This window comes from Cucumis sativus, chromosome 6 (assembly GCF_000004075.3).
Source record: "Cucumis sativus cultivar 9930 chromosome 6, Cucumber_9930_V3, whole genome shotgun sequence".
In the NCBI taxonomy this organism is placed as follows: domain Eukaryota; kingdom Viridiplantae; phylum Streptophyta; class Magnoliopsida; order Cucurbitales; family Cucurbitaceae; genus Cucumis; species Cucumis sativus.
The window spans coordinates 21,614,868-21,681,818 of NC_026660.2; the positions used below are offsets into that span (position 1 = coordinate 21,614,868).

General features: G+C 31.7%; 7 protein-coding genes, 1 long non-coding RNA gene and 1 other non-coding gene across 10 annotated transcripts; 4 read left to right on the top strand and 5 right to left on the bottom strand.

Moving 5' to 3' along the window:
* Positions 1 to 6,049: 6,049 nt before the first annotated feature.
* On the top strand, positions 6,050 to 13,023 carry LOC101221532 (protein MEI2-like 5). 2 transcript variants are annotated; one of them, XM_031886632.1, is made up of 14 exons: positions 6,050 to 6,368; positions 7,319 to 7,432; positions 7,521 to 7,561; positions 7,699 to 7,842; positions 7,930 to 8,390; positions 9,198 to 9,356; positions 9,481 to 9,597; positions 9,787 to 9,938; positions 10,160 to 10,251; positions 10,405 to 11,341; positions 11,442 to 11,526; positions 11,611 to 11,679; positions 11,879 to 12,058; positions 12,264 to 13,023. In XM_031886632.1, the coding sequence occupies exons 3-14, from the start codon at positions 7,531 to 7,533 to the stop codon at positions 12,375 to 12,377; spliced, it is 2,541 nt and encodes an 846-aa protein (XP_031742492.1). In that variant the 5' UTR covers positions 6,050 to 6,368; positions 7,319 to 7,432; positions 7,521 to 7,530; the 3' UTR covers positions 12,378 to 13,023. The 2 variants fall into 2 exon arrangements, with proteins under 2 accessions (XP_031742492.1, XP_004140254.1); XM_004140206.3 differs by lacking the exon at positions 7,319 to 7,432.
* Positions 13,024 to 13,185: 162 nt separating this feature from the next.
* Positions 13,186 to 16,621, bottom strand: LOC101214311 (ribose-phosphate pyrophosphokinase 4). The gene is made up of 7 exons (XM_004140095.3): positions 16,397 to 16,621; positions 14,991 to 15,306; positions 14,572 to 14,667; positions 14,412 to 14,480; positions 14,191 to 14,319; positions 13,738 to 13,834; positions 13,186 to 13,474 (listed from the first exon to the last, which is right to left on the bottom strand). Exons 1-7 carry the CDS (start codon positions 16,510 to 16,512, stop codon positions 13,344 to 13,346), a joined length of 954 nt encoding a protein of 317 aa, XP_004140143.1. The 5' UTR covers positions 16,513 to 16,621; the 3' UTR covers positions 13,186 to 13,343.
* A 7,654-nt stretch (positions 16,622 to 24,275) lies between these two features.
* On the top strand, positions 24,276 to 26,819 carry LOC101214551 (glycerol-3-phosphate acyltransferase 1). The gene is made up of 2 exons (XM_011659266.2): positions 24,276 to 25,119; positions 25,748 to 26,819. The coding sequence occupies exons 1-2, from the start codon at positions 24,352 to 24,354 to the stop codon at positions 26,657 to 26,659; spliced, it is 1,680 nt and encodes a 559-aa protein (XP_011657568.1). The 5' UTR covers positions 24,276 to 24,351; the 3' UTR covers positions 26,660 to 26,819.
* Positions 26,820 to 34,238: 7,419 nt separating this feature from the next.
* Positions 34,239 to 35,411, bottom strand: LOC101221763. The gene has a single exon (XM_004140207.3). The coding sequence runs from the start codon at positions 35,284 to 35,286 to the stop codon at positions 34,459 to 34,461; it is 828 nt and encodes a 275-aa protein (XP_004140255.2). The 5' UTR covers positions 35,287 to 35,411; the 3' UTR covers positions 34,239 to 34,458.
* Positions 35,412 to 36,891: 1,480 nt separating this feature from the next.
* Positions 36,892 to 39,486, bottom strand: LOC116404434. Its single transcript, XR_004217281.1, has 2 exons — positions 38,455 to 39,486; positions 36,892 to 37,195 (listed from the first exon to the last, which is right to left on the bottom strand). It is a non-coding gene; the product is annotated as an uncharacterized LOC116404434 (long non-coding RNA).
* A 2,502-nt stretch (positions 39,487 to 41,988) lies between these two features.
* LOC101221992 (primary amine oxidase) lies at positions 41,989 to 46,361 on the top strand. The gene is made up of 5 exons (XM_004140208.3): positions 41,989 to 42,786; positions 44,331 to 44,721; positions 44,902 to 45,015; positions 45,160 to 45,698; positions 46,006 to 46,361. Exons 1-5 carry the CDS (start codon positions 42,020 to 42,022, stop codon positions 46,199 to 46,201), a joined length of 2,007 nt encoding a protein of 668 aa, XP_004140256.1. The 5' UTR covers positions 41,989 to 42,019; the 3' UTR covers positions 46,202 to 46,361.
* Positions 46,362 to 46,583: 222 nt separating this feature from the next.
* LOC101222232 (primary amine oxidase 1) lies at positions 46,584 to 49,927 on the top strand. Its single transcript, XM_004140209.3, has 4 exons — positions 46,584 to 48,123; positions 48,215 to 48,328; positions 48,963 to 49,510; positions 49,589 to 49,927. The coding sequence occupies exons 1-4, from the start codon at positions 46,984 to 46,986 to the stop codon at positions 49,743 to 49,745; spliced, it is 1,959 nt and encodes a 652-aa protein (XP_004140257.1). The 5' UTR covers positions 46,584 to 46,983; the 3' UTR covers positions 49,746 to 49,927.
* Positions 49,928 to 50,657: 730 nt separating this feature from the next.
* Positions 50,658 to 50,729, bottom strand: TRNAH-GUG. The gene has a single exon. It is a non-coding gene; the product is annotated as a tRNA-His (tRNA).
* Positions 50,730 to 52,118: 1,389 nt separating this feature from the next.
* LOC101222468 (primary amine oxidase) lies at positions 52,119 to 55,279 on the bottom strand. Its single transcript, XM_011659267.2, has 6 exons — positions 54,456 to 55,279; positions 53,785 to 54,169; positions 53,590 to 53,703; positions 53,148 to 53,494; positions 52,773 to 52,958; positions 52,119 to 52,672 (listed from the first exon to the last, which is right to left on the bottom strand). Exons 1-6 carry the CDS (start codon positions 55,235 to 55,237, stop codon positions 52,504 to 52,506), a joined length of 1,983 nt encoding a protein of 660 aa, XP_011657569.1. The 5' UTR covers positions 55,238 to 55,279; the 3' UTR covers positions 52,119 to 52,503.
* Between the last annotated feature and the right edge of the window lie 11,672 nt (positions 55,280 to 66,951).

Here is a 66,951-nt window from a genome sequence, read left to right on the forward strand (position 1 = left end):
TTTTTTAAGTAATTACTTTTTCTTTTCACTATTGAGATTATAAGTGAAGGGTGTCACAGTAAAAATTAAACTACTCCTTTTTAAACCCGAGAGCTTACACACTTTGCTGCTGCGAACTTCCACCACGGCCTCAGCCTCTGTCATGTCACCTCATAATCACATTCAATTTAGGCTCAATTGCCATCTGATCCACTGCCGATCGATGCTACAGAAGTAGCAGCTATTGGGTGGAATCGCTGCAATTAGGGACGGTCGTCGTGGATCAACAATGTCACCTTCAAAAGGTAGTAGAGATTTGAGATTATATTCCATCATTATTGTTGTCGAAGTTTGAGATTGGAAGCAAAGGCTTCAATGGGAGTGGAAATGGTTGAGAAGATGTTGCCTGATGGTTGATCGAGAGTGGAGGCATCGTCCATGGAGATTGAGGAGAAGAATGTAAAAAAGACAAACAACTAAAATTTTATGGTAGTTAATTGCTATGGAGTAGTATTTCTAATATATTTGGAAAACGATTGTTTAGATTTGACTATTATTCCTACATTTAGATTAGATCCCACTATTTTTTTCAATATATTTTTTTTATACGTGGTCATTTAGATTTGGTACACATCGTCTATTTTTGTATATGATCGTTTACCTTTGGCAATCCAAAATTTAAAGATTTTTTTTCACGATCTTTTATATTTATATTTAGAAAAGAAAGAAACGGTATGAAGAAAAAGAAAAATCGTAGAAGAAAGAATATGCAAAAAAATTGCAGAAGGAAGAATATGAAAAGAAATGACAAATATAGATATTTAAAAAAAATTGCAGAATAAAAAAAACGATCGCATAGGAGAAAGAGAAAGAAAGACAATGATAAAGATGAGCAAACCTAAAAAAATCGATAAATTACGTTGATTTTTTTCAAATTGTGACAGGAACCATAAATATTTTATCGATTTATTGTATTTATGAAAATTAACCTTAAACACATTAGTTCTCAACAATAAAAACTTAGGTTGAAAAAGTAATTTCCCATATTCAACCTTCACTCTCACCCTCTCTCTCTAAACTAAATATTAAAAATGTACAATTTTAAAAATAATAAAAGTGAAAAAGGTACCGTATTGCAAATATATGAATGATTAAAAGTATTAACCTATAACTATATTCATAATATGGGTTATGCATATTATTATCCTAACCTTGCGACACATTCTAATTAGTTTTTAAAACGTGAGGTTCTAATTTGGTGAAATTGGACTCTATGGATGATTTTGGCAGGCCTTCTTTCAAAGTTATGATAACTTTGGAAGCCCAATTAAAGCACTTTTGTTCTTCTTTTCATCCCAAAAAGATTTTGTGTTTTTCACATCTTCATTATTTTCATGAACAAAATATGCTATTTATCGTTAAAATGTTGGTACTGAATATCGATCTTTGTTGTGTCAAGTAAAAATTCACTGTTTTGAAAACAAAATTTCATATAACTTTGGTGCTAAATTGTATATGTAGATTGCTTTTCAAGGTTAAAACAACTTCTCAACTCAATCGTGCACCAACGGAAATGAGGAATGAAATCAAATAAAGCTTGCTTAGAGAAAAACAAAAACTTGAAATCATCGAGAAAAATAACTTTTTTTCAAAAAAATTTGTTCTTCAACTTTTGAAGGAAAACATTTTTAGTTCTAAAATTAATTTTAGATTTATAACCGTTGGCATAATAAAAGATTTAGAATTGTATCCATAAATTAAACTGTTGTAGTATTTGTAATCATCAAAATACTAAATACCTTAATACACTTTACGAGCTAAGAAGACGACTTAATGGACTTACACGTCAAAAACTACAATCATCTGAAAAGACTATAGCAATGGACTTTATAATGCTTTTGTGTCGATCAAATACAAAGACTGACCCATTAATCATACCAACACTAGCTTGCAACCTCCTCACGAATCATGTCCACAAATCATCATTCTCTCTTTTTCCCAACCTGAAAGCAAACGAGTATATTTGTTTATTAGCATCAATAGACACCATTACGAGCATAATATCCTTATACTTTCCTATTATGTGTGCAACCTCAACAATAATGATTGGCCTGATGCATTTTAGAAAAACTCTAACTGCAGCCCCAGGTGCCATATACACGTACTTAAAATGTTCATTAAGATCGGTTTAGGACTCATATTGAATATTAGGATTGGAAATCTTCAACGTTTTCCTATACCGTGCTAACAAATGAAATGATTCTCCAAGAGACCCTCTCGTTAAGAACAACCCTTTCAATTGACCTCCAAAATATTATTTCTCGTTCTCCTTCCATTAACTATCAAAACAAACAAATAAGAGACATTGTGAAAAAATGAGTACACATGTACAAAAGATTAATATAATCATTCAAAATCTCAAAGATAAAAAGTCATCTTGATACAAAGATATTCATATTCAGCCTAAGATTTAAAACCCTAAACTAAATCTTGTACAAATATAAATAAACACGGTTGAGAATAATGCATTCATTGAGATTACGTAAACAATGAAGATCATGTAAAGTATTGGGCTCAATAGTCAACAACATGCAAATAAAAACTAAATTATATTCAAAAGACAATATCAATTTATTACCTTGTTTTCCTTGACTTTTTTTTTTTCTGCAAAATAGATAAGAGGGCTACCAAACACTCCTAAACTTCTTTAGCAAACCAATCGGGTTTATAAAAAAGTACGACATAATAATAATATTGTTGAACAATAAATTTTGTCACGTCATTAACGCAAAATTGTGATGATTATAATTTGATTGGATTATTGGTAGTCAAGTTTTCTCATATCCAACCCAATGCAAGCCCTTGATGAAAAATCAGGCCAAATAAGGAGGCTTGTTTAGCCCGTCAAAAAATGGGCCCAAGTCTAAGCTCAAGTTCAACAAGCAACTAGGCATAAGCTCAAACCCAACTAGCAAATGGACCCAAGCCCAAGCCTAATTGACAAATGGGTCAAAGGCTATCTAAAGCTCATAAAGTTTCTATATAAATAGAGACATTTGTCACTCATTTAAGAGGGTATTTGGTTGAAGGAAGAATTGAAGCTCTGAAGTACTTTAAACTTCTACAAGCTCCTAAGATGTGCAAGTTCGTATCAACCTCGAGATCAATAACTTATTAAAGATTGAAGACTCGAAATATTAAACTTTCCTTGAATTTTAGAAGATCGAAGTTCAAATCAAGTTGCAACTACAACATTCTAAAGACCGAAGATCAAGAAGTTCCAAGTTTTTTAACTTGTATTTGAAATAAAGCATCAAAAGAGTAAATATTAGAGATTGTATTCACAATATTCATCAATATGCAAAGTTCAATTCTACGAAATACATTTTTTCGAAATCTCGTGTGAACAAATATAATAATTATTTTCAATACAAACAGCATATTAGTAAAATTCTTTTTTGATTAACTGTTACCTACATATGAATGAATTGTTTACCATCAAAATATTAACTCAATTTGAGAAAAAGCATTCAAACAACTTTTTCAAAAGTACACTATTTTCTAAATGTGAACCAAATAAAAGGCCTTTTTGAACAATTTTTCCAAACCGTTGGTAGGTTAACTTTTGTTTCAATGCTCATGCAATAACACAACAAAGTAAATCCCAACAATATTTTCACCTTACAAACAATCATATAAATTATTGCCAACATTCTCTAAATTTCAAATAAATGATTGAGAAAAAGAAGAAATCCAATATTTAACTAAATTTGGCAGTCCAAAAGACCACTTCAAGTCTCCCAACGCCCATCCCAATAACTATATATATCTAATTGAATGAATGTATCTATGAAATAATTTCATTCTAAGGTTTTGTCTCTATTTGGATATTTATCTTGCGTGGGCCCTAAACTTTTCTTAACGGGCCCCACATCACTCGTTATTCAAACCATAGACAAAGTTTGTTGCCGACGTGGCCATCTATGAACTAAGGAGTGCCACTGACACTCCGGAATCTCGGTGAATGTGGGCCAACTTTAAAGAACCATGTGGGCCTTCCCTTTTGTTACTGGACACCTTTACCTTCTTTTTTTTTACTTTCCAGCCCACAAAAAGGCCCAACTCATATGGTTGGTCAAAATTTATGATTTCACCCAGTGGGCCCAGCCCGTTAGGCTCATTAAAGCCATTACACGTGCTCTTGTTCATGTTTATCTATATACGACCATACACAAGTAATTACAACAAAAACATATTGTAAAGAGATTGATGATTTCCTTTTTCTTTTTCTTTTTCTAGGGAAGAGATTGATGAATTGTTAATAGGATAAAGAAAAGGTAATTTATTGCCTCACTTTTATTTTACTTTCAAATTCATTTTCTTATTCTACTCGAGTGGCCTCTATCCAATGAGGAATAAAGGTTAATACTCTTTAAACTACAATGTTTGGAGATGTTAATTGAGTGTGACAGTGTTTAAGTAACAATTTTCGTTATAAGTCAGTCTAATACTGTTTTGGATCTCAATTTCTGTCGAACATTTGAATATATTTGACTTAATTGAAAATTTGAAATATATGGCAAAAAAAACCATAATACAAAATTTATAATTTATGATTAAATTATACCCTTGATTGCTTGATTAAATATTTATAAACAGTGGTTGGTAATTATTACATGACTCTATTTCTAATCCATTTGTAAAGATTGTGAACTAAAATTCAAGTTTTAAAGCTATATGAATTGAACTATAAGTTGATGAGATTATAAAGCAAATTCATCAAATTAAGTATATATATATATATATATATATATTGTTTTTTCAATCAATTAAGTAACGAGCACGATAGATTGAAATACCGAGTCAAGCGATCAAATCGAAATTGATCGGTCAAAAAACAAGTGAGATCGATCGAGGTTAGTTTCAAATAATTTCAATTCGATAATTAATTTTTTTTTTTTATAAGTGTTAAATCGACTTCATTGATTTGATAATCGATTGATTATGTTAAATATTGAGGTTCTTTTGACACTTTACTAAAACGACTATGGTAAATTAATGGTTGTTGTAGGGAGATATGATGTAAGTATTAAGGCAAAAAAAAAAAAAAGAAAGGACGGGGGTGATTGATTCATAAGAGATTTTTGGAGTGGAATGGGGTCCATGCACGATGAGATATTTGTAATGTTTTATGGAGGAAAGGGGAGGGCCCACCACAAAAGCTTTTGATGAAGATTGGATGAAACATAAAAGAATCCAGAAGAGTTGATCAAAGCCACGTGGGAGCAGATAAGTGGTTGATTGGAAATGTAAAATCCTAGAAACAGAAGCAGGTGATTTCCTGAAACCCCACGTTTCCACCGACGCAAGATGACGTCACTGTTTAAAAAACACCATGGCAAATACAAATCACCTATATCCAGCACCACGTGAGCTCGTGCATAACTAAAAGAGAAGTCCACTCATCCTGTACACCCAATCATATCCCGCCACGCATCCCATAATGGTTCCAAAGGCATGGCATGGCACCCCCGAAATTCAATCCATAATCAAGGTCAGAGAAAACTGCGGGAATTTATCCATCAAATAAATATTAATTAATTTCTTTTCTTTTCTTTTCCCGATTAAAAAATTCCAAAATTTAGAATCATAGAACAATGCAAGCAGTGAATTTGAAATTCCTTCGTGTCAACGGACTCCAAATCCGATTCAAATTCAGCTGATTTTACTCTTTCTTAACAAAAAATAGATGAAACGAAATGAAACGACTTAACTTTCAACCACAGTCAATTTGCTTTGAGTTATTATGTCATTTTAAGCCATGAAATGGAGAGAATATGGTAACATTTTTTTCATTATTTATTAGCAATGCATTTGATATATATTAAGAGGAATGATTAAATTTAAGATTTGCTTCAATTAAATTGAAGACTAAAATTGAGAAAAAAAGGTATTTTAATTATAATTTTAATTTTGTTGGCACTGTGCTTTGTCATCCATTCTTCCAATCATTTTCCTTGGATTTATTTTTTTTTTAATTTGTATAAGTTTATTATTTGGCCCCCCATTTGGGTTTCTCTTTCTAAAATTTGCCCAGCTTCCTTCTCTCGCTGTCCTTCTCTTCTATCTGGGTTTCCGGCGAGACTACAGGAAGTAGAAGAGTAGAAGAAAGATTTTTCTCTGCTTCTACGGAAACTCTTCTCCTTTCTTTATTTCTTTTTTCAATTTCTTATTTCTTTTTTCTCTAATTTTTTGTTTTCTTTAATCTAATTTCTTGATCGACACCGAACCTTGTCTCGATTCTCCAAATATTCATCTCTCTCTCTCTCGCAAAACAATTACTAATCATCATCCTTCGATGTTCTCTCTTTAGCCTACTTTGTTTCAAGGTACTTCTCGCTTTACTTTTTCTGTTTCTTTCAAAAGCTATGCCATATTTTATTTGGGTTTTCTTTTTATGAATCTGGGTGTTTACTGTGTATCATTTCAATTTTGTTTTCCCTTTGCATTTGATCGGCTACTCTAGCTGCTGCTATTTGGGAAATTGGTTACAATTACCCTTTTTGTACTGCATGATATTGATGAAAAACGTTATTGGAGTTATTTGGGTGTTTTTGGCTATGCTCAAATTTGCTCCTTTTGATGGTTGCGTATGTTGTTTTTTCAGTTTGCTACTTGTTTGACTGGAAAACAGTGAAATTTACGAGCTCACAAGCTTTTCTGTTTGATTTTACTTCCAACTACGTCTCCAATTAAAATACGTCCCCAATTTTTATCTAATCGTGTCTCAATCTTCCCATGGAACATTTTGGGGCAACTTTGTACGGACCCATTGATTGTTACCAAGACTATGTGATATTGTCGATTTCTTTATGCCTCTGACAGAACATGCATAATGTTTTGTTACTGATGTGGATATGTTATTGGTAGTTTGCGGAGAATTTTAACTTGCATCATTATGAGCCTTTTCTCTAGTTACGCTTTTCACCATACTAGTTTTGTGATGTAAACCTATTGAATAAAGAGAGATATAATAGAGTGATTTTTCTATTATTGAGTAGGTCCATGTCAACCGCTTGATTTCTTCTCTGGTTTATTAGGTGAGAGCAAGACGTTTCATTTTCATTTCCCAGACAAGGGTTGGTCTAGATTTGTTTCAAGGGTTACTATAAAAAGAAAAATAACAGTATCTTGATGTTGTGCATCTATGATGCTGTGAGTTTGCATACATGTTGACCATGAAAATTGGTATAGGTTTTTAATTTTTAATATGTAATACGTTGACAGTATTTAATGTGATTTAGTAATTGTGCTCTTCCAAAATTGGATTCTGTCTCAGTGCCCTGCCATTAGAGAAATTGTTGCGCACTTGGATGAATGATTATTGAAATCTGACTGTTAGCTCTTCAAGGGTTTTGCAATATGCATACTGTATCTATCTCTGCAAATAAATGTTGGTGTACTTGGCTCTCAAACACTTACATGTTTCGAAGTATTTGATTTATAAACTTATGCATGGTTTACTTTTTCTTCTTTGGCAGAAAGTGCATAATGGAGCCACAATCTGAAGATTCTATGTCGGGTAATTTTGTTTATTCAACCAAGAGAATTTGGTTAAGAGCATTCAAGTGCCTACTAATTTCCTGCATTAACATCATTACACGCTGGTTTAATTATACAACAGACTTTTTGAATACTTAACAATCATTGCTTTTGCAGGCCAAGCCAAAAATTTATTAGTCAACGTTCCCCGAAAAGCGGGAAGTAGTGCATGGGGAATTCCTTGCGCATCTGACTCTTTTCACGCCTCATCTGATGTTAGCTTGTTTTCCAGTTCATTGCCAGTCCTACCACATGAGAAATGTATGTAGAAGTGTTTGTTGTCACATACTTATCAATGATCTGTTTAGTTTTTATGTGTTAAATAAGTCTTGCCATGCTAATGTGCAGTGGATTTTGATTCTGAGCTTTGTCAATCTGATGGTGCTGACTTATCCAATGAACTTGACCCCAAAACTGACATCAAGGACCCTCTTGAAGAGGTAGAGGTAGAAGTAGATGCAATCGGCAATCTGCTTCCCGATGATGATGAGCTTTTCAGCGGTTTAATGGATGATTTTGACTTAAGTGGATTGCCCAGTCAACTAGAGGATTTGGAAGAGTATGACCTATTTGGCAGTGGAGGGGGAATGGAACTAGATTTTGAACCTCAAGAAAACCTGAGTATGGGTATGTCAAAATTGAATCTGTCTGACAGTGTTACTGGAAGCATGGTTAGTCATTATGCTCTGCCAAATGGTGTGGGAACGGTGGCCGGAGAGCATCCATATGGGGAACATCCATCAAGGACATTGTTTGTAAGGAATATCAATAGTAATGTCGAGGATGCTGAGTTAAGGGCCCTCTTTGAGGTAATATTATTTAACGAGTTGCTTCCATAAATTTTCTGAGGAAATTTTCTTTGGCGAGTTACTTCCTTATCTTTGCAAGGTAACATGAGCTGACTTTCTTAGATTTGTCTTTATGCTGATCTTCTCCTTACGTCTGTTCTTTTATTTGATTTTCTGGAAAATTATGTGCAAGTCTCCATTAATTTTATGGTACCATGAAACTTTCCGCCTACTAAGGTTTCTTTTTCAAATCTTAAATGATCATTTTAGATATAAAATCAGCCTTCTAGATCTTTTTGTTTGTGACGAGTACTTAGTCTTGATTCCAATTCTCATGCGTAAGAGGTTCCTGAAGAGCCTGCTTACATCTTTTCCTTGAAGTTCACTGTATGTGATGAGGTTGGATATTAGCATCCTCTGCTCATATTCATTCTGATGTTGCTTTCTGTGCTTGTGCTGGTGGTCTATGCCCCTGGACTTGGTGCATGTTGTGTGTGTCGCTTTAAGCATGCACTGGCAGGCTTTGAGATTGGTGATGTGCATGTTACTGACTGGAGCCTCAATACATTTTAGTTCATATATCTTTAGATTTCTCAATAGTTATTGAATCCTTGATAGCTCAGATAAGTGGCATTAAAACTGATACTTCCTGATGGAGAACTAGTTTACTGTTGTTATTGGTACCTTGAAGCCCCTTTCAGTAAATTTTTGTGTAGATGAGACTACTTTCTGTACTATTTACTGGATTGCTTCATTTCTATAAGGTTCAGAAACAGTTCTGTTTATTCACTTCAAATTCTAGTTCGTTAACTGCTCCTATCTCTACAGCAATATGGAGATATAAGAACTTTATACACTGCTTGCAAGCATAGGGGTTTTGTGATGATATCTTACTATGACATTCGAGCGGCTCGCACAGCAATGCGTGCATTGCAAAACAAACCTTTGAGGCGACGAAAACTTGACATTCATTTTTCAATACCAAAGGTTTGAGCTGAGATGGCCATTCTTATTATACAGTTTTCCTCTCTTGGTTCTAACTTCTGTGTACATTGTTACCAACATCGTTAACTCGTTAACTCTTTAAATCTGTTGCTTGGCCATTTTCCAGGATAATCCTTCAGAAAAGGATATTAACCAGGGAACTCTTGTTGTATTCAATCTGGATGCCTCAGTTTCAAATGATGACCTTCGTCGAATATTTGGGGCTTATGGAGAAGTAAAGGAGGTACTTTTCAACTTTCCGTTATAGCACACCTGACAATCACACGCTTACATAGAATTGCCTGCACAATCAGTCCTTTGATTTCTGCATGTTTGTGCAAGGATGCATGTCACATGTGATTTGTATGGAATCCTAATACGGACATCTGCAATTAAGTTTCTAAAAGGACAACTTCCCTTCCTCAAACTGCAGATTAGGGAAACACCACACAAGCGTCATCATAAGTTCATAGAGTTTTATGACGTTAGAGCAGCAGAGGCTGCTCTAAGGGCATTAAATAGGAGTGATATAGCAGGCAAGCGAATAAAGCTTGAACCTAGCCGTCCTGGAGGGGCACGTAGGAAGTAAGTTCCTTATGCCTGTCACTTTTGTTCACACTTATCTGAGCTAGATTTTTTTTATATATGCTTTACCCTAGATAATAATTATGTAATGATTTACTTTCATCATTTCCATTGATTATCTTTTAGACTTTTAGTAGACATTATATCTTTTGGCATTTGTATGTGTTTTATGCAATATCATGTTTTGCTTACAAACTGACATGCTTTTATCATTCATATAGTTTAATGCAGCAATTAAGTCAAGAGTTGGAACAAGATGACGCTCGGACTTTTCGTCATCAGGTTGGTTCGCCAGCAACCAATTCACCTCCAGGTGAGCATCTTATACAGTTTTTCTTGAATCCTGGATTCCTGATTATATTTATGGATCTATGATTACCTACAACATCTCAACCGTTGGATGGAAGTTCTTCTATGCATCATTTATTTTGGATACTCATTAACATTAGAACCACTTCAATGGTAGGTAACTGGTCACATATTGGTAGTCCGGTGGAACATAATTCATTTAGCAAGTCCCCTGGTTTGGGAAGCCTGAGCCCCATAAACAGCAGTCATTTGTCTGGCTTGGCTTCTATTCTTCCTCCTAATCTGTCAAACTCTCCAAGAATAGCACCAATTGGAAAGGACCAAGGAAGGGCTAATCATGCCAGCCAAGTGCTCACCAATTCTGCATTGATGCAAGGAACAACCTACCACCATCATCAATCCTTTCCTGACAACAAATTTAGCTCAAATGGTGGATCTACATCTTCTGTTGCTGACTTGAATTCCAATTCATCCAGTATTGGGACATTATCTGGTCCTCAGTTCCTATGGGGAAGCCCAACCCCCTATGCTGAACGTCCAAATTCTTCAGCTTGGCCGACACCATCTGCAGGACAGCCATTTACTTCTAATGGGCAAGGACAAGGTTTTCCATATGTTAGACACCATGGTTCTTTGCTTGGTTCTCATCACCATCACGTAGGATCTGCTCCATCGGGTGTTCCTCTTGATAGGCCTTTTGGTTATTTCCCAGAGTCACCAGAAACATCCTTCATGAGTCCAGGTACACTAGGGAGCACAAGTTTAAGTCGACACAATGGTAATTTTATGAACTTGAGTACACGAGCAGCTATGACTGGTGGTCTTGGTCTTCCAACAAATATGGCTGAAAATGGCTCTCCCAACTTTAGACTGATGTCTTTGCCCAGGCAAGGCTCTATTTACTATGGCAATGGCTCTTTTCCCGGGTCTGGTGTTGTGAGCGCTGATGGATTGCTGGAACGTGGTCGTAGTAGGCGAGTTGAGAATGTTGGGAACCAAATTGAGAGCAAGAAGCAGTATCAGCTTGATTTGGAAAAAATTGTCAGTGGGGAAGATACTAGGACCACACTAATGATAAAAAACATCCCCAACAAGTAAGAACCTATTTGGTTTATTATTTAAGAGTAGAGTTTAAATTCACCTTGATTATACCCTATGTTTCTTTTCGTAAACGTATATTTATTTTTGCTATAGGTACACATCAAAGATGCTTTTGGCTGCTATTGATGAAAATCACCGTGGTGCTTATGATTTTCTATACTTGCCTATTGATTTCAAGGTAGCCTTTATTTTCTAGAATATATTACGTCATTGAAGACCCTATGATACTGACTTCCAATTATGGTTTAATTTCTTGTTTCAGAATAAGTGCAATGTCGGTTATGCCTTCATCAATATGGTGTCACCCACACAAATCATTCCCTTCTATGAGGTATGTCTTGGTTCATCGCTGTATTTCTTTTTTTGGGTGAACAATGCATTTATCTGGTATGTTTTCATTTCTGATCATCTGAATTTGGCTGTACTACTATATATATATGTATATCAAAATTTGATTCTTAAATTGTAAGAACCATAAGAATTTTTGTCTCTAAAGTTCTTGCTTATAATGGAAATATAATGTTTACCAGGCATTCAATGGTAAGAAGTGGGAAAAGTTCAATAGTGAAAAGGTTGCTTCACTAGCTTATGCTCGAATTCAGGGCAAGACTGCTCTAGTAACACACTTTCAGAACTCGAGCCTAATGAATGAGGACAAGCGATGTCGGCCGATTCTCTTTCGATCTGAAGGCCAAGAGATTGGTGACCAGGTGACATGTTTTGATTAATCCTAGTTATTCTTGTTCAATGTGTGCTGTATTTTTATACTTTTCTTTACTCGACTTGTTCTTGTTGCACTTATGATTGAAAGTGGAGATACACTCAACTGAATCAAGTTAACTGGTAGTTTGTATCCAGAGAAGATCCCTATCATTTCCGCTGACCGATTCAATTTGTTGTCTATCACAAATCCAGGATATTCTCCTCTCCAGCAACCTGAACATATGCATTCGTCAGCCAGATGGATCATACTCAGGGGATTCATTGGACAGCCCAAAGGGCCACCCAGATGAAAAGCCAGAAAATTAACTTATTCTGGTTCATTTTCTAAGCCTTGAGATTAAAAAAGGCTGGGAAAACTAACTGTTGGATAGGTATTAATATGGTAAACCTAAGTGAGAACTGATGGAGTAATTGTCATTGATGGTACTTTACTTGATCATTATTTTTCATGAAGGGTATTGCAGACAAGGAGGCAGAGAGCAATTTTTTTTTTTTTTGGTTGTAGGTAGAGGAACATATTGTAATTTAACCAATGGTAAATAAGGCGAATCACGTGGCCACTGGCCTAAGTCTCTCTGCGGCATCGAGCGTTGCTTCCAGCTTGTTTGTGACCATCTCTTCTGTGGAGTCTATATTAGAGGAGTTTGCATTTTGTCTTTGTTCATAGGGGCTCTCAAGTCCAATTGCAAATATGAGTTGTTCCTGTTGATATTGGTAAATTTCTGTGGGTCATATAGGGTTTAGGTTCTCTGTTGAAGAAGTGTACAGATGGGGAGGCCACTAGGATGTTTCTTCCCTATGTTAAGTTGTTGATATCATGTAGACAACAGAATTGGTGTTTGCATCAAATTAAACTTGTAAATTCATATTCTTGCCTTTTCTTTTGGATCCTTGAATAATCAGAATTGTACTTAAACTTGCACATTTGAAAGAAGCTTTCTCTTGCTCTCTCTTTGTGTGGATTGTAACCTCTATCTTAAAGCTGCAATGCTTAAAACATTATTTATTCACCGAGCGTGTTATGCAATGCTCGCTTTGTATGTTTGTGTGTTTTTTTTTAATTAAATTTATTTATTTATAAAAAAAAGTGAAAGAAGTATTTGAAAAAGAAAGATGACAAAAACAGTATTGTTAAACCATCAATTTCATAAGAAAGGATGTCATCCATCATTCACTCATATGTCAGAATCTGAACTGTGTCCCCCCTATGCATTATTGTTAACAATATGTGTCACATTTGCATAATTTAAGTCTCATCAATAACCTATCGATTCAAATCACCAAAGCATCAGCAATGGAACCTGCAAGACTCAAAACTTCAAAAGGAGCTTTATCCGCTATGGCTTTGACTGTATGAGGGCAGGAATCAGTGATCCAGAAGTAGGAAAATGCCATCTCCAAACCTTCAGAAAGAATATCAAGATATAGATTACCATACTTTGAATGATTATTGATATTTTTGGTAGTGATTGTTAAATTGTTTTTGTTAAGTTCAAAATTAGTTTGAAACATGTTTTTTAAATTTTTTAATCAATTTTGTTTGTATGGAAGTGCAAAGTATGAAATTAAACATTAATTTAATTTTGAAAGACTAAAGATATACTAAAGTGATTTTGAGTTAGATACAAGTAATTTTAAGCTCACTCCTAAAACTTCAACCACTCACCATTTTTGTGAAGGAACCGCTTCCATGATTGCTTTGGGAAAACACCATGAGTAACATATGCACTAACCTTGGCCGCTCCGTGGGCTGCTAAAACTTTCTGATAGTAAAATGAGCAGAAAAATTAGAATGCAGCAGACAAGCAAGAGCCAAGAATATGATTGGAGGTTGTCAGCATACATCTTGATCACAAACTTTTGAAAAAGAATCAATCTGGAAAATGGGCACGCTTCTTAGAAATTTAGAATTGTGTTCAGAAATTATATTGTGGCATAAAAAGTATGATGTTCAAGTGAAAGGAATTTTTTGCAGCTCACAGCCGATTAAAAACACAATTAGTATGCAGCAGTTCCGGTACCAAACCAAATAAGTGATGGAGCATTGACTTCAAATGATATCTGAGACAGTGGTTCACAAGTGTATCTAGCAGGGTTAGGTGCCAGAGGAGAGGAATACCTGACACTCAATCAAGGTTCCTCCAGATTGTACCAAATCATCAACAATAACCACATGCCGACCAGCAGGATTTCCTTCCTTGATTCGCACTATCCTTTTGTCTTCTTCACGAACTTTCGTACAGATGACCTGCCATTAGTCAGCATCATATTTTAGAATGCTGAGAAAAATGTACTCATAAACGAGACTGTACTTTGAAGATATGATAAACTCCAACTAACCACAGGATAACGATCAAGTAGCTTGTGGAATCGCTTCCAAGCTCCATCATCAGGAAATGCTATTACTACCTGCACAATAGCATGGTTAAATCATGAACAATGTAAAAGGGGGGAAAATGGTTTGAAAGAAAGTGTTTTGGGCATTGTACAGCATACTCACATCGTCAGCATCAGGAAGTTGGTGTAGACGTTGCTTCAGGAGTGGAATTCCCGTTTCAAACAAAGGCAAAACATTATCCCCAAAGTAAAATCTTTCCTGTAGTGAAAGGGAGATCAATATAAAAGATGATATCGTTCCAATATAACCACATTGGCAACAAGGGGAAGATAAATTCTAAGAGAGTGAAGATGTCAAAGGATTCTCCCAGGTTACAAAGCAACTGGTAAAAGTTAATTCATGCGAAGATGATCAATATAAGAACAGCTGTAGCTAGCTACGGTAGCGCAAAATCAACAACAGACATGACACTAACTAGCAAGAGGCCATGTCCAGTGCTGCTTCCTACGCTATCCAGTGACTTAATCATCAGCAATGGAAGGCTTAGTTTTAGAACATAAATTCAATCAATAACAACAAACCTGCAAGGCATGTATATCATAGATTACTACGCTTGTTGGGCCACCTCTTGAAATAGGAATATTTGATAGGATTCTTGCCATCGTAAATGCTGTTGCTACATCCCCTTCTTCTTCCATTCGCTCAAAGGAGCCAGTAGGAAAGAAAGGCAATACCAACGTGAATGAAGCAGCGAAAAGCCTTGGGAGATTGTATATGACTGATATCTGTTCAAATATAGCTCCTTGGTGGCTGAAAGATGCAAGGAATGCTACATGATTCCCACGCAGTTCTTGAGCATTGTTTATGTATATATTTGGAAAACCATCATCAAATGTCCTGTATATAGTGTGAACTTATTATAGTACTTACCAAATGAAAGACTACCTCAAGCAGTTTACAAGCAGCAGTCTAGTTGACACTTGACATACTAACAAAAACCAAAATGAACTACAAAGCAAATTCTTAGCAGCAGCAAAGGCATGCAAAGAGAACCCAAGAAGAAAGGATACAATTAAAGGGCACAGATATGGCAGCAGAGAATTGGAAAATCCCAGCTTCAACAGAATCAGGACATGGCTAATACATTAATATGTTCATTTTGATTCCCAAGTCGTGAAACCGTACTTCTTCACTCTACTTTTCTTTTCGAGTGAGGAAGCCTCATCTACCACTCTCTGGCATATAGGTAATTAGATGATGAAGGACTAAAATGCAGTCGATTGCCAGTGCTATTTGCTCCTCAAGATTAGAAAAACATATATAAACATAGATACGAGGTCTACAGACAGATTATAGTAGATAGCCGATAGGTAGACAAAAAGATAACCAATTTACAGTCTCGTGAACTTTTAGTTATCTTCTTGGCTCAGATAGGTACATGGGTAGGTAAAGAAATTTCACTCCCTTGCAACTCTTGGATTCGTTTTGAGTTTTAGAGTTGTTCATAGCTTCATCACTTTTTTCCCATTTTCTTTACTAAATGTGTCTCATATAGATCTATAACATATAAAATGTCTAAATACCTTTTTCTTTTGTAACAACTATACAGTAATGTCTGTCAAACAAACCAGCAGAGAAACTTACATTTTAGAAGTAGAACAGGGGCAAAACAATTTCACAGGAAAGGACAACAAGCTCAACTTTAAAAACTAAGAACCCAAAGGATCACCACCAGCTATTTGTTCTGGAAAAGTTTTGTTCATAACAAAAACTAATTGAACCAAATGGGTTCTTAAACTTTTTATCTCAGTCTACTTAAAGTTTGTAGATTTTCAAGCACAAGATGATCATTACATTAACAAGCTAATAAAAAACTACAGTTAAGAACTGAAAACCAAAAGAAAAGCCAGAAAACTTAGAAATACAAACAGTTATCTAAGGGGAAACAAAGAAATTTGCATTTAAGGGGAGAGGAAAAGGAATGGACCTCCATTTGATGGTTTGTAAAGTGATGGAATCGGATTGAGCTGCAACTTTTTGAGCAAGTTCTTCGCATTCCTCGCAGTAAAAGAGAAAGATGTGCTTCTTCGGCGGCTTTGCCATTGATTCCCACAACTTCAACTTCCACCACAAAGCTGCTTTCACTCAAAGCAGAAAGAGAGAGAGAAAGAGGAAACCAAAGAGAGTGTTAGTGGAGAAATAGATTTTGGGGACAATTATATATATAATATATATTAAGAATTTGTCCTAAAACCATTTTTTAAATAAATTTTTTAGTGATCCATAATTAAAGTATTAATATTTATTTTTGTGCTTTTATTGTTGTTTTTTTTAAAATATAAAAAACAAACTTTTTACACTTTGAGAGAAAAAAATCACCATTTAAAATTCAAATTTTTTTAGCAATTTTCCTTTTTTTTTTTTTAATGAGTTATGTTTGTAATAATAATAAAAAAAATGATTCTTTAAAAAATATTAAAAAAAGGTTCCTGAGTTTATTTCATAAGATTAATGATCATATATTTTTAAAATTTCGTTTTAATCTTCATAATTAAAATTAAAATGAAATAAAATCAATTAAAAATATAATAAGAAAAAAACAAACAATAAAAGAGTAATATTTGGGGGAAAAGAAAGGTGTGAAAATGTATGTATATATAGGAAGTAGTAATGTGGATATTGAATTCAAAGTCAAGAGTAGCTTGTACAAGTTACCAAACAAGACGTAGGGAAATTAGGGATTTTATATTAGAAATTTGAATGGTGGGACCCATCTCCTTCTCTAATGGAAAATTGGAATTGGAAATTTGGAATAGTAATGAATTGCATTCCTCGCGGAGAGATAACATAAAAAGGCATTTTTCTTGCTCCACTTCGCCTCAACCCTATCATCTCTCATTCTTTCATTATCTTCTTTTCCTTTTCCAAAATATTCATCACAAGCACCAATCATATTTATCTTTATTTTCTTTAATAAATATTACATTTTTTATGTATTTATCTATCATCGTATAAAAATAATAATTGAAATATTTTGAAACAGAAATAAGATCTTATTCTTAGAGTGAAACAAGAGAACGAGAACTTGAAAAAATGATGGAAAGGAGAGCAACACGTGGGTGAAGTAGATGAAGTGAGAGAGTGATAGAGCAAAGAGTTGGAAAGTGATTCCTGCTACCCACACACATGTTTCATTTTGTATATTTTCACCCAAAATTGCCTATCCTCCAATCCCTCTCTCTATTTATGACAAAATTAAATAGACTAATTCGCTAACTAATTACACTTGTTGCCCCCCTGCTACTAATACCACACCAATATTATTCTCTAAGACCATTACAACATCTAACTTGATGTGATATCTAATGGTAAAAAGAGTAAAAGGGGTTCTTTAATTAGACTTTTTTCGTCAAAGAGAAAATTTCACCCAACCATGAGCAAGGGCCTAATTCATGTTGATGGGGGTAAGTCTTTCACTCTCAGTCAATAAATGAGTGAAGTAAAAGGACTTATCTACCAATAGCCACCAAAAAGATATAGTTCCTTTTAGAATAAGCATGTAATTGAAGAAAATCAGAAGCATATCATGTGCATCTTAAGGCACAATGTCATATATATTTGATTGAAAGTTTAGACTGATGTACAGATAACTAAGAGCCTACTTGGCTTCACTTTCTAAATACTTAAAAATTTGTTTTTGAGTTGATCAAACAGGCTCTTTAAGGCAGGCCACATTTGAATCTAAAAATAATCTAAAGGTTATTCTCCCCGACAACATCGGATCACTTACATATAGTCCTTCGTGGATCTGTGTTGGTGAGAAAAGAAACACTCTCATACTACAATAGGCAAAAGATAACACGACGACATAGAATTAGCTGTGGTGACCTTAGCAAATTTGTTGTAGCATTCTTCCACTAATAGTGATGGAAACGGTTTTCTTGTTTGGCTAAGAAGAAAAAACAAGTACTTTCTAGATTACTTTTAATTTGGGTTCCTACTTTATTGATCTCATTGATCCTGATAACACAAAGAACAAGGAAGTAAATGCCAGTGTATTTTCCTATACCTTACAATTGCTATTGTACTTGTCAATGTTTGAACCCAGAACCCAGTGAGTATTACTATAAAAAAGAAACTATCACACATCAACAAGAAAAATGAAGAGAGTTTGGGGTCCTAGGAATTAAGCCAGAAAAAAGGTTGCTTGTGAAGACAAAGTTTGAGTGCCTCTGATGTTCCACTCGCTGAAGTTGTGATGAAAGTTGTAGCAAGTCAATGGAGTGCGTTCATAGGAAATGTTAGCTTTAGGATTTGCCAAACCTGATCTATGAAGAACTCTACCAGGAATCTGAAAGGTGACAGTTCGATCACTACTTCCACACGTCAGTATGTGACGACCCATTTGATATTCTATTATTTGTTGAGAATAATGATGAATATATAACAAATCTTAGAAATATCATCGTATTATTTGAAGCGACATCTAGTCTGAAATTCAATTTGTTAAAGTCTACCATATCTCCCATATAAATGTTGACAACTGCAGAACTGATGTTGTGACTAATCTTTGAGGCTTAAAAAAACAGTATCTTCCTATTCTTTACCTTGGAGTCCCGTTAGGTATAAAACCTTCTTCAGCATCTTTTTGGGAGAATATCACCGAAAAAGTTTATAAGAAATTGAACAGCTGGAAATTCTCATCATATATTTCAAAAGGGGAAAACTGACTCTCATGAGATCCACTCTTACCAGTTTGCCCACATATCAACTATCGATTTTTAAAGCTCCAGTTGGCATCGGTAAAAAGATTGAAAAATACTGGGAATTTTTTTGTGGAAGAACAAAAATGAAGATAAGCTTACCCACCTCCTTAGATGGTCTTAAATAACTCTTCCTATTGAAAAGGGTGGTTTAGGTATTCATAGAATGGAAGATACAAATTTCTTCTTATGCAACTGGTTATGGAGATTCCATGCCAAAGTCGATCTCCTATGGAAAAAAATTATCACAGCCAAATATAACCAGTCTTTCAGTGGAGAGCTGCCTACATGTGGGAAATATAGTTATCTTTGAAAGCTCCTTGAAGAAATATTATCAAAGGTGTAGACTCGTATAATGCACAAATCAAATGGACTGTCAACAAATGTGAAAAATCTCTCATTTTGGAAGGAAAATTGGTGTGAGATCAGTCCCTTATACAAACACAAACCAAGACTATTTGCCTAATCTACCATACAAAATGGCTCTGTACAAGACATGTGGAATAATAGCATTTTGGATTAGGATATCAAACCGAGAAGACCTCTTCGAAATTGTGAACATCGGCAGTGGAATGAGATCAAGCAAAATTTCATATACCCGAACAACAGTAGAGGCGTTGACTCTCCTGTTTGGAAATTGAACATGGACGGTAAATTCTCTGTTGCTTCGGTAAAGAAAGCCATTTCCAGCTTGAACCAAGGAGATAGATTAATATTGATGGAAAAATCTTATCACTCAACTGTAGAAATCCAAAATACCCAAAAAATCTCATTTCTTCGTATAGTCGCTCTACACTGTTGTATTAATACTGCTGACATTCTTGAGAGAAAGATAACTGAGCCCATTGGTGTTTTTTATGTAAAAGACGCTTATAGGAGATTGATCATATTTTCATATCATGCCATACAACTATAATTCTCTAGAACAAGCTTGAAAGTCTTCTTGAATGGAAACCTTTGCTCAATATAAAGGAACACAACAAAAAGGTATCATCATTTTCAATACCATTGCATCTGTATTGTGGTTCATATCCTTGGAGAGAAATAAAATTAAATCACATTTTCAAGGACAAAGGAAAACCGATAATTAATTTTTGGGAAGACATCTTCTCACTTTCGGGTGGGACTAGCAATTCCTCTATGTTTGGAAATGATAGTGCCTCTTCTATAACTATCGATCTCTTTTGTTATGGACTTAAATCTACCTTTTAGCTTTAGCTCTTTTGTATCGTTTTTGGACCTTTGCTGATCATGTACTACATTCTTCTTATATTAATAAAAGCGAGAATGATGAAAGTGTTAAGAGGGTTGTCTAGTGGAAATATTTACCATAGTTCTTCTTTTTTTAAAAAAATAATTATGAAAGTTTAGAATAGAAATGAATCATATGGTGATAGGCTGTTTCTATATTTTAATGTCTTAGCTTGTTTTTTTTTTCACGATGTTTTACTGGAGATAATTAGTATCTGATTCTTTTTGTCATTATGCTTAATTAGTTTAAATGATAATTAGCATCTTGTTTTGGAACCTTTAGTGAATGATTATTGGATTTGTGTTCTGCTGCCCTCTAACATTGTAAAATATGTGATATTGTTTCATTTTCATTTGTTAATTCAACTTCTTAAAGGCATGCAGGCGTTGGGAGTGCAAAGGGCTGTTTTGGAGGAGTGGACCAGACTTTACCAATATGATCAAACCTAGCAGTGTTCATTGTGGCATTGTGAGTTTCCTTTACGACCTGATAGTTTTGCCCTTAATTTCTACGTTTTCTCTATTCTTATCTCTAAACCCCATTAAGGATTCAATTCTTAAATGTGAATTCCAATGTAAAGTGTTGAATATTTATATTCGTTTGGGACAGTTCATTTTAACAAAACTTTACATGTCTTATAAGAATAACTAATAAGAATATTATTGGAACTCTTTTACATTTTATTTAGGAAGTTCTGTCTCTCATGAGAATAAACATCACACTGTGTTTCTTCTAAATATATATGCTCGTTTTGCCGCCATGTTTTATCATATTTTTTGCAATAATGTAAACAATCTTTATTCATTTGGACTTGGGATATATTTCATTCACTGGTTTTTACACTTTCTAATTTTATGAACTTACCACTCACTAGGCTTTGAGCTCATGCTTTCCAAGGTAAAGGCCAAGTTCCGAGCTGCCCGCTTTGAGCGTCAAACCACATATTTGTAGACACTACAGCATCTTACGTGTGTGTGTGTATTGGAGTAGTCCATCACAAGGATGGTCAGGTTTGATGAATGTCATGCTGCTAAGATATGTCTATTTTGATTAATTGCTGATTAGTTTGTAATTCTTATTGTAACTGAGTTTCAATATTGTATTTAAAATTGGAATCTGGCTAATACCGATGCAATTGTGTGATGAAACACACTTGGTGTTTATTTTGAGGTGGTAGAACTTATAAATGTATTTTTCATTCTGTAGTTACTCTGCGTTTTTCAGGGGAGACTATCAAAATTTTGGGAGAACTTTATAAAAACTGGTTTTGTGTATCTTTCCTTTGAGAAAATGTTTTCAGAAAGTATCTTCAACGTCATGATCATCTAGGTTTAGAGCCATAAAAAACAAGCATGAAAGCTGCTTAAGCTTTTAGATGAATTCTCTCCGTTTGTTCTGATCACATAGGAAGATAGAGAGATATAATATTGATGGGCTTTATTTCACTTTGAACCCAGCCCACTTTTCTGTTTTAGCTTAATGTTTGTTTACCGTAATTATAATTGATGATCATTTTTGAAATAATAATTAAAAATATAAAACATTTAAAACAAATTGCAAATATAGTAAAACTATCGATAATAGACTTGTATCACGGATAGATTTGTATGATCTATCTAGATCAATATTTATAACATGATCTATCGGTGATAGACTTCTATCGTTGATAGAATTTGATAAATTTTGCTACATTTGTAAATTTTTTAAAATGTTATTATATACTTAATTATTTTGCATCTAATGGATAAATTTGCAACTATCCCTTTTCTTGATGCAATTGATTCATTAACAAAGTGAGTGTGACGGGCAACAATCACTGAAACGAAAAGTTATATTTGAGCTCTACGATTCTACTTCAAAAATCTTTATATATTCATTGTTTTTATACAATTTTAATGTAAATCATAAAATTAAAATTTAGCAGAGGCGGTCGTCAAAGTTGGTTACGATAAGATAAAATCGTTGGAAACATTAGAAGGAAGAGTTTATATTATTTGAATCACTAGGGTTTTAATTACTTTTACCATATAGCTAGCAGAGTGAAGGTTAATTAAAATAACCCTTACTCCCCACTGCTTGAACACATGCACCCATATCAAATGTTGTTTGATTATAGGCTAAATAGCCCCACTCAACTACTCACCCCAAGATGTAGCCCTCAACACCTCTAATAGGCCGGTAAGAGATGGAACTTTTAACCTTTAGGTAATTAGGTATTCTTATGGCTCATATTTATGTTGTAACTGCATAATTAAATTAACCAACCCAATAAAGACGAATTAATCATTTTACGTTGAGTTGTATACTCTTCCTTTAGATCATAAATTATAGGTTTAATTCATATTTACTCCATAAATTTTGCATATATTTACTTCATAATCTTTTCAAACAAATGTCTTAATAAATCTCTGTAGTTCAAAATAAATTGTGTGTGTATAAAGGGTGTTGTACTGCAATACACATGAGATGTACATGCAAACAAAACAATGTTACCATGATGCGTTCTAGAGAACACACACTATATATCAGCATTCATACAAAATGATTATACAAACAGTTCTTATGTCCCCCAGTTTCTTATGAACCCATCTTTAAATGCATGAACTTAACTACCACACAACAAAACTTGGAAAGAAAAAATCTTCAAAGATGAAAACAAATTAGATGAGGATATATATGGTCATGCACTTAGTCCTTTACTATTATAAATTGCATTGGGAAATGACCACTTCATTTCTTACCCCCAACCATTTTCTTGGATGTTGCACCCCCATTTGAATAAAAGTCTTGACCCTTCTAAATGAAGAGGAGAAATTATTGGACCCCTGAAATGATCTAAACTGTAAACCCTCAGAGTGTATTAATTAAAAGGAAACAAACAAAAGTAAATTTAAATCACTGCGGTGTTGTGATTGGGGAGATTGAAGAGGCCGAGATGATCAGAGTGCCGCCAACACAAAGTCAATTTTTATTATTAACATAACATAAGAAAAGATTAAAGAGTCAATGGAGAATCTTGCTGTGTTCTGATATATATGCATTTTGACTCTTTAATTCTTCATTCATTTATTCATTTTTTAGAAAAAAGATCTTTGACATTTATTAATCGGTGCGAAATATTTTCAAATAACAGACAATATTGGTTATCTAACTCTAAAAAAGAGACATTTCTTCCTACAAAGAGAAAGTATTTGTACGTTGCCTGAGTTTCAACTCTTTTTACTTTTAAGTTTATAATTCTGTTTAGATACTTTGTAAATTAAAGATAAGTAACGTAATTTGCTTAAAAAAGAAAAATGGTTGCTTTCTGTACCCACAGATTTTATTTTCTTCAGAAGGAAAAGAAATGGTGAGAAATCAAAGGTCTGTGTCCTTTTCGTAAGGACAGCGTAAACTGAACATAAATAAATGGAGAAATTAAAAAAATTTCGTACAAAAGAAAATTAAATACGTTTTTATTTTTCATTTATACTTACTTAAACAGTTTAAGACACGCAATCTAATTTTTTTCTAATTCACATTTAAAACTAGTCATTGAAATGAATACATCAATTCATAAAAGGGGTTAAGGATTAGAATAGAAATTTAAGAAATAATGTTAAAGGTAATTTCATTTTTTCTTCTTTACTCGGTGGAAGGTCACCTACAATCCAACCGAACCGACTACTAGTAATTGTAATATTTGCATGCTAACGGCAATGGACCAAAAATACGAAATATAAAAAATGAATCACAAATTCAATTAATGCCAACCACAGTGGCCGCCTAACCAAAATTACATTGGTCAACTTTCCAATTTCCCAAATACACACAATTACCTTCAATTCCTTCCCTATAAATACTCTCTCAAAACTCTTCATCTTCTTCATATTCCAACACCTAAATTACCCAAAATCCACTCCTTATCTATCTTTAGAAAAATATCAAATGGCTGTTTTTCCAAGGCTTCTTTTGAAGCTCATAGAATGTGTTTTGTACCAACTCTTAGCCAATTCATGTTACAAAGCAGCTAAAAAAGTAAAACAATATGGTTTTACCTTTACTTCCCTTTTTGTTACTACAAACCCATCTCTCAAAACACCCAGTAATAATTCTTCTTCTTCTTCTTTTTACCCTCACGTCTCCAAATGTAGCCTTAAAAACAGAGCATCCCAAACTCTTGTTTGTGATTTAAATGTACTTTTAAACTCCTCAAAAACCTACTCTTTTTTCCCTTATTTCATGCTTGTTTCCTTTGAAGGTGGCACCATTTTTAGAGCTTTAATCTTGCTTATTTCGTGGCCATTTCTTTGTCTCTTGGACTGGGAATCCAAATTCAAAGCTATGATTTTCATTTCTTTTTGTGGGCTACCAATTAAGGACATGACCAATGTTAGTAAGGCTGTTCTCCCTAAGTTTTTTCTTGAGAATCTCAACCTCCATGTTTTTGAAGTCTTTCAAGCTACTGGCTCTAAGGTTGTGTTTACTAGTGCTCCTAGAGTTATGGTGGAAGGGTTTTTGAGAAATTATTTGAATGTTAACGATGTCGTAGGGACTGAATTGCAAACTTATGGACGTTACTACACTGGTCTTCTGTCTCAAAATGGTTTGCTTGTCAAACATAAAGCTTTACTTGAGTATTTTGGAGAACAGAAGCCTGATCTTGGTATTGGATCTCCAAATCTTCATGATCATCTTTTCATCTCTCTTTGCAAGGTAATTTCATTATAATTTCTTCTTAATTTTTATTTCGGTTATTACATGAATATTATTGTTGAGGGACACGTACATATATACAGTTAATTAAATTGATTGGAATATATATAATATGTGTGAATATCTATCAGTTTGGCTCCACTATTTAATTCTGCTACCTAAGCTTGAAAGTCTATCCAGTGTATTAATAATACTACAAAATACACCCTTTTTTTTTATTAGTCTGTCAGACCAAGTTCTTGAATATTCATGTCAGTGTGTTTTCTGTTGTCCGATTTTTCACTAAATCGATGAGAGAATTTGCCCAAAAAAAAAAAGAGATCTTACCTGCCTTCTGATAATACATTCAATATAGTTTTAAATTCAAAATACAAGTTTGATGGAAAATCCGTACACGAAGATGTAGTAGATGGAGTCATGAAGAAAAATCAGCCAGCCCATTAATTTTCATTTCTTTAGATTCACATTCATTCACAGCAGTGTTTTCTTTTCTTCTTGATGGAGTATGCACTAAAAAACAAAAATTAAACAAAAAAAGTGGGCCAGAGAAGGCAGCTGCTATTATATAATGACATGAACAACCACCATCACGTACTGTATGTCTAATATCTGTAATATATTTTGACAGGAAGGATATGTTGTGAACAAGGAGGAGGAGAAGAAAAAAGGAGAAGTAGTAGGGAGAGAAAGATATCCAAAGCCATTAATATTTCACGATGGAAGATTAGCATTTTTACCAACTCCATTTGCAAGTCTTTGCACATTCCTATGGATTCCTTTTGGTATTTTGCTAGCAATTTACAGAATTTCACTAGGCATTTTCCTTCCTTACAAATTGGGTCTTTGTTTAGGCCATTGGAGTGGGTTAAACGTAACTCTAAAAGGATACACAACGACGAAAACGACGAAGACGACAACAAAAAAAGGAGGAGTTCTATTTGTTTGTAGCCACAGAACACTCTTAGACCCCGTTTTTTTAAGCGCATTAATTGGTAAACCATTAGTTGCTGTTACATATAGTTTAAGCAAATTCTCAGAAGTCATAGCTCCAATTAAAACAGTGAGATTGAGTAGAGAGAGAGAGAAAGATGGTAAAAAAATGCAAAAATTACTCGAACAAGGGGATTTGGTTGTTTGTCCTGAAGGGACGACATGTCGAGAGCCGTATTTGTTGAGATTTAGTCCACTTTTTGCTGAATTGACAGATGAAATAGTACCTGTTGCTGTGGATTCATGGGTTAGTATGTTCTATGGGACAACAGCAAGTGGATTAAAATGGCTGGATCCAATATTCTTTTTGATGAATCCAAGAGCTAGTTATCATATGGTTGTTCTTCCTAAGATTCCAAAGGAAAAAACATGTGGTGGTGGAGGAAAATCAAGTTACGAAGTTGCTAATTATGTTCAAAGACAATTGGGTGATGTTTTGGGATTTCAATGTACTAACCTTACTAGAAAGGATAAGTATTTGATGTTGGCTGGGAATGAAGGTGTTGTACTACAACATCATCACCAAAACTCCTCAAAAACAACAACATAGATTTTTCTCTTTTCCTCTTTTTCTTGTTTGGTATAAATCCAAATTGATATCATGAGCAGCAGCTTCTATTAATTGTTTTTTTGTGCTACGTTGTTTATGTTCATCATGAACTTGTTTTTACATGGATTTTGTGATAATTAAATGTCACATTTGGTATCTAGTTTTTGTGCATTTCTTCTCAATAATCAAGTTCTAAATCTAACAATTTATGCTCAAAGAGTATATTAATTAAATGTGGAAATTAAAAGTCTTGATAATGATAATGCTAGTATAGTACCCATACGTACACTTAATTTGCAAAATTTGAAATAATAATATGGTGGCTAGCTAGATTATCGAGAGATTACATCCATCTTATTTTAAATAAATGTATATATTAAATATCAGTTTGAATTGAGATTTAGTGGAATATTTGAGATGTTGATTGACTGAGAACTAAAAAATATGTTGAACAAAAATTTTAATTAAATAAATTAAATGAAAATGTTGGTTGTTTGGTGTATGTACACACCATGTATTGATTTGATCGATGTACTTGATTTTTCTAAGTGTTATTTAATTTGAATCACATAGTTTCAATTATTACACTTTTAGAGTTTTGTTTTAATTTAATCGTTAAATATTGAAAAGTTATCAGTTTATTCGTGAAATGTTTTAGTTTAATTTGTTTTAAATCTAGTAAATTTTTAGTTTGTAAGTTTTGAGGGTAAGATTAGGACTTTCATCCTCTTTTGTTCTTTCCATTTTATTATAATCTTACCATTGATTTGTTTTTACTTTTCTTTTCACATGATTTCAAGGTTTTAAGATTTAAATTTTCATACTTTAATCTTCACTAAATATTCATTTTTTTTAAAAAGAATTATCTCTATTAATTAAGGAACATTTTCAAATATAGTAAAATAAACTAAAATTTTTATGAGAATAACAAAATAAATTAAAATATTTAAAAGTTATAATATAATTTTGGATTCTATTAACGATAGTCACTGATAGACTTCTATCACGGTTTATCAATGTTATTGATAGTAAAATATGTCAGTGACTATCAATATCTATTGTTGGTAGAATCTCAAATTTTTGCTATATGTTGTAAATATTTTGTCAAATTTACTTTTTTGACAATTCTCCAATTTACAAACTATAGTAAAATTTTAGATTTTAGTAATGATAGAAACTTATAAACTTCTATCACTGTCTATCAATGTTAGTTATAGAAGCATTTCAATGTCTATTATTGATAGAGTTTGAAATTATGTTATATGTTGTAAATATTTTGTTGAATTTTCTATTTTTGACAATACCTTATTAATTGACTTAAAAGAATTATAATTAATAAAGCTTTGAGATATTTATAAATATAGAAATTACATTAAAAATAATTAAGTATATAAAAATAATTTAAAAAATTTACAAATATAACCAAACATGTCAAAGTCTATCAATAGACCATGTAACAAATATTGGTTTATCACTCATAAACCATAAGAATCTATCAGTGATATATTAAATTTGTTATATTTGCATTATTTAAAATGTTATTATATATTTAATAATTGCTACCTATTATAATTACCCTAAAATTTCACCATCTTTCTTCATTGCTAAAATTAAAAACAAATTTTCACTTTATAATTATTTTACACTAATTAATAAATATTAGTAAAAATTCAAGGTTTAAATTGAAAATCCAAAAACCATAAAATCCAAACTGAAAAAAAAATGTTAAAATTATAAAAAAAATTATATTCGTGAGTGGTCGAGTCAGATTACTCGCACCTCTTGTAATTTCATGGGACAACCCACTTAACCCAACAACATTTGAGTGTTAAGGAAACATAAATTAATTTCTAGATAGATGATCATCGTAGATTGAATTCATGACTTATTTAGCTAGAAAATTATAACATTTTGAAATCTAAATAAAAAGTGGATGAAATATAGATATGGATTCAATCGTTGTAACGGCACGTAGTAGATAAAAATATAAAAGAAAAAATCTCGATGAAAAATTGAATTAGCTCGTTGGCGGTAAGATATATATCTCAACATCCCATGTTTAAAAGTCTTGAGAGATAATAAGTAAGAGTGTACACTAAATCAATCAAAGTTATATTTAATTGATTGAAGTGACATTATTAAATAAGAATCATTAAAATCAAAATAAATTCCAACAATAAACTACCAAAAAGGTGAGCTTTTGTGTGACACAAATGAGTGCATTGCACTAGATTATAACACCCCCAAGACACGTGTCAATACCATTTTGTAATTTATCAAATAAATTTTGATGTCCTAATAATAATAATAATAATAATAATATATTCTTTCAATTACAAAATGTTAGCTTCTGTCAATGTCTTTCCTTAATTATTTTCTCTCTTTTTTGCAACTTGCTTAGCTTCCTCCCCTATTCTATTCCTTTTCAATTCTTCCCACCAAGTACTTCTAATAATTATATCATTTCATTTCCTGTTTTGGATTACACACACTTTCCCATCTTCCCCTCTTATTCATACAACTATTTAAACCAAAATTAATCCAAGTCGGCACATACACCTTCATTTAAATCTCTACCAATATGTTAGCTAGAGAGAATCCATACTTAGATTGTTTGTAGCGCCACATAACAAATTTAGAGTATTTTCATATAGAACTTTAAATTTTTGATTTTACAAAAAATGTAAGAGTATATGAAACAAGTAGTTACCCCGACTAGATGTAATTAAATTGTGTTAGTTTGAATTAAATTGAGTGGTTACATGTATATGCATCTTTGAATAACAATTTAAGATAAAGAGGAACTGTGCATGTATATAATAGTCTTAATTTGCTCATAATTCATAATTCTAAAAGGCTTAAAAAATATGCCGACCTCAAATTTATTGATACTAAATTTATAATTTAATCAATATATAATAACAAAATTTAGTTTGAAAGATATTAATTGTTTTTAAATTATGTATAGTTTGTTCATGAACCAAAAAATGTAACGTCATCAATTACTCCTAACATATTAGGCTATTTTTTTGTTTAAGAGATATTTCTAAGTAGATTTTTGTGGGTTAATACACAAGAAATATAAAATGAATCAAATGAATGATTGTTTCCTTCTAAACTTCTTTCTATCAAACAGGAATATGTGTTATTATTTGAAAAATGTGTAGTTATTACGGAAAGAGATGTTTGCGATATTTTTTTAATTTTTTTTTTCTTTTTGGAGTTGTATGTAGAAGTGAGGCAAAAAAAAAAAAAAAAAAAAAGAAGAAGAAAAAAGAATGAGATGGATGGAAAGGTTGCGAGGGTAAAATGAGAATTTCGAAAAAGTTCGAAGTAACAAAAATGTAAAAATCTCTATGATCAATGCTTTTAATATATAGTAGCTAGAGATATAGATAAATATATATGAGAATTGTCAAAAGCAGCAGCAAATTTGATAAAATATATTTATAAACTGTAACAAAATTTCAGATTCCATCAATAATAAATATTTGCTATAACATTGGTAGACTTAGCCAATAATTGATAGAATCTAAAATTTTCTTATAATTTGTAAATATTTTAATTTATTTTACTATTTTAAAAAATGGTCTAGAGATAAATAACTATTATATGTGGTTAGAATAATTTGAAAACAATGGTAAGACAAAAGAAAAGAAAAGAAAAGGAAAAAAAGTAGGGAGAAAAAGAAAAAAGAATATGATGTGTTTAGAATTTTAAAATAATTTGATATGAACAACAATATTCTCTAAAAAAAAAACAATTAATACTTTCTTAACGAGACTTTAAATATAGAAAAGTAAATAAATTTATTAGACCCTATAGCAAAATTTTTTATTACAGAAAGAATTTCAATCTAATATCCAAACACGAGTAAAATACCAAAATCCAATCCATACAAATTTCATTTTGGATCCATAATGTACGATGTGATAGGGTCAATTAATGGACATCCAACGACCTAGGTCGCTTGGATAATCGTTGTAGAAAAGGTTTGTGCAAAAGATGAAGAAACCATTTTAAGGAGTTTGAAAAAGAAGAAACACACTTTGAAAAGAGAATAAATTAGAAACGAATTGATTTAGCTTTTTGGTCAATTTCAGAGTAGAGACATAGACCTTTCACCATGGGGTTTTTTTGGAAGACGAGATTGATGAGCTTTGGCATACATTGAGAAATGAGAAAATTCGATAATTAGTTGTGGGTGAATCAAACCAGTTTTGGTCGACAATTCTTCGTGCATTTTGTTTTTTAAAAACACATGGTTAATTGGAATCCACTTGGTGGAATATTTCATGTTTTTTACTTTTTTTTTTTCTCAATAATCTTGGATTCTTCAACCTTTGAATAAAAGTTCTTTTTTTTTATCTGGTTAACTATCTATTCAATAATTACTTTTTTACAAATTTTTTTTGACATCAAAATGTCGTAGGATCTAACGGATTGTCCTATGAAACAATTATTTGAACTTTAAATACTCATGAATAACAAATAAATAAATAAACAACCTTATTGGAAAATTATCAGCAAATTTTAACAAAAGGTTTAACTTTAACATCATTTTGTAATTAGTTTGTTTTACCACACATTTTTTGTATAATTTTATTGAAAGAGCATGAGAATACAAGTTTCCAAATGAAAACTAATAAAAAAAAAATTGTTACCAATATGAACATAACATACCATATTTTCTTTATAATAGAAATTTGCTTTCATGGATATTATTTAAATTCTAGCTACTTTTGAAAAGCATTTCCATACGATAAATCAATAAATAAGGAAGGGTAAAAAAAATGTTAAAACATGAATTGAAAGTTGAAAACTAGACATATTTGGACTAGTGATGATGAATAGCAACTGTGCCAAAATGTTAACAAACACTTCCCCCCTATCTACACCAAAATGTGTGATCTTAAGAAGATGGTAAAGCTATGAAAGCATGAGCATTATAACTTTGTTAGCCTCTTAAAGAACATGACAAAAACCCAAAATGTTAACAAAATTTGCAACAAAAAAGATAAACTTGAATTTGAAACAGAGAAAACGATCCCATTGATGAGATTGATAACTTCCAGCAGATTAGAATAAACGTCTAGCAGGGGGATGGACCATTTCTATTGTGGATTGATCGCTTTCAAAGCCTCCAAGGATTCCAACTACTTTTGAATTCTGTCCAAGAAGAATCCCACACATTCTTCTTATTTCATTATTAATTTTTATAGCATCGGTATCAAATTTTCATTGGTAATAGATCGAAGGATATATATGTGCTGTGTGTGTGGTAGAAAATATGACTACATACATATATATATATATAGTTTGATATATGTTGGGTCTCAATAAAAAGTAGAACTAAAAATAATAGTGTTATTTATATTTCTTTTTCATTTGTTATTTGTTTCTTGTGAGAAGGACTTCTAGCAAGTTCAAGAAACGAAGAAGATATTTTAAAAAGAAAAAGTAAAACAATAGATTAAATACAAGGGTTTTTCTATAAAAAAAAATATATAACAAACTGATAAAATATTTATACGGTATATAAAATTTTGAAAACGAAAAAAATCCACAAGCTCACAATGAAAAATACAAAAAATATCTCAATCAATATGTGATTAATCGGCCACACACGTGTCTAATTCTTCTTATAAACAATCATGATACACGATCGTGTAAGAAATGATACATGGTCGTGTAGTTCTTTTTAACGATGGAAAAAATGTTTCAAATCTAAACGATTTTGTTGATATTAGGTAAGCGATTGTTTAGATCACATATACAGAATCGTGTAGTTATTTTGAAACGATGGGAAAATGGTTTCAAATCTAAACGATTATGTTGATCATGTTCATTAAATAAGAGATTATTTTAAATTATATCAAAGTGATATTTAAACAATCTTGATATTCTGAAAGAGAAGTGGTAAGAAATAAAGAAAAAGAAGATGAATCTGAAAAATGGGCCGAAGATAAATCTGAAAGAGAAGATGAATAAATCGTAAAGAGAAGATGAATAAATCGTAAAGAGAAGAAAAAGGAGAAGTGACAAATCTCGCAATATGATTAAGAAAAAATATGAAATTTATGAAAAAAAATTACCGATTTCATGAGCTTTTTGATTTTGTTACACACGCCGTAAACGTTTTGTTATATGTATGAAAATTAACATTATACATACACGTATGTATATTTATTTAGTTTTATTTTTGTGATGAGTGGTTTTCCAACGACTCTTGAAATAGTTCTTTTAACCGAATAAAAATTTAATTCATATTGAGTTGTTTTAATTTTAATTCAATACACCTAAATAATTAAATAAATATTTTAGATACTAGCATTCTATTTCTTTTTGAAACAAGAAGAAAAAGTTATTTATCTTACTAACTAGAATCAACCCAGCCCAATCTATGAACATCCATTCTGTTCATTTCTTAATTAGTGTTATTTAGGTATTTTGAAGAAGTTTACAATCTTAGGATTGGATCTAAAATGTCTTTTAACCCAATTCAATCCACGAACGTCTATCACGTGGGAGCTTTAGTTTTTTTCCCCTTAACGTGTGATCTTAGTTTAACTATTCAATTAAAAAATATTTAATTTAATTGATCTAAAAGAAGAAGCAACAAATATATTTTTCAATTAGGAACAGAGTTAAACATTTTTTTTTATGAAAAATCCTTGGTGAATGAAAAAGTTATGGCTAATCAAATTTTGCCACGTCATTGACCAAAATCCTTCTTAAAAGTTGTATCCATCTAAATTCAAGCCCATTATGAAAATTTGTGCTAATTAAGATATTAAGTCCAAGTCAAGTCCAACAAAACAACCAAACCCATAAGATATTGAACCCAAGTCAAGTCCAACAAAACAACCAAACTCAAGTCCATAGAAACGCGTAGAAAAGTTTATGTAAATAGAAGTCTTACTCCTTCACTTTGAGGAGTTGGAATAACGGAAGGCTTAAAGTTCGTATGCTCTTAACTTTGAAGATCCAAAAATTAAAGCTCTAAAGATTTAAGGAAATCAATTCGGTCGAGGTTTTGAAAATCAAAATCCATACTAAAGCTCTAAAGACCAAAGCTTCAAATATCATCTTTTACTCTCTAGAAGATCCAAAGATAAAACTAAAGCTGGAAAGACTTTTAAAAAGTTTTGAAGGTTCTGAAGCCATAAACCCCAAAAGGTAGATCTAAGTTCATCAACAAGTTCAAAAGTTTATTCTCCAAAGAAATAATCAAATCCAAAAATCGATCCTTCAAAAACAACAACAAGCATAAAGATTAAAACTTCATTTGGAAAAGAGAAAATCAATCCATCAAATAAGAGAGATTATACTCAGTATAGTAAACCAAAAACTAAAAAGAAATCTGATAGAGATAGAGAATCAAAGGAGGAAAGCAAATCATTCCTATCTCTCCCTTTAAACATCACAAGAAGCTGAAGAAAATTTTCTAACATTACAGTAAATCAATTCTTCATACTCACTCAACTTAATGTGTTGTAGAATTTTGAGAATAAAGTCTAAAAACAAGTCTATTTAGTTTTTGTTGGAATCAAAAAAGATTTTCATAAATTTTTGTAAATACAGAATGAAGGAAACAAGAAGTATTTAACAGAGCAACAACATTTAAAGAGTATTTATAACACAAAGTTGTGCAATTCGGATGTTACAAAAATATATTAAACAAATTCAAAAAATTGTAGGACGAAATGGCTGAAAAACAAAAAGAAACAATAAAGTAGAAGAGGTTCTTTGCAAAGACAACCCCATCCGACGTGGATTGGAATATTTGACCCATTGCCCTATAGGATTGCGGATGAGTTGAAAGAACCACATGGGCGCTGATCTGGCATAGCCAACACATCATCAACGGTCCGATCGTGCCATCTGGACCTCAAAGCTAGGTTCAACCGTTGGATGAAACCCTCCCCCTGTCTTTCATGATAATCGAGGAACATTGCGATCTCCATAGGGTCCTTATCCTTCCACCACATGGCCTCACATGCCGCCAGCGTGCTAACGGCCCCACCGGGATATTTCTTCTCGACAAATCCGGCTGTCGCGACGATATGCTCCACCATTCCGTCGAGGAGGGACGGCGGCGCGTGGCCCTCTCCATTCCATAACCACACGCGTGACATACCTCTGAGAACCGCCGTTGACATGGCGTGATTCATGTTTGTGCCATTGAAAATAGAAGGGCTCAAATGGACGGCGAAGTCAACACCACCGTCGAGCTGCTCAACGGCGACATTAGAAGGGAGATCACGGAGGGAGAGCGTGAGATGCACGCTTTTGATTATCTTCTTTGGGAGGTGATGTGAAGGGTAGATCAGATTCTGAATGAAGTTACTGGCGTTGAGGAGTAGGCGCGTGGCTTCGTCATTTGAAACGTAGAAGAGATCGAAACGTTGACCGGCGGAGGAGCCTTTGGCGTTGTTGAGAATTGTTATGTCGAAGCCTTTTGAGGCTTCGTGATTGGCCCATAGTGAAGTGAGGCCGACGACGGCGACGAGAAGGAGGCGGAGGGCGATGGCGTGATTGGAGAGGTGAGGAGAAGTGGGAGTGGTGGTGGGGGCGGGGGAGGTTGAGGAGATGAGAGGTTGAGAAAGGGATCGGCGGTTTTCCATGGTTGAAGGATAATTATAGAATTGATAAAAATGGAGGGATTCGCCTTTGGTTGAACGTTTATGACTTCAATTGAAGATGCTATGATTTGGTGCCATTTCTTTTTCACCTTTTTCTTTTTTTCATTTTGGTTGTATTCATTTTAGCATTACATTACATTTAACTATTACCTTAATATTACTATAATACTAATCATGATATAGGACAAGGATTAATCCCACGCCATTATGTAATTATTTAGATTGCTTAAAATCCCTATTTGTTTTTTAAATTCTTCTAAATACAACCATTTATTTTTTAGTTTTAATTTTATAATAACTTAATTTTACGAGTTTGTTCTGACTTTCTTCAATATAATCTTACAAGAGTTTTGACTTAAAGGAAGGTTAAATGTGTAGTTTTGCTTTCTACTTTTTGGTAAATATTCTCTCATAAAAAGTTTAATCTAAATTCAATCATCCTTATATATATATTATATATTGTATTTTGTTTGTAGTTTGATCACAATTTATCCAATTCTTCTCATTCTAATATTATATTACTTATATGGAAAAGAAATTTAAAAAAAATAAATAAAATTGAAAGTATTAATTTGTCTTTTACATTTAATACTAAACACAATTATATTTACATAGCGATGTCCTACGTAATGATTTATTTTGTGTCAAGGTGATGGAGATGGATTATGGTCCCCTATCCCTACTTGCAAAGATTAAAGTGTCATTGTAGGGTTGTTTTGAGAAATACCAGCAAAAATAGAGTGTAGTATACAAACTATCTTCAAAATATAAGCTTTTCATTTCTCCTCTATATTGTGCTCTAGTTTTTGAAAAACACTATACTGCCTCCTTTTTTTTTTTTAATGCAATTTTACTTATTTTTTAAATTTAATTCAAATTTAGAAAATTAAATTAAATTATTTATAAAATAGAGTATTATATGTTTTAATATTTTAAATAGTTTTCTAAATTTTAATCTATTTTGGTTTTAAATGAATATCTTACTAACCAGTTTCTTTTAAAAAATAATTTGGAAGAATGATGTAATTTTCCACATTTTAATATATTTTTATTAAAAATAAAGGAGGGTTTGTAAAAAAAAATAGTAAATTGATAAAATATTTACAATATATAATAAAATTTTCAGATTCTATCAATAATAGACATTGGTAGCTATTCATATCCTTCTAAACGTTGATAGCCAACGATAGAAGTCTATAAGTGAATATCGTTGATAGAATCTAAAATTATGTTATAAATAGTAGATATTTTAATTTATTTTTTATTTTAAAAAATATCCCATCTTAAAATTATTTTCAAATCTAGGCAATAAATTAAAAAGCAAGATGTTATTATTTATAAATATTGGCAGGCACTAGTTATTATCGTGTATCGTGTATCGTAGATAAACACTGATATTTTGCTACATTTATAAATGTTTTCCACCCTACTTTTATCATTTAAAACCATCCAAAATCTTATAAATACATATAATTAATTTATATATTTTTAATTAAGATAGGAATAAATTAAAGTTGGGTTATAAGAATTTGGACTTTATGGAATTTGTTTGTGAAATATCCTAAAAAAATCTTAGTGAAAAATCCCTCACTCCAATAGTTTTTTTGTTTTTTTCTTTAAATGCGTATAGTCCAATCATTAATGTGAAAATGAATGGAGGAAATATAAAGCTATTCTCTCCCATCTCATCTCCTATACTTTCATACTTCTAAGCCATCAAGTTTTATACATTTCACAAAATTTATCTCTTCTCCTCTCTAAATAATAATGTTACATTCCAATTATATATTTCTTTTCTTACTCTTTATATAATTACATGGTTAAAGATGTGTTTAGAAATTAATATTTGCGAGGAATCAAACAATGATCTTGTACCATCTAGCAAACTTTCCTGACAAACAAATCAACAACAATAATTTAGAGAGCTTAAGACAAAAAAAAAAAAAAAAAAAAAAGAATCATGGTGTTTTTGATTTATCTTCAATATCACAAAGACTATTATGAGTTGTGAGAATTATTTTATTAGTGAATCCAAACACAAGTAGAAGTTCAACACTTGACCATTATTCTATCTTCAATGGGTCAAGCTCCATACACATATATTTATTCATTGTTCCTCTCTCATGGATATCCTTTTGGTTGAGTACTATACAGTCAAATAAAACACTTTTCTTAAAAGCACAAGAATTGTAGCTCTAATTAAAATAAAAGTATAGTTAATTTTACCTTTGTATATATACATATATCAAAGGCAGGAAGTAAATTTTGGTCTTCAACAAGTTTTAATTTTTAAATATAAAAAGGTAAATTAATACTAAATTTGTTGCCATCTTGATGCATTAGTTTTTTTAAAATATTATTAAAATGCATTAGTTTTTTTTTTAGAGATAATCATTTATATTAGGTTACATCAAAGTTCGAACTAATCCATTTAAAATTTTAATAGCTGAATATATATATATATACACTATAATTAATGGTTGAGAAAGTAAGATTTTAATGTAAAAAATTGTAAGGAGTGAATTTTTCTTTGCCATTAAACTTTAAATAGTTTGTATTTTCATTATTGTTAAAAAACTAAATTTGAATATATAACTCTTTTATAAAGTTGGTTTTAAACATATTTCCATAAATCAACAAACTTACAAAAGATAACAAAATTGTTTTCTAAATCAAAATAAAGAATTATGCTTTAGAATGAGTTTTATTAAAGCCCAGTAGGCTATTATGCACATGTTTGAAATAAGTGAACTTGGGAATGGGTTAAAATCATTTTTATTATAAACACACATTTAATCAATTTTATGCTTTTCAAAACTAGTTTTCGTATTATTAAAATAATTGATTTTGTATGAATAAAAACATTTTTCAAAATAATTTCAAATTGAAGAGAACAAAAGTGAATTAAATCATTTAAAAATCCCATTTAAATATGTCATAAAAACACTCCTACAATCACTTCTACTGTGATCAATATGAGGTCTTGTAACTCAACAAATATTTAAAGAGAAAATCAAACAACTTATGAGATGAGAACGAGTGTTGATTTCAGATATTTGGAAAAATCTATGAAATTGATAATAATTATAGAGGAATGATTACGCAGTATCTTGTTTAAGCCAAAAACAAGGAAGAAATTTCAGAACTTACTTCAACTTGGCCTTAAGTTCTTAGCAAAATACAAGCAGTATCACCCTCGCATCGATCCCTTTCACCATTAATTGCCATCAACCTAAGGAGAAAAGAAAACAAAAGAGAAGGAAGTGGTTTTGGTGGAGGAGAAATAAGAAGCAAAGAAGCTTCCATTCTGGAATTATTCTCAGTCATTAGTTACTCAAGAAAGAATACATAGCAGACTCATATAATAACCATTCAAATACTAAACTCTTTAAGAATCTTAGCTTGAACCAACAAAGAGAATTGATACCAACGCATCCATGTGAGATGTTTGTCTTTTACCCACCAGAAATAAGGAAGTTCCTTTCAATTCAATATCTACATCTGTTGCTTTCTTCTAAATGAAACTGAACAATGTAAGTAAACACTTCAAAGCTACATGACAAAAGAAGTCAACAACAATCCATTTAGATGCATCTACGCGATGGCAAAGCTTAAATAACGCAAAAAAAATATGATTAACTTGAAATGTTATCCTCAACAAAACTCCTTCAAATAATGGTTGGAACCTCGTTAAGGAAACGAACAAGAAGAATAATAAGTAGGACGGTAGGCAAAACAAACCCAACCTTAAACATTACGAGTCATCGGTAGAACAAAACTTATAAAAGCAAAAATACAAGGGATGTTTTGCCTACAAAGAATAAGGAAAGAGCTAATTGAAAATATGCATATTCTTCAACACGTGAGATATGTATTTTCCAGCATAATCATTTTATTTAGGTCAAAATTCATGAATACATCAAATAAAAATGGTTAAAAAATCACTTCTCTAGCATATAATAAAAGTATATACTTGAAAAATGTTCATCAGTTTATAAAAAGAAAAGTCTTATCCCCTTCAACCATCTATATAACTCAGGTAAAGAATAATATCTAAAGCTTTATTTCACAAAACCTCAACAGCAATTTAGATATAAGCTCAGAGTCTAATTTCAATGCTTCGTGATCAACTGAATTCAACAATCATATGATCTTAGGGTTCTTGGCCACTAAACGTATAATTCTATTGGTTAATGTGAACTTATGTAATTAAAATCAATCCCTAACTTGGTTGTAAATAAAGTTTTGAGGCCCTATATCCAAGCTCAGAAGCAAAAGTACTATTTCTAGGCTCTTTCTCTAAATCACATTTATGGGAATCAAATTTTCTACTTATCAGTTTCTAGATGAAATTAAAATCATTAATAACAAACCAAACTATATAAGAATTGAGTCAAATGACTTTATTATAAATGTTAATTAGGCAAGCTTTTGTTACTTAATATCTAGGAAATTAATTTATTTGAATCCCAAAGATCAAGACCTTAACTCATTCTTAAAGAATTAAAGAAATAAAAATTTAAATGGGTAAAATTTCATGTTTTCCTTAATGAAAAGGAACCAATAAACAAAATAATAAATAAAAATAACAATTGAGTGAAAAAGATATAACTTGGAATATTAGAGTTCAAATTAGAATTATATCTAAACTATGGAAATGAAACTTAAAACCAAATTTCTAAACCCTTTAATTTTCTTTAATCCTACTCGTCTTTTCCTTCTCTTTTTTTTTTCAAGTGATTCCCAAATTGTAACAACATGAGATTGTTTTCTACTTTTTTGGGTCCAATAAGAAAAAAAAAAACCATATTATAGTTTTATTTTTCTCATTTTTAAAATTTAATAAATTATTTTTATCTATAATTAACCAATGAATTAGGAAAGTTAACGCGGTATAAATAGATTAATTATTTCAAGAAATTTAGAAAGTGTTTTCTTCAAATATAGTAAAATGAATTAAAATATTTACAAGTATAGTAAAATATCATCTCACATATGTGATAGATTTGTAAATATTTTTATTAGTTTTCCTAAAACGATTTTTTTTTTAGAAAAATAGTTTTTTTTCTTTCCATGAAAATCATTTCATAATGATATTTATTAAATTATCAGTGTATATAACTTGCAATATGTATTACAAGTGTAGTTCAATAAAATGTCACATGACAGACATTTTAATTAAAAGAAATTTAATATAAATTTATATTTGGTTTTGTGTGGTAGAGAGGTGGGAAGCACGAAAATGGTTGTAGTTAATCATTTTACAAATTGCAAAAGAGAATTGCATTATATAACCAAAAAAATCATGATAAATCTTTTTTTATATAGCGTAGATATAATAAATATGATAAGTAACTAGTAATATTAGACGATTATCGAAAGATTATCATAGAGTTATCGAGTTTTAAATTTGCTATATTTACAATTTAAAAAAAATGTATTGATAGAGACAATTACGAACTATCCATATTAACTCGTCTGTCCTTCGGACCTGCCTCATGGCATCATGGAGTGGGTCCATTACAAAATTTCATTATTGTTGTGTTTATTATACATTTATACCTCCTTTGTGTTTTTCTCTTCATTACCCCTTAATAACGGAAATTAAATATATTTTAATTTCATTAAATTTAAAGATCACTCAACACTCAATATTTTGAATGCAAGTTCTCTCAACCAATTTTACTTTTTACACACAAAAAATGCCACATTTTACCCTGCTTCAATTTTAAATTGATGTAAGTTCAAAATTTTGAAGTAGGTGTGAAAAAAAAAATAATAACAATTTATATGAGAAAATAAACTAGATAAAAAAAAAGAAAAGTGTTATATATATTATATTACATTTAATTTCTAACTACTGGTTTAACCATTTGGGTAATTGGTGATTTAAGATGGTATCAAACCATATTCTTTTAGAATATAATGTCTTGGATTCAAGTCTTTGCATCCTCGTTTCTTTCTCAATTAAATATCTATTTCCACTTGTTTGTCTATTCTTCATATTTCACCTACTACTTTGAGTTACTGGATTAATTGGTAATTTAGAGAAGAAGAAACAATGTTCGACGGGTAAAAGAATATACTAACGAGAGTTGGGAGCATTATATTCGAACCACAAATTACTTTATGTTTGTTAACACTGACAACATCAATTGTAACTGATATGATACCCATAAAGTTTCATGTTGCACCAATCTTTGTACATAATAGTTGTCGACACATATAAATGTCAATTGTAGCATAAACTTCCATCAAAGACATATTCCATAGATATTGTTGTCTCATCTATGTTTTCAATTATCATTTGCATCATAGTATTAGATCTTCATCGATATAAGGAATATTTTCGTCGATATTTTCACACATTTTTGTTGTGTTTTGGACATCTAAATCTTCATTTGATTGTTGAAAAATTTACAAAAACATAAAATAAGTCATTTAAATCTAATAATAAATAATGTAGTTTATATTTTGGAAAACGATTACTTAAATATATTTTTTAAAATTCTGTTTTATAGTCTTTTTTTTTAAAAAAAAAATATTTTCGACTTCGATATTTTATTGATATTTTCACAACATTTTCGTAAAGTTATGATATTAACGTTTCCAAAATCTTCATAACCATTAATACGTCCTAAACCTACCAAAGTTTTACGGTATTTATTTAGTGTTAAAATTTACATTTGCTTTGTAAAAAGAAACCCAAAACAATATGGCAAAACTTCTCTTCTCCCTCTCACTCCTCCTTCCTCTTCTCTCCACCACCACCGCTGCCGTCGGTCGCCACCCTCACGACTCACTCTCCCCTGACGAGTTCGAACTCACCCGATCACTCATAACAAATTCCAACCCCTCCACCAACGTAACCTTCCAATACGTCGCCCTCGCCGACCCGCCCAAGCAATCAGTCCTCGCATGGCTTTCAAACCCCAAAACCCCTCCGCCACCACGTCGCGCCACCGCCATTGTCCGGTTAAACAAAGCCACACATGAAATCCTCATAGACCTAGTAAAAAAATCCATCCTCTCGGACCAGGTCTACTCCGGTCCAGGGTACGCACCATTTACATTCGAGGAGCAGTTTGCAGCTGCGGCTTTGCCACTGTCCCACCCGCCGTTTGAGGCAGCGGTGAAAAAAAGAGGACTGAAAATAGAAAAGGTGGTTTGTATATGTTTTAGCGTTGGATGGTTTGGGGAGAAAAGGAAAATGGAAAAGAGGATTGTGAAAGTTCAATGTTTTGATTTGGATGGGAGTTTGAATTATTACATGAGGCCTGTGGAAGGAGTTATAGTGATCGTTGATCTTGATGAGATGAAGATTGTTGGGTTTCGTGATAGATATAGGGTCCCAATGCCTAAGGCGAGTGGGACTGAATACAGAGCATCAAAGCTCAAACCACCATTATTGCCACCTTTGAATGGAATTAAGATGGTGCAACCGGATGGCCCTAGCTTTAAAATCGATGGCCATTCTATTAGGTAAACCTTTTAGTTTCATTCATTTGGAAGTTATTATTAAGCCATAAATCTTATATATAATAAACCAATATACAACAAACTATAAAATACTCTAAGGTTAAACAATTATTACAAAATAACCTTTTAAGCCTGTATGTTTGGCAAAATGGTTGGGTTATGGAGGGTTTTAGAGTTATGATAAACTGTTATGGAGGATTTTAGAGTTATGATAAACTTAGGATTATGATAAGATGTGTTTGGGGAAAGGGTTATAGAAAAAATGTTACGTGTTTGAGGGAAGGATTATGTAGGTAGGGTTATGATAGTGTTATGATAACATATGTTTGAGGAAAGAATTATATGGGTAGTGTTATGAAATTTTTTATTTTTTATTTTTTAAAATTTATATTATAGATTCAATACACAAATTTCTATACTTAATTTACTCAATCATCTTAGTTTTCGTAAAATAGTTTGTCTAAATTTTTGTAAATACGACGCTCATTTTCAACATTTTTTTAGTAATCCTTACTTGCGTATAATTTTGTATATTTAATTTACCAAATTGTCATAGTTGTCGTAAAAAAGTTGTCTTAATTTCTTTAATACAATGTTCATTTCCAACCTTTGTGCAATTTTTAAAAAAAAAAACAATTTACCAAATCGTCATAGTTTTCGTTAAAAAAATTCCTTAACTTCTTTAAATACGGCGTTCATTTTTAATCTTTTTCAAGTAGTCGTTAGGTGCGAATAATTTTCTTTTTTTTAATTAATATTCTAAATTCAATAACACAAATTTCATTTATTTAATTTACTAAATTGTCCTAGTTTTTGTAAAATAAGTTGTCTTAATTTATTTAACTACAACGTTCATTTTCAACATTTTGTAAGTATACGTTACGTTTCAATAAATCAGTTTTTATGAATGTGACATGTGACCCATAAACATGTAATTAAGTGCAAATAACCATTAAAATTAAGAAGTCATGAAAACAGAAAACAACAATCACGACTTTTACCAGCTCTAGTATTTAAAATAAATAGATTAACTATAAATAAAGAAGAGTTAAGAAAGAGTTGGAGGAGGGTTGAGGGGAGAAGTTAGAGGTAAAACTAGGGTTATGATGATCATTTCTCGGAACACACCCTAAAACTTTCATACTTTCTATCCATGATATTTTAAAAACTTGTTAAAAAATACTTTTGTGCTGATAGTTTTGGATGAAAGGATTATGTTTTGTTTAAAAAGTTAAAAAATTAAAATATCCTTAAAAGAGAATTATTTTATTGCGAGTATCGGGACAAAAACAATTAATAATGGTTTAAAAACTAATGGCATAAACTAAACATGAAAGAATTAACAAGAAAGCGAGGAAGAGAGGATAGAGGGAAAATAGAGAAAAAAGAGAAGTGATTGGTTCGGTAAGCATTTGTAAAGAGGAAAAGAAGCAAAACTATTATTACTTCTTAAAACAATCTCATCTCGTGGTTATTAGTGCATTCGCATGTTAGCATTAAGTGAATTATTAAAAATGTTTAAACCTGTTATTTTGGAAACGGATCAGTTGGGCGAATTGGAATTTTCATTTGAGCTTAGATGAGAGAGCAGGCCCAATTATTTCACTAGCATCAATCTACGATATAGAAAAGCAAAAACGTCGACAAGTAATGTACAGAGGATTCATATCGGAGCTGTTCGTGCCATACATGGATTTAAACGAAGAATGGTACTACCGAACGTTTTTCGACGCTGGCGAGTACGCCTTGGGACAGTGTGCCGTGTCATTACAGCCGCTTCAAGATTGTCCGGAAAATGCCGTGTTTATGGACACCTACACGGCTGCGGGAGATGGAAGACCGGTGAAGATGTCCAACACTTTTTGTATATTTGAACGCCATGCTGGTGATATCATGTGGCGTCATACGGAGGGCAACAAGAACGTTCCTAATACACCTGTAAGTTACACTTCTTCTTTTTTGTTAATTGAGATAATATGCACTCTAAATAAGCTCTTGTTTGACAACTCTAGATACTTAAAGTATTTTCTTATATCTAATAGTTTGTTAAAATTTTCGATTTAAAGTGAGATCATTGATTGTGGTATTGACATATACAGTGGGGTGACGATTTTGCAGATTACAGAGACGAGGACGGAAACAAGCTTAGTGGTGAGGATGGTGGCTACTGTGGCAAACTATGACTATATTGTAGATTGGGAATTTAAGCAGAGTGGCTCCATTGCTGTTGATGTAGGTCAATTTACTACATTTTTTTTTTCTTTTAGATTGGTTGTGGTGTTGATTGATGGAGGGCACAATATGCCTTGTTAATTGAGAAAATAATTTTTCGTCATACATGTTGAATGAAATTTCTTGTTTTGCTCTTCGTAACAGATTGGGTTAACTGGTTTGCTAGCAGTTAAAGCATCAAAGTACACTCACAATGACCAAATAAAGGAAGAAGTTTATGGCCCATTGTTAGCCGAGAATACGATCGGTGTCCATCATGACCACTTCGTCACTTTCCACCTCGATCTTGACATGGACGGCGTTGCCAATTCCGCTGTCAAATCCAATCTCCGCACAGTTCGATCGCGGGATCCCAATTCCCCTAGACTAAGTTATTGGACAGTCATCGCCGAGACAGCCAAAACAGAGGATGATGCGATGATCAAACTCGGCCACCAAGAGGTCGAGGTGTCCATCGTTAATCCCAATCAAAAGACCAAAGTGGGAAATCCCGTCGGCTACCGTCTGATCCCAAGGTCCACGGCGGGTCCCCTTTTAAGTCCTGACGATTACCCTCAAATAAGGGGAGCTTTCACCAATTACGATGTGTGGGTTACACCATATAATAGCTCCGAAAAATGGGCTTCTGGACTCTTCACTGATCAAAGCCATGGAGACGATACCTTAGCTACTTGGACTCTCAGGTAAACTATATCTGATTTTACTAACTAAATCTAATTAAATTAATTCTTAAAGTGAATCATCTTGTGGCCAATCTTTGCATGGGAGATTTATGGTTTATTTAACATACAAGTTAAAAACAAAAAAGTAGGTTTGGATCAACTTTTGGAACTTTGGTTGGTATACTGTAACATGTGATGTAGTTAGTGAGAAACACAGACTTCAAGGTATAATTAAACAAAAGTTTACATTAAATAATAGAATCAAACTGAAGAGTAAAAGATGTGTTGTAACCAAGAATTAATGTGGATGGGATGATGAATATTGCAGGAACAGGAAGATAGAGAACGAGGACATAGTGATGTGGTACACAATGGGGTTTCATCATGTGCCTTGCCAAGAAGATTACCCGTTAATGCCAACTTTAAAACGTGGCTTTGAGCTTAGACCAACCAATTTCTTTGAGAGCAATCCTGTTCTTAAAGTCACCCCACCCCGCATAGTCAACTTGACCAATTGCTCTTAGACTTCAAACCATAACTAAACCCTCCATCTCCTTTGGATTGTACTTTAAGAATAAACTTCATTAACACAACACTCATACTACTTATGTTTTTTAATCCTTAAAAGAATATAGAAACATATCAGTACCTTTATTTGAATAACAAGCTAAATGAGTTGTGTCATGATCTAATGATTTTTGCTTCACTTCTCTCCATTAAGCTTATTGGTCTTAATATTAAATGCACCTTGCTCCTTTGAAGTTTCTGATGTGTCCATCCAATGTTTAGTTGACTTTGTCTGAGATTTATTGGACAGGTGTTAGTTGAGAAATTTTTAAAAAGGAATTTTTTGAAGATGAGATGTCTTTCTTTTTCGTTTGAGGTAATCAAATTACACTTGCTCTCAATTCAAGAAAAGGCCTCTAATTCCAACATCATACATCATGCCTTTGAGAAGAAGTTCCAATTTTTCATCATTCCAAAACAACATACACCAATTACACTTCCTCATCCAACTTTTTATCATTCCAATCGAATGAGTTTATAATATAATGTAATTCTGAGCTATTACGACTTATTTCATCCTAATCATCCTTATAATCTTATTTTCCATTTTCATATCTTTTTGCATTTCAATACTCTTAAGATGGGAGTAACTCTTTTCGTTATGGTTGACTTTTAAATGAGGACTTCTTTTTCTTTGCTTTTCTAGGTAGAATTTTCATTTCTATTGTCCAATAAAGAAGCAGGCAAGTTTCATAAAAAAAGAGAACCAAAAACCATTTGAATTTTCCCTCCTCTCTCCATGAATCCTCTTCTGTTTCTTCTTGTACTCCTTCACCCTCATTTCTGTACAGCGGCGCAGCCCTTTTTCCATCCCCTTGATCCTCTAAACCCGACGGAGCTCGACGAAATTCGGCTTGCTATCAAGAAATCCCACCTGGGAAAGCTTCCAAATCTCACATTCCACTTCGTTGACTTGGAAGAACCAGAGAAGAAGGATGTCCTTTCCTGGCTTTCTTCCGGCGAACAAAACAACCCCCTCCACCGTCCACCCCGCCACGCCAAGGTTGTGGTTAGAGCAGCTGATTCGACCCACGAAATAGTTGTAGACCTTGACACGCACTCCGTTAAGTCTGACAATATCTATAATGGCCATGGCTATCCCCCTCTAACTTTTGTTGAGCTTTTCCAAGCCAGCAAATTACCTCTCAATTTCCCTAAATTCAAAGCTTCCATTCATAAAAGAGGCTTGAATCTGTCTCATGTTTCTTGCATCCCGTTTACCGTTGGCTGGTACGGCGAAAAAACGACCAAAAGGCTTTTAAAAGTTGCGTGCTTTTACAGAGAAGGAACAAGCAATGTCTTCTCAAGGCCAATCGAAGGTATCATCACACTAATCGACGTCGATGCAATGAAAATCATCAACTACTCCGATCGCTTCACCGCCCCATTACCAAAATCGGAAGGCACTGATTACCAATCACAGAAAACAGAGCCCAAATCTTCCAATTGCAAAGCGGCGAAAAGAAAATTCACCATTAAAGGTCATCAAGTGAAATGGGAAAATTGGGTTTTCCACGTGGGATTCAATGCTAGAGCGGGAGTTATCATCTCAACAGCCTCCATTTTCGACGAGGTGAAGAAGAAATTCAGACGAGTGCTTTACAGAGGACATATTTCAGAGACGTTCGTGCCGTATATGGATCCGACGAATGAATGGTACTTTAGAACGTTTATGGATATCGGAGAGTTTGGATTCGGGCGGACGGCGGACACTCTCCAGCCAATGGTTGACTGCCCGGAAACCGCCGAGTATCTTGACGGATACATGGCCGACGCCAATGGGCGAGCTCAGAAAGTATCGAGAGCTATTTGTATCTTCGAACGCCATTCGGGAGATGTGTTATGGAGACATACTGAGATTAATATCCCTGGAAAAGTGGTAACTAGAATTCAATTGGTTTATGTTTGAAAATATAATTGAGTTTTAGAAACAATGGTGATTCCAATATTTTGTTAATGTTCTTTGGCAGATTAGACGTGGGGAAGCAGAGAAGAGTTTGGTGGTGAGGATGGTGGCAACAGTGGGGAATTATGATTATGTTCTTGACTGGGAATTCAAAAGAAGTGGCTCTATTAAAGTTGGGGTATAATTTCCTTTCTTTATCTTAAATTAACAATAGCTATATAAGTTTGGTGGTCAAGTTTTTTGAGTTAGTCTATTCATTTCACCAGCAGATTCTTAATAGACCATAGAATTTTCAAGATTTGTTTAGAGTTTTCAAAAAAGATGCTAATTGGTCTTAATTCAATATTTATTTTGTGTCCAATTGTTCATTCCACTAACTTTTTTTTTTTCTAAATAAAGAAAAATGAAAAGTGATCTTCCCAATGCCTTTATTTTGTTCTACTAAAGATTTCTTTTGTTTAATTAGTTTGAGATGTGCAATGCACGTGGTTAGTAAAATACTCACAATAACTCCTAAACTTAACCCTTCATTTATAATAAAAAAATAATACCCTAAAATACACAAGTTTGTACTTAAATTTTCATATAAACAACCATTTAAGCCTTAAATTGTAGAGGGTAATGATGTAATGTTCGTACTTTCAGATTTAGTCTTTAAATTCTAATATATAACCATTCATGTTGTTTAAGCGTAAAAAAATTATCAAATTTAGGCGTCAACTTTCATTATTACAAACTTTTATATTTTAAAAAGAAAATTTTGGGTGCAGCTTGATTGTTTATATGATTTGAAAGTGTGGTGTATTGAGCAGGTTGCTTTAACGGGGCTGTTGGAAGTTAAAGCCGCACCGTACGAAAACACAATGGATATAACCCAACAAACATACGGAACATTGATCGCCGACGACACCGTCGCCGTCAACCACGACCATTACCTAACCTACTACCTAGACCTCGACGTTGATGGCGTCCCCAACACATTCGTCAAGTCCAACTTCGTGACGGCAACGGTGGAGGACATCAACGCCACCTCACCCAGGAAAAGTTACTGGAAAATTGTCCGACGAGCCATTCAAACTGAATCTGAAGCTAAGCTTCAGCTCGGATCCGACCGGCCAGGTGAGCTCTTGTTCGTCAACCCCAATAAGAAGACAAAGATTGGGAATCCTGTTGGCTACCGGCTCATTACGGGTCAACCGGTTAATTCTCTATTGACCGACGATGATTACCCTCAAGTCAGAGCGGCTTATACCAAGTACCCGTTGTGGGTGACTCCTTATAACAAGACGGAGAGATGGCCTGCTGGGTTTTATGCCGATCGGAGCCGTGGTGATGATGGCTTAGCCGTTTGGACGAAAAGGTAAATGGATTTTAAATAAATAAAAAAATTCTAATTTTGAATTGACTTTCACTGTGTAATTTGTTTTGATTTCTTTAGGAATAGGAGAATCGACAATAGAGATATTGTTTTATGGTACACAGTGGGTTTCCATCACAGCCCTTGCCAAGAAGAGTTTCCGGCGATGGCGGCACTCCACGGCGGCTTCGAGCTCCGACCGGCTAATTACTTTGATAGAAACCCTTTACTTAAATGAATGACCAATTCAAATTTGTATTGTTCATATGGGAGATTGATTCAATTAACTTATGGAAAACAATGTTTAAATTAAAAGAAATGGTTCTTTTAATTTGGAGACTTTGTAAAGAATAATAATAAGTCAATAACTTTCTACTTTTCAAACCATTGATTGAATAACAATTTTTGTTTTTATACTAATTGAGTCTCTTTCATTCTATATCTCTCTTTCCCATTAAGATGCACGAAACCATATATGCCACCAAAACCTTCTATACTCTTTTCTTTCATCACTAAACAATGTGTTTGAGTTTATTTATGTTTGAAATGCATAATAATTTATTGTAGGGAATAACAATCATTATAATAAAGATGAAATTCAAATTGAGTATAACTTAGAGTTGGAGGCCTAAATGTTTTTCAATTTGTACTATATGTATCTTCTTTGTTGGAATAATTAGATCAAATAGTGTTACGTGCAATATCTAATATTTCTTTTTCAAGTACTTAAAATATTTCAAATTTTGAAGTTAGAACTGTTCAAACTAATCTCTAATAATATAATGGATGACTCGAACTCATATATTGAAGTCAACTAAATACTCAACAAATATTAAGAATCTTTTATATCCGTAGTTACGTTGTAGAGTGCTCATAAAGGTGTCTATAAAAAATTGATTATTAATGACTCATCACTGTTAACTTAGATTAGCCATTAAATCATTATAATATTTATATTCAATTGAAAGGTTGATCGACGGTTCACAAACCAAGGTAAACGATTAAAATAAAATACACTAATCAAAACTAAACTAACTAATATATTTTTAAATAAGGAAAAAATGAACAATAAATTTAATAAAATGAATTATAAATCAATTCATATATAGAATATGCAAAATTGCCAAAATTTTGAAGGAAAAAAATAATGTGTGGCTGCTGGGATTCGAGCCCAGGTCTCCACGGCCACAACGTGGAATTCTCACCACTAAACTACAGCCACATTTGTGATAGGAAGGCACTTTGTAACCAATCTAACCTAAAACAAACAGAGTAGAAATAGAAAAAGTACGTCATCCAATTCACTTATAACTTTCATGGCAGCGATACCATCAACCAATACATTTTCTTCACAATAAGAAAAGCAGAATTACGTGGTAAAAGTTAGTGCAAATTTAATTTGCATTAACTAAATTAGTCTTTCTTTTTCTGATTTATGCATCTTTTATATGGGAAGAACTTTTCGTGCATCTTACACGTATTTCTGTCTCTTTTTCTTTGATTTATGTATCTTGGAGCGTAATCAAGACGTTAAGGAGATGTAATCCTAGTTGAGATGTTTGAGTGTGAAACGATAATATTATAATTAATAATTATATGTTAATTAACTATTCCGTTTCCGTTAATTAAAAAGACAATTAAATTGGAAGCATCAAACACATTAAAATTGGAACCAAACACATGTCTTTTAATCAAAAAGGCCGTGACAACAATGAACAAACAAACAAATTATAATAAAGACAAGCAGAATGAAAGTATGGTTCTTAATTTTCTCATGTGATATTCTTTTTCCAATGATACAGATTTCCTTTATCTCTTCCTTTGAAATTAAATCTCAATTATTACTGATTTAATATCCTTGCAATTTTCACATTTTCTATCCATTTTCATCTTTTTCTTTTCAAAACATATCAGTAGTACTTTCCAATTTCTTTAGTGATTACTTTGGAGGAATATGATGCACATGTTTGACCCTAAAATGCTTCACCCTCTGGTTTAATGGTGTGAGTTAATATTATATAGTGCATTGCACATGTCTAGGAATCTAAATATATAACATGTGTTGTTGGAATGTGTTAAATTTAATATTTGGTACAAACAATCAAGCATGGCTCTCTTTGTTTAATTTTTCATGGTATTTGAGAAATGTAACTTTTTAACAAAATTGACTTCGCTCAACCCATGGACGTTTCTGTTAATACTTTATTAGCCAACCTTGTATATATGTTTGTCAATTTTCTTTTTTCTTATACATTTTGAAATAAGGGGTTTTTTCAACCATAGAAAAAATGACAAACTATTTACCTTTCAATTAAACAAAATTAAAAAAAAAATTAATTGCACTTGATTGATTTTACTATAAATGATCATTTTCTTTTAATTAATCTAATTAATGATGGTTGGATAGTGCAATTTTAATCATTTAAGCATAAAACTTGTTAGAGACATTTCTCTCTTTCATATTACAAGAGATCATGATGAACTAAAGTCACATTCAACGGGGAGGGATTCATGAGTTATTTGTACTCAGCTTAAACAAATCTTATATTAATTTAATATATTTATTGGAATTTTTCTAAATGCACGTGAATGAAGATAAAACATACTAAAATGATTTGTATAAATAACTTTCATTTTCAAAAGCTTTCAAAACAAAGTAAGGATGACAAAGTTGAGTAGCATACAATGTAAGAGAAATGTCGAGCCCATCAAATATCGAATACAAATTTCAGGTCCGGATCCAAATATTAGGCCTTGGGAACGTTACACTCCTAATCATTACAATAGTACTTCTTAGAAAATATAGCACCTCTCCTAGTAAGTAAAACCCATGAATGCTAGAGACACTGGATTTGATGTTCATTAATTATCCTAAAAAATAGAGAATTTATTGTACCAAAAGAAAAAAAAAAGGGGGGGGGGGGGGGGGGGGGGGGGGGGAGCTGGAATTCCTCAAAACGCAAGAGTTGTGGATGAATATCATGTGGTTTTGAGGTTTATGGAGACCTCATTTTGAGAATTGGATTTCTATCAAAGAAATTAGTAGGTCGAAGTTCAAAGCCTCCGGTGAGGGTAGGCATTATTGGAAATTCATCTTGACTTGGATGATGATGAAACCCTATTGTGTGCCATAACACAATATCCTTGTTGTTGATATCTCTATTCCTGTCCACACACCCAAAATAAATTATATACACACACTATTAGCTAGTTTAATATATTGATTTTCAAACTTTATATGAAAAGAAAATAATTTGATACGTACTGTTCTGTTATCTGAGTAAGGGTTTTGTCACCATGGCCACGATCAACGTACATACCACCTGCCCATTTCTCAGATTTATTGTAAGGTGTGACCCATATATCATAATCACAAAGCGATCCTCTAATCTGTGGATAATCATCTTCTGATAGGAGTGGAATAGCCATTGGCCCCGGAATTAAACGATACCTGTTTAAAATAAACTTCAACCATAAGTTTGAGCTTCTATCTTGTTTTAACACTTCTCTCAGTACTTGTCAAAGGTTTAATAAAGCAGCGGCCATAAAGAAACTACCAACATAAAGTACTTTTTTACTTTGGGTAAAATATGGTCTATAAATGAAATACGTTTTTAGATTAAGTGCTCAGTTAACTTACCCGACTTTGTTTCCTACTGCAGTTTTCTTATTTGGGTTCACAATGTGCAACTCCACGGGCTCAGTTGGTCGGAGTCTGGCGTCGAGCTCCTTCTTTACCTCTTCCGACACCACTGACCAGTAGCTCTTTCTCGGCGTTGAGCCATCGGTTCTGAAACTCTTCAATTTAAGTTTTTGAAAGGAGTTTTCCTGGCCGTCGATGTCGAGATCTAGATAATATGTAATAAAATGGTCGTGGTTTATGCCAATTGTGTTGGGGGCTACTAATAGGCCATATATTTCCTCCTTAACCTCACTTTCGTGCTTATACGTTGTCGTTTTTCCTTCCATGATACCTGTTAAACTCACCTGTCAAAGAATTAAGACAAAAGCAAAAGTTTTTTCTTATGAGATAGTTGGAAACCCTATAAGAAAGTAAAAGTTGTAATGGTGTTGGGTATTACCGAAAGTTTGATAGTGCCACATTTTTTGAGTTCCCAATCCAATATGTAATCATAATTCCCAATCACCGTTATCGTTCTTATCACCAAGCTCACTTCCCTTCTCACTTCTCTTATCTGCATTTCAAATATATATAAAATTAAATACCTACTTTTAAAACTTTTTTTCTTTCTTAAAGTTTAAAAGATGAAAATTACCAATTCTCCCGGAATTACGGCCTCAGTGTGGCGCCAAGCAATATCTCCGGCATATTTTTCAAACATACAATACGCATTCTCCAACTTCACCGGCGTTCCATCTTGGCCGGCGTGGTAGGCGTCGAAAAACATGGCGTTAGAAGGACAGTCGTGGTGGGGCTCGAGCGCCACCGCTGACGACCCCATCCCGAATTCTCCAGCGTCCATAAACGTCCGATAATACCACTCCTCTGTTGGATCTTGGTACGGTACGAACAGCTCCGAGATTTGGCCTCGGTATAGAACTTGACGTTTTTTCTGTTGGTCGATGTCGTATATCGAAGCTGTTGATATTACGACTCCCACTCGCATGTCGAAGCTTAGGTGAAAATCCCAGTTTGCCCAACTGTTAAGAAATCAAACTTTTAAACTGCTTAAATCATCAACTTACTTGAAAAGCTTAAACTAATAGATTAAAGTTAACCGCATGATAACTGTACTTTTAGTTCATTTTGCTAGTAGTAAAAGGTTAGCTCAATATTTGAGATAAGGAGTGAAATTCTAAACTTCTAAAGCCTACGTTATAAGAAGTTCGTATCATAATGTTTCTCTTTAGACACCAATCCATAGTTTAAATGTCATCTTTTTTTTTTTAAGTCTTAAATGTTACTAAAGCCACTTTTTCCTCAAACCTGACAGTGTGTCCTCTAACCACAAAGCTAGGACCATGCGGCTGATTAACAAGAATGGGCTTAGTCTCCGCTAGAAACGGTGGCCGCATAGTCGAAGCTTGATACTCTGTGCCCTCACTCTTTGGCATAACAGAAACGTGGATATCTTTAAGTTCCGTCAACACCATATCATCAAGATCCACCGTCGTTTCAATCCCTTCAATTGGCCTCAGCCAAACATTCACAGTTGATTCCTTGTAAAAAAACAAAACCTTCACAATCCTTTTCGTCTCACTTTGGGCTTCTCCATACCACCCAATTGAAAAAGCAGAGCCCACAACATCCGAAATATTTAACCCCCTTTTCTCAATGGAGGATATAAAGGGTTGATGTTTGAGTGAAACCTCAATGGCTTCTTCTTGTTCTTGAAGTGTTAGTGTTGGAAAACCGGTACCTTGGTACACATGCTCCGATACAATCGACCCTTTGCCATTGGCTAGACTCACGATGAACTCGTGAGTCTGCTTGTTTGCTCGTACCACAACAAAGGCTTGACGTGGCAGAGGTGGGGAACGGGGATTCGCTACCCATGACAGAACGTCGGGTTTGTTCGGATCTTCGATACCGACGTAATGAAAAGTGAGACGTTGAGCAATATTGGTGAATTTGGATTTGACTGTGGAGGTGACTATTTGAATCTCAAGAGAAGATAGAGGATCGAATGGATGAGAGGAGATGGAAGGGATGGATGTAAAGAGGAAAAGGAAGACCAGGATAGGGATTTTAAAAATTGGGTGAGCCATGAGAACTAATAAGTAGTATCTTGGGGATGTATATGTTAGGGGTGTGGCTTATTTATAAGGCCAAGTCAAATGGGTCATTTTTCATAGCCACAAGTTAAGAAGATCTTGATATTTGTTATCGTTGTTATTATAGCTGCAATAACTACAGCAATGTCACCATTATCTCAATAACTAGGTGAGAGAAAATAAACGTGGAGAGAACTTAGTTACAGTGATATGTGTATCATGTACATTTTGGTATCCATTTGGATATAAATTATAATTTGATAGGGTTGTAACTTGAAAGTGTATGCACATGACTTTAAGAAAGATATTCGTTTGAAGAAAATTTATACGTAGCAACTGGCATCCATTGTTGGTCACTAAAGTAATATACAAGAGAACTAATTGATATCGTGTCAAATAATAAACTAAAGTAGTAGGTGTGCTTGGATTCCAAATCTAAATTCGTATTGGTATGATGGGTTTAGGGTTAAACAACAAATCTTTGGCTTTATATATATATTTATTAGTTTAGAGAATAAAAAAAGAAAAAGAAAAACTTAAATATCTTCTTCATTACATTTTGCAGAGGTCGAGACAACCCTGCGGTCCAGTGTCGTCGCCCACCGGCAACGCTCTTGCGGTAAGGACACTCTCACATCTCTTTCTTTCTTTTTCTCTCTCAAATAAAATCTTCTAAATTTTTTATTTTATTTTTCAACATATTCAAATTTTGATACTAAAATAGTTTTTGGTCCTTTTTTAATAACATTATTTTAAGAGATCCCCAATTGGTCGATCTTAAACAAATAAGGCTCTCCCTAAATCTAGTATTCTTTTAAATTATAAATATTATTTTTAGTTTCTCTATTTATAATGTGATCGATTGTATTTGAATCTAATGAAGATGACCAAGCTCCCTCATAAAAGTAATTGATTCTATATCAAATTGCTAAGTCTTTCTTTAAAACTCTTATCTTGGATGCATCGACTATGAAGATATCAAACAATCTTCATATAATGGGAAGAACGTCTTCGAAGAATGAATAGTAAACAGCTTCTTCTTTTATAATGGGAAGAAAGATGATTGGTAGATTTGAAAATTTCTTATGGAAGAAGATGTTTTCTATATAAAAATAAGAACTTTTTTCTTTTTATCTTTCTTTAAATTAAAAGATCATAGAGATGAAGAAGATCTCTTACTTTTCTTTAAATAAAATAAAACTAATTTCATATTGGTAAAAAAAATGTAACAAACTCTCTCTTTTACAAAGTATGATTAGTTTTCTTTTTATGCACAACATGTGATAATTTGAATATGCTCTGTTCTTGAATTTTAAAGAATCAAAATTTCAAAAAAGTAATATTTAATAATACAAAAGAGCACAATCTTATAAGTCTTCAAAATAAACAGGTTTTCAATTATCTTTTTTATTTTATGGATCAGTAGATGCATTGGACATCTCCACCAAGTGGATACTCCTTAACACCCTCGTCATCCCCGCTTCATTAATGTAAGAAATGAGAGTACATAAAGCAAGAGAACAAAAAGGACTAGAGATAAGCCCCATGCCCAAAAATTAAAATTAATATAAAGTTAATCAAAGGCATTAATATTTAATGCAATAGTGATTGGAGGGATTGGAGGACGAGTTGTTGACCCAACTTCCCTTCCCTGATCGATAACCATTTCAAACTCAATAAACCAGTGATACCAATTGAAAAGGTGAAATAATTTTTTTGTAGCGTTACTTTAGTTAACCCAACTAGAGGAATAGCTCAAAGAGCAAAAAGACAAATAACGCAGAGAACACAAAAAGCTTTATTAACCCAGTTCGATGAATCCACATACGTCTGGAGAGCTTTTCTAGCTCAAATAAGCAAATTTTATTAAGATTCAAACGAGTATAACACTTCAACAATCTAGAGGACACTCTCTCTAGATTGTATTTGAATCTAATGAAGATGGTTAGGCTCCCATATAGAAGTTATTGATCCTATATCAAATTACTAAGTCTTCTTTAAATCTCTTATCCCACATACATCGTATATGAAGATCATATCAAACAATCTTCATATAATATCTAAAAGGGTATAATAAACTTACCTTTGCAAAGATTATTCTTCAAGAACTGTGGCTTGGAAACGTCTTTGAAGAATGCAGAGAATGAAAAATGTCTTCTTCTTTTATAACTCGGAGAAAGATGCTTGGTAGATTTTGAAAATTTCTTCTTGTACAAAACAAATCTTTCTAAAAGATAAAAGATATTTTCTATATAAAAGAAGATTTTTTTTATCTTTCTTTAAATATATAAAAATGATCTTTTATCTTTCTTTGAATAATAAAAAAAAAAACTAATTTCATATTGATGTCTAATATTTTTACTGTATAGAAAAATTTCGAAAACGAAAAAAAAGTCCACAGGCCCACAATGAAATATATAAAAAATGTCTTGTTATTAATTGGAAGCTTATATTCTTTACTATACACGATCGTTTACATTTGGTAAATCTAAACGATTTTTTCAAGATTTTTTGTATACTATCGTTTAAATTTGGGTAGACAAATCTCAACAATTTTTAAAAAGATTTTTTTGGAGATAGATGATCGTTTTTTATTTGGTACACTATTGTTTTAGTTAGTTTAAGTTTGACTACTCAAATTAAACAATTTTTTAAAGATTATTTGTAATTTTTTATCATGATTTTTTATATTTGGAACAATCAAATAACAGTTTAAAAAAGAAAATAAAAGAAAGAATAAGAGATTGAAATATTTGATAGAGATTATTATTCAGCATCTAACTCCTCAATATTATTCACTCTATCAATAATATTGATAAGATATTAGTGAACCCACCTCACCCACACAATTTCCCTACATCCACACATACAACCATAAAGAAAAATAAAAAGTTGAGAAAAATTTATATCATGAAGCCAAAAACGGAATCAAACCTGTTACATACTATGAAAACGTACTATAGCTAGACTTATTCACAAAAGAAAAATAATACTAACAAAACAAAAGAGGTCCCGAGACAGTTTTGAAAATGATGTATCAGTATTAATAGTTGTGGGGTGCTTTTGTTCTGATTAGTACTTTATAATTTCGTTACAGCAATTTCTTTGTATCCGTCGATATGATGTACTTTTTGTTTAGTCGTAATTTTTATCAGTGTGATATTAGATTAAGGTTATTTGACACGTTAGGGTTCTTAACTTCCCTCCTCTCATCTCACTGTACTTCTCCTTCCTCCACGCTCTCATGTTCAGTTGTACATTACAGAGATATCTTCTTCCATTGCTTCTCACCTCCCTAGCTCCCACTTGCATGACTCTTCATGCTCCCAACTTTGAACCCTCGTTAATCATGTTGATAATTGACAGAATAATTATTTGACATTCTCTCTAACTAGTTTCCCATCTTTCATTATATTATATTTGAAGAAAAGGCATTAACCAACATAAGCTTAGAGGTATTCCTTAAGATAAATAATAATAAACCTTGGATGTGGACCAACCATTGTGGTATATGTTCATTGTAAGAAATGTATGGGGCTCCATACTTGAAATGGGAGGAGCAGCTAGCCATAAATAGCTCACTCAATCATTTGGGTGCCTGTTAAAATAACAATTTGAGTAGAAATTATTTTAACTTTCTAAAATTATTTTACATCTAATTAGCTAAAATAATTTCTACTCAAATTGTTATTTTAAGAAACTAATACTATCTGAGGGTAGTAGCTTAAGTTAAAATTAAAGAGGATAATTTAGTCTAAAATGTAATAAGAAACAAAGAAACAACAAAAAAGAAGAAGAGCGGAAGAAGAAAAGACAATTGAACTCAATTGTGGTATATCTTACAAAAACATCACACATATTTATTTATAGGATATGTCATCGTATGAATTACATTATGGAATTCAAGGCGATGAATGTTACGACATAGAATTGAGAGAGAGTTATATGAAGATTGTTAACCTATACATGTAGGTTATTAATATCTACCTATATAATTATATTTACAATATAAAAATGTTTTCAAGAATCTCACATTTTTAATATAGTATAATGTGTACATAAAATACTTAAACACTATCAATAATAGTAAATAGGTAAGTGGTAATTAAAATTGTCATTTACTCTTCTGTAGCCAAATGGTAAAATGTTCCCTAATTAGGTTCAAGAAACCCTATTGACTAATTTGTATTTTTTTAATACTCACTTTTATAGTAATTATTTGACATTAATAGCAATACACTTGGTAATCAATCAAATAAACTTGGTATATAAAAATATTGTACTCTTCTCTAGCCTAATGGTTATGGCGTTACCATAACAAAGACAATCCGCTTTGAAAAAGAGTCATTGATGCAAAATACAAGAAATTCCATCTCGGTGAACTGCCTATCGAAGGGAAGTATAGCAGCACAAAGGCCCCATGGAGATCAATTCTAAAGGGTAAAAATTGGTTTGAAACTAAGATAAGATGGAAGATCAATAATCTTTTTGGCATAGCATGCGATTATTGGTTCGGTACATCTCCTTTGTCTAATTCCCGTTCTACACTTTTTGCATTATCCACAGTACAACACACATCTATAAAGGATATGTGGGATGAAAACACAAAAGATTGGAATTTGGCGACATGGAGACAGTTAAATGAAAAGGAAATTGATTCTTTTCATGTTTTTATTGTCTAAGCTTATAATCCTACAAACAATTATAATTCATAACATATAAACTGTAATATGCAAGACTATTGTGATCAACTCAATATAAGGTCCTAAACAATTTGTGGTTCAAATATTGGACAGAAATTTGGCCTTTTAAATGAATGATCTCAAGCCCATTCTTTTGCATGAGGGACTCGTTTGTGGGCTTTTAATTTTGATCTTTATAGTGAGACTTTTGAAAATAAACCAAAAAAGAAAAAAAAAACTTTAGAAATGTGGGAAAATGTGAGACGTTTTAGATGATCGATTGACCCAAAAACGACTTAAATTATATGAGCATATAATTAATATTAGATTATCTAATACTTCTCACTAATGAACTTGTAATATGTAGAGTATACAATAAGTAGAAATCAATACTAATTAAAGAAATTAACTCAAAATAATTATAACCCCTAACAACCTGACTTTCTATTCAAATATATCTTCATTGTTAGATTATGATGTTTCATATTTATGGTCTGAATCACACTCGTAAATAAACTCTGCTTTTTCTCTTCCTTCTTCTTCCTCTCTTTCATTCGAACACTCGTAAATTATTATTATTTTTTTTAATCTTTCCATGTAGATAACTATTGTGCTAATATTTGGTTAAAACTCAACAAGAGAAAGAGAGGAGAAATAGTGTGAAGAAAAAAGAACGATATGAATATTGAAACTTTAAACTGTTTTTAGTATAATTATATCCAAAATTAATATTGAAATATACATGTCGTTGTGACTGTTGTAAAATTGTTAAGGGGCGTTTGTAAAAATAGTAAAAGAAATTATGATAATAGAACTTATGTCATTACATTTTATAAGTTGCAAAAAGTAGCAAATTTAAAAGTCGAGTTAACCCTCTAATAGCGGTTTGATATCACTAATTATTTGTCATATTTGTCATATTCGCAATATGAAAAGAAAAATGTGTCATTGACTGTTTTTTCTAAATGTTATTTTCATTTGATACAATTTTCTTCTTTTTAATACATAAATAGATAATGTTAAATTTCTCTCGTTTAAATTAGTATACAATATAAAAGTAGAATCTTTTATTTCTCCAACTCCAAAAGTAAGCATAATCGAACGAATATAAAATTCAAAGTTAGAGGTTCAATCCTCACATTCCACGTATTATTTTAAAATTTGTTATCTTTTAAGAAAAATCATTTGTTATTTATAACTTTGTTGGTTTAAGATCTTGTTCTTGTAACAATTTAAACGTTTGGTTTTGGTTTATTTGAAAACCAAGTTTACTTCCTCTATGTTGAAAGTACAATAGTTAGGTTCTTAAATAAATTTCACAAAGAAAAAGAAGTTTAAAAATGATGTTGATAGTTTTCAAATTTGCCTTATTGTTAATTGTTAGGTTGATATAACAAAACAAGAAATTTAGAATTAAAATAAATTTTGATAGATCTAGTTTTTCAAAATTAAAACCCCAACAATGAACGTATGGGAAATTGTTAAGATATTCATTCTAAAGTCTTGAACATTGATTAATATCGAAGGTTCGAATCAGAATATGTTCTATCATCGTCGTTATCACGAACATTTTTAAATATGTTAAAATAAATTCAAATATTTACAAAATTTAAAAAATTACTGATACGGATAGATTTTTATTATTGTCTCGCAAAAGACATTAAAGTGAATTAATGAATGTCTATCATTGTCCATTATGATAAAAAAATTAACAATTTTGTTATATTTTAAAATAATAATAATTATTATTATTGTTATTTTGAAAAATAAAGAAATTGCTTAATTATTGTTGATGACATGTTTGTTTGGGAGTTGTTTTCAACTTTTTTTTCTTTTCTTTAATTATTTTTGTCATTTTTAAAATTTCTAAAAAAAACAGACCTTTATAAAGGGAACTAATTAGGTTTGAGGAACATTTTTAAAATAGTAAAATAAAATAAAATATTTTCAAGCCCTCAAATATCATTTATTAATTATAAATTTTGTAGATCAAATAGGTATGCAAAATTAAAAATTGAAGGCTAAACTTGTAATTTAATTTAAATATAGTGTTGTATCATTAAATGAAGGTGGAAAAGAGAGTGAAAAGCAAGGACGCAAATTATGTGGTGGAGACCGTGCATGATCTAATAGGAACAATTTCAAAGATATGAGCGAAAGTCAAATCTAATCGTAAGGATAGAACGATGAATTGGAAATTTGAGGTGAGGATATAAAATACTAAAATATGTCAATAAAGAAAAACATATAAATAGAATTTTAATTTTTAATCAATTTCCTTAGTATCTCCTTTTTCAAAACAAAATAAATAAATAAACAGAAAGAAAAGTCTATCATTCTTGTCTACAAGAATTAATATTAGTTTGTTTTTATTTGGGTATTTTGTTTTTTTAGAGAAAATATCTCCGTTGTTTATTTGAATTATGGAAATGTTGGATGTGAAATGTGAATTATTTTCTCTTACGTTTGTGGAAAATGAAATTTTGAATTTCGATAATCTCTTTTTTTTTTTTAAGTTTAAATTACAACCATTTTTAATGTAAGCGATTTATATTACTACGATCGTCAAAGTTTGAGGTGCATTGTCAAGTTTTGAGATTAAAAATGATTTTTTCTTCAAAATGTTAACGTAGTTTATAAATTTATTGTTAAATTAGGAATATCGATAAATTTAAGTCACGAAGCTTATCAGTAATCGACTATAACACTAGTAAAAGAGTATATCAACAATGGATTTTAGGTTTAGATATTATTTAGTTCCTCAACTTTGTATGTTTTTTTATTTTAGTATTTAAACATTTAAAAATGAATGTTTTTTTTATTTTTAAAAAAATAAAACTTATTTTAGTTCACGTTGTTAATGATTACGTGGCTTCTATATTTTTTTCATATGATTAGACTCAAATTCATCGCGTTACTTAAATTGATAAATAACCAAAAAAAATTATTAATTTATTCTATAAAATCTGTTGTTCAAACACAAAAGTCATAATCAACGTATTTTTCAAACTCAAATCTCTCACATTTTTTCGTCACCTCTCCTACCCTCTATTATTATCTTATTTGACAGCTCAGTCATCCATACATTTATGACTTTAAAAAAATGTCATAAACTTAACTAAAATTACCCATAAAAAGAGGCCAATTAAAAGTATTTAAATATGATAAAAGAAAAAAAGAAAAGATAATATAATTTAAATAATTGCAAATAGAGATAATGTTGGAATTGTTGTTGCTGACCTGTCTATCCAACTACTCTTTCAATTTCTTTAATTTGTTTATATCTCAACTCACAATAACCAAAATTATTACAATTTTTCAACTCCATCATCTACCAATTTTGGAGATGGAAAATAAATACATTTATTTTTTTATTCATGCAATTTGATTTTTCATTTTGTGAGATAAATATTTAGTAAGTTTGATGATTAAAAAAAATGGAGTTCTCCATTTTGAAATCTAAACTCTATATTTGTTACTCAACCAAAAAAAAATTGTATTTAAAATTTCTCTAAAATATACTCTACACAAAATTAAATGTATTATAGTTATGGATTGAAATAAAATTTAATTTTATATGCATACAAAATTTGGAAGTTTATGAGAGATTGTAAAATTGAAATTTTATTTCCTAAGTCATTTAAAGTTGAAGAATTTTAGAAAGTTCAAATACCTAATTTATAGTTTATCTTTTAACTTTGGATTGACGTTGACATTATTATATTTATATATGTGCTATCTTAGTGTAAAAACACTATAGCTACATATACATCATAAACCATAACGTATAAATTTATAACTAAGTCGATTTAGGTATAAACAAAGTGAAAACTTTAATAAAATAAATAAACAAACAAACAGTAACAACAATAGTAGTTGACAGTAATATATAACTTATTTGCTAATTTTCAATTAGCTAAAGTTAAGACTATTTTAAAATTCTCTTGATTTGCTAACTATAATAGTTTTGTTTAGTTTACACATCAAACATATTTATTTCACTGTAACTCGACTTGAATAATCAATTTCTTGTCGCAAACACTCCATGATATCCATCAAATTATTGGTTAGTTTTGTACATATTTAAAAAAAGTTTTAATAAGGATAGCGATGGGGTTACGTAACACAAATATATAAGGTGACAATCCACGTCACATCGGCCAATTAATAATGGAAGACCCAAAGTTGTTGCTTAATTGGTTAAAGCAATTAATTAAGAATGTGTTTTACTTTAATAAGTTCAATTATTTTATGAATACGTCATTGCTAAATATATATGAAAAGACAAGGGAGGGTTTCGTTTTCCCTAACACCTCGTCCCAAGCAAGAGAGTTAGTGATAATCGATAAGTGAAGCAATAATATAATAAGAGTTAAGTTTATATGTTGTTGTTTTCTAAAATTTTCATCTTATCAGATTGATTGCTTTGGATTTTGTTTTCATTTCTCTCTTTTTATATTGTCTCTTTTTTGGGTTTTTTTAATGTTTATGGTATATTCCACATTAATATTATAATCTAAACATTATTTATTTTGGTTTCTATTATTTCTAACAAATTTTTTTATAAATATAACCAACAAGATTAAAAATTGCATGAAGTCGACTATTTTTAAAAAAATATTTCAGTTTTGTTATTTCTTTCCATGATCTTTTTTCTATTCTTTTACCATTTTTTTAAAGTTATTATTTGGTTCGATCTATTTTTTTATATTTTTAATATGTTATTTAATTGTTCAAGATTGTATGTCAAATTAAAATATTTTAAAAATATTCATGAGGATATCACAAATTTAAATGATCACGTACCAAAAAATATTGAAAACAACCGTTTACACTTGGCTATACAAATTTAAAAGATCAAACTTAAAGTCGGTTGGGATTGCGTATGAAAAAAAAAGTTCTTTTAAAATACATTTTTTATAAAATGAGTTTAAAATCTAAACACTTACATGTTTTGTTTGACCTCTTTATAAACGTTTGTATGCAAAATTGTGTTTGATTTGTCTTATACTATCAATGTTTATACTTAGGTCAAATTACCATAAAAGACTATTAAACATTAGGAACTAATTTCATAAAAGACATATTTTAAATCTTTTTTTAAAATTTAAACAATCTTGGTACACGATCGCGTATCAAATATATTGCATGCACTAAGTGCCAATTAATCGCAAGTTGATAGAGGCATTTTTTGTATTTGTTTCATTGTGGGCTGAACTTTTTCTGTTTTCGAAATTGTTTGAGTGTATATATTTTACCGTTTTATTTTATTTTTAAAAATACTCCTACTTGTAAATGTATATATGTGGATACTTAATCAAATGAATGAAATAGGAGATCAAATGTATGAGTTGATAATATAAAAATTGTGCTCATTATGACAATTATTTATATAACATTGGAGTGTGGTTTAGTTAGTAATTTAATAACAAATCTATGGCTATGAATGTTATATATATTGAATTTTAATTTTTTTAAACAAGTTAACTTATATTGTGTTAAAATTCTTATGAAAATAAATATATGAAATAGTAACATAGAAATCTTAAAAACTCATATAATAAAAGAGGTATACACAACTTTAAAAATTTTCAAACATTTTAGAATAATCTCATAATTTCATATACTTTGACATTTTATTCTATTAGAAGGCCAATGAAACAATTCAAATACAACTCAATTTCAACAAAATAAATGACTCTTTAAAATGTTGTTGAAATAGTTTTCCTACAATAATTTGTCTTTAAAGAAAAGTAAAAACAAAAAGTCACGTTTGAAATGGTAAATGTATACGAAATTGAGTTGATGGTGCTAAAACTATAAAATCTAGTCAATTTAAGCACAAATCTCCTTCCATCAAAATACACTTCAAAGTTCATCAAATCCTTCAAACTCACATGTTAGAACTAACTTTTAGGGATACATTGTAAATTAGTCAATTTAATGTTTAATAGGTGATTTGACATAAAGGAGCTAATTATTAAGAGGTGAAAATTAAGATAGAATTAATTAAAAAGAAAAAAAAATAAAGGATGAACTAAAATTTAAAATAATTTCAACGAACAAGCATAAAATAATAATTAGAAAATTATTTTAAAAATAATAAAATAAACTAAAATATTTACTAAATTAGTTAAATTTCATGGATAGTACAACAAAATATTTATGTCATGCACCACAATTCTTCTCTCCTTTTCTACAATTTTTTTTTGTCACTCGTTCTATATTTGAAAACATCACTATAAAATATTACTTTACTGTTTAATTTCAAATATTTTCAACGTTTAAATTTATAATAATAATAAATAATACAATATGGGTAAAAGCAGAAGAGGCAGAAATGAAATGGGTTTGGGAGGGCGCACGTGGGTGGTTATGGTTCGTCCAAAAGGTCCGAGTTGGACACGTGGTTCAAAACGGCGTAGGTTCATCTCGTCCAAACCTAACCTTCATCAACCTTCAACATCAAACCGCGTGGCCTGGGCCCCGTTCCAACTCGGCACACCAAATCCACATTTTTTTTAAAAAAGTTCTTTAGTCTTTTAGAATACCAATCGAAGAAATTACTTTTAAATATATTATGACATACAAAATTTGGCTAATAATTCTACACCCTCATTATACCTTTTCCTACAAATTTATTAGAAAAATTATCACAAATTTAACAGAAAAAAAAAAACACAATGTATAACAAAATTTTATATTCTATAAATAATAAACATTTATAGATATTTATATGTTTTATCAATGACATTGATTGACAATTTATTGTTGACATTATTATTTTTGTAATGCATTGCAATTGAACACATGTTTTAAAGTAATTAATTGAATAGTCAATGTCTTGCCACATGTGCCCATATTGTTGTTGTTTGGATATGTGATACAAAAATAATTAAAATTGAACACATGATTTTGTCGGTTTGATGTATTTTAAAAAATTAATCGATTGAAAATATGTGATAGAAATACAACCAAAAAAGCTTTTAAACAAAATTTAGTAGAATAGTACTATAGAGTGTGAGA

What these genes read in the sequence shown, in the direction of transcription:
- LOC101221763 (XM_004140207.3), bottom strand. Translation starts at nt 35,286, where the DNA reads ATGGAAAACCGCCGATCCCTTTCTCAACCTCTCATCTCCTCAACCTCC.
- LOC101221992 (XM_004140208.3), top strand. Translation starts at nt 42,020, where the DNA reads ATGGCAAAACTTCTCTTCTCCCTCTCACTCCTCCTTCCTCTTCTCTCC. An exon ending in AGAACGTTCCTAATACACCT is followed by an intron (nt 44,722 to 44,901) that starts GTAAGTTACACT and finishes ACGATTTTGCAG; the next exon opens with ATTACAGAGACGAGGACGGA. An exon ending in TTAGCTACTTGGACTCTCAG is followed by an intron (nt 45,699 to 46,005) that starts GTAAACTATATC and finishes TGAATATTGCAG; the next exon opens with GAACAGGAAGATAGAGAACG.
- LOC101222468 (XM_011659267.2), bottom strand. Translation starts at nt 55,237, where the DNA reads ATGGCTCACCCAATTTTTAAAATCCCTATCCTGGTCTTCCTTTTCCTC. An exon ending in GTTAGAGGACACACTGTCAG is followed by an intron (nt 54,170 to 54,455) that starts GTTTGAGGAAAA and finishes ATTTCTTAACAG; the next exon opens with TTGGGCAAACTGGGATTTTC. An exon ending in CTTACTCAGATAACAGAACA is followed by an intron (nt 52,673 to 52,772) that starts GTACGTATCAAA and finishes GTGTGTGGACAG; the next exon opens with GAATAGAGATATCAACAACA.
- LOC101214551 (XM_011659266.2), top strand. Translation starts at nt 24,352, where the DNA reads ATGGCTGTTTTTCCAAGGCTTCTTTTGAAGCTCATAGAATGTGTTTTG. An exon ending in TTTTCATCTCTCTTTGCAAG is followed by an intron (nt 25,120 to 25,747) that starts GTAATTTCATTA and finishes ATATTTTGACAG; the next exon opens with GAAGGATATGTTGTGAACAA.
- LOC101222232 (XM_004140209.3), top strand. Translation starts at nt 46,984, where the DNA reads ATGAATCCTCTTCTGTTTCTTCTTGTACTCCTTCACCCTCATTTCTGT. An exon ending in TTAATATCCCTGGAAAAGTG is followed by an intron (nt 48,124 to 48,214) that starts GTAACTAGAATT and finishes GTTCTTTGGCAG; the next exon opens with ATTAGACGTGGGGAAGCAGA. An exon ending in TTAGCCGTTTGGACGAAAAG is followed by an intron (nt 49,511 to 49,588) that starts GTAAATGGATTT and finishes TGATTTCTTTAG; the next exon opens with GAATAGGAGAATCGACAATA.
- LOC101214311 (XM_004140095.3), bottom strand. Translation starts at nt 16,512, where the DNA reads ATGGCAAAGCCGCCGAAGAAGCACATCTTTCTCTTTTACTGCGAGGAA. An exon ending in ATGATATACATGCCTTGCAG is followed by an intron (nt 14,668 to 14,990) that starts GTTTGTTGTTAT and finishes CTTTCACTACAG; the next exon opens with GAAAGATTTTACTTTGGGGA. An exon ending in TACTTGATCGTTATCCTGTG is followed by an intron (nt 14,320 to 14,411) that starts GTTAGTTGGAGT and finishes GACTAATGGCAG; the next exon opens with GTCATCTGTACGAAAGTTCG.
- LOC101221532 (XM_031886632.1), top strand. Translation starts at nt 7,531, where the DNA reads ATGGAGCCACAATCTGAAGATTCTATGTCGG. An exon ending in TTCATTTTTCAATACCAAAG is followed by an intron (nt 9,357 to 9,480) that starts GTTTGAGCTGAG and finishes GCCATTTTCCAG; the next exon opens with GATAATCCTTCAGAAAAGGA. An exon ending in GCCAAGAGATTGGTGACCAG is followed by an intron (nt 12,059 to 12,263) that starts GTGACATGTTTT and finishes TCACAAATCCAG; the next exon opens with GATATTCTCCTCTCCAGCAA.